Below are 72,089 nucleotides of genomic sequence, written 5' to 3'. Positions count from 1 at the left end.
TCTTTTCGGCGACTGTAAACATGCTTTTGGAACTGTACGGAGTAATACTGGCGAATAAATTGTGTTTCATCAAGTGTTGTCATCAATCACGAACCCGTGGAACGCAACAATATTTTTCAAACTTTAGTTGTCTTTTAAGAAAAAAATATTTCTAGCTTTTTTACACTATCTAGTAATTTAAAATTTCACTACCAATTAACGTAGACATTATTAATACCGAACAATTTTTCCTAAGATGGGGTAATCTTTTAGCTCTGCAGGAATTATTTAAATATTTTAACCCGAAAGGACACGCGCTGTGTATCTCGAACTTGGGGGCATATTCTTTGTTCCTTATCTCCAACGGCTTTTTCTGGAAATGGAAACCTTTTGTAGTTGAATTCAAGGTCACATTCTTGAAACTGTGGTGTCCGCGGAGTGATTCTTGGCATATTTTTCGCCGAATAGTTCCGTCGGGGTATGTGATTTTGGAACGTTACGTAATGCATTTAAAGATCTTTCTAAGTTTGTTCGAGAAATGAAAAGTATGTGTATATTTTCAAACAAAATTTTGGTTCGCTTACCTGAGCTCCAGGGAACGGACAATTCAACTCATAAACTTGTTCTATTTTTCAATATTCGAAGATATTTTCAGGTCTAATAGCAATGTTAATAATGTGTATGAATCTCTCAGTGTTATTACATCACAATGGTCTGTCTAACAAAACTTTTGAACTCAGGGGCTTTATAAAAGAGGACTCGCCTGATATTTTGTTCCTACAAGAACGCAAACCTGGCCCTACTAGACCAAATTACGTCTCAGTTTACGATGTTTACAGAACCTGTATATCTTCTCAAGGTGGAAGAGGTAGTCGTGGAGGAGGCTCAGCAGTTCTTATCAAACGCAGCATTCCATATTACTCTGTCACAATTCCACAGCATTATGCCGTAGAGGCCTCAGAGCAATTATGCTCGCAAACGAACACCACCAATATGACATACACTTTTGTCTCCAACTATATCCTTTCAAATCGGAACCCAACATTAATCACAGACGATTTGAGAATTTTATTTACACTTGAAAACCGTCGTGTTATATAGGTGGAGATCTAAACGCACGGCACCGCGAGTGGATTCGCTATAATTATAATACCAACGAAAGTGTAATTTACGATTTGGGGCAAATTCGGCTGTATTACGCCTAAAGCAGCTCCAAGGAACCCAGTACGGTATACTGTTGGGTCTACAAGCATTATTGACTTCTTCTTGCTCCGAAATACCAGTGTTCCACTGGACATTTCGGTATTCGGATGAGTTATCTTAAAACCATAACGCAGTCAGAATTATACTGGATTTCAGACATTATATTAAACCAGACAAAAGAATCTTTAGCACTGATTGGCTGAAGTTTATTAAAGCTTTAAACAACATCCATTATTCCTTAGCAGCTGTTCATTCTGTGGATGACACAGACAGTTTCGTTAAGAATTTTACTCAGGCCATCACAAATGCTCGTACGGATGCAGGTAAAAAAGTTTCAAAATTTAAACCGAAAAGGTGTGCTGCTTTCATAAATCTGCTTAAACAAAGAAATGCAACACGGAGGCTTACGGCGCGAGGAATCTCGATTTAACTATCTCAATGGTCTCTTACAAACAAACGGAGGCAAAATGTTTGGACTAACTTTCTAAATTCACTCTCAACGGGTGATAATTCAATCTGGAGAGAGCGTTTCAAGATTCAAGAAATGCTACAATCATATTCCGCTCCTTAACGGCCTTGATAGGATGCATTCCGCTCCTTAACGGCCGAACTGAGAACTTTTAGCAACGCATCTGGAATCTCAGTTAAACAAGAACAACATACATGAAAGAGCAGCAGAACGCATAGTCTCTGATGTCCCCTCTAGGTACACACCAAACCTACTAGCACATAACCTAGCTCCAGTCCTCCCGTCAGAAGTACTTGGCTGTGTAAAGAAACTAGTCCAAGAAAATTCCTGGAATTCACCACATTAGTAATAAAATGATCAAGATATTACATCTCACGCACATTTTCAAGCTTACTAGAATTTTCAATATCATTATGATATGGCAGCATTTCCCAGCAGTTTGCAACCCGCAATAATTACTTCAGTACTGAAATAGAACAAGTGTACTTAGGAGCCTGCGTCTTATAGGCCAATAAGTTTTTAACATGTTTAAGCAAACTCATGGAAGCTGTTTGTCTGACCTAATTTTTGTTATTTTTCAGATAATTAAAATGGGGTGTCAAGTCGACAAAAATAAGCATTTTCGACACCTTCTTTTTGCGTTTAATCGAGGCATCAGTGCTGCAGAAGCTGGTCAAGAGATTTGTGAAGTGTATGGAGAAGGTGCAATGCCTGAACGAACTGCAAGAAATTGGTTTGCTGAATTAAAAAATGGAAATTTCGACCTCGAAGACGCTGCCCTTTCTTAACGACCAAAAGAGTTTGATGAAGAGCGTTTGAATCAACTTCTGCAGGAAGACGCGCGTCAAACCACTCGAGAATCAGTCGAACGAATGGGTTGTAGTCAAATGACTACAGTTCCGACATCTTGAGTCTATGGGAAAAATCCAAAAACTCGGTTATTATTGACAAAGTTAATGTTTTTTGTTTTGTTAAAATAAACATTTTTTAATAAAAAGAAAGCCCGTTACTTTATGTTTCAACCCAATACATGATAAAAATGATAGTTTAATGCACAAATATTCAAATTGATTCTATTCAGGAGAGATTTTATATCAATTCATAACAGGTTGTTCCGAGTACCAAAAGTAAAACTATTTCCGAGTGGCTAATATCAAGATGGAGCCATAATTTCTGTTAACGAATGACAGTCTCCAATAACCTGCCGCAATTTGGATACTTGTTTTTAGGCTGGTGTCAGCGTGAATTTTATCACGCTAATGCCAACATCTCAGATAAACCTTATTAGGGGTTGCTTTGGTTTATTTGATTATGGCAAAGCACTAGAGAGCTATCTGCTTAAGGACAGGGATACTTTCGAAGGGAGCACAATTTACCTCGAAAAAACTTACCACTGTTGTTCTATATATATCTATATGTAACCTTTTTAAAATCTGCAATTTTGTTGGACTGGTTATTGCCCTACTGTTTATATCTTATTAGAAAAATTTGGTTGATAAAAGTTTGGTCATAATATTTTTATAAATAAGAATAAGATTTAATATTTGACATCAGAGTATATGGGGACTTGGAATAGAAGCCTGTGTCCGAAGCTTTCAGTCAGCTAACGATCAATCCATAAATCTGTTGACCATTGGGTAGCTCGGCCGGGATTTCAGTCCCTGCGAATAGACTGGCTGCATGGGAGTTTTCGTAGTTTATCCATGTCTAACCTAGATACGAAACAGTTGTCATTTCGAAAGACCAGTGCGACGTTCGCTTCTGCGACGCTTCGCTTCTGCATATTATAAATACGCCCCGGTTTTCATTAGAAGATAAACTAAAAATCTCATTCATGCCCTAAAGGAAGTATTTATAGTGATTGGTCATTTCAAATAAATAAATAAAAAGTTTCGCACATTTTTCACGAAGAGTCTTGAAATTTAGTAGATATGAAAGAAATGAATTTTAATATTTTCGACACGCGATTTTCATTCGCATTTTTTAAGTCCTGCACCACTAAAACCAATAGCATTAACCTTGGTGAACGAACAAAATATAAGAAATTTTTTAACAAAAATTACGTCTGTGCTAAATACGTTAGATATACAAGGCATGGAATTTTAAGGTGAGTTTCGATATTTCAAAAATTAGCAGAAACCCTCTACTGTTATTTAATAGTGTTAACTGATAAAACAACACAGTTGAGCTGTAAATAGGTTCCTGAATAAAACATAACAGGGCATAACATGTCTTTTTAGAGTCTAAATTCCTTTTTCATGAAGTATTTTAAACTTTGAAATTTTACAAATACTTTTAATTAAGGAATCTGTGCTGGGATTTTCTGAAGGTATATTTTAATTTCAAAGGGCTTTTCTATCAATTCTTGTTTTCACTTATTCCCTACCAGCTCCCCCGGGGGTCGACGTAGAGAATTCTGCGAAGCTACTGGCTAGGATCTGTACCTAGGCAGTCTCGGCCACGGGGGTATACAAATTTTTTAAACCTGGTGGTTCTGGAGGCCCAGAAAAGGTCACTTATTGGCTGGTAACTTATTGGCCAAATTTGGCATCTGGAAACCCAAATTTGAAATTTGGAAATCGCTTTATTATCGATTTCATATTATGTAAAACTTTAACGAATTTTTGATTAACAAACTCAAGAATTTCAAAGCGAGCAATGGCAACTTTGTACAGAACAAACATTTTTATCTCCAGCGCTCGAGACTGTGTATCGGAAATTCTAAAGATATGCTCAATTTAAAGTTATTTTGCGATATTGTGCTTAAACTTAATTTTATGGTTTAAGTGAGAAGACCATGATATTTAATAAATAAAGGTAACACACAAAATGTTAGATAAAAACGCCCTTTTGGATGTAATTTAAAATCTGAAACCTTTCAGATTTTCATTTTATTATTTTATAGTAAACGAGCCTGATAGTATGTTAGAAATTCTAAAGCAAACAAGAAAACGTGTCTATTTAAAGCTTTGTAACTTAATCTTAAAAATTTATGCGAATTACACCGATTCTTGTTTGTTTCAGTATCACCAACGTTTATTTTTCTGCGTGTAATTTTAACTAATATTAAGTTTGACAGTTTTTCATTGTTTTCAAAATGTATAAATTTTCATTCGGGCAAAGTGTTTTTGTTGTAAACTTAGATTACATGCCTGTTCGTATTGTTATAAATGTAGAACAATAGTTCCGGTAAAGAATAACAAGTATTTTTTCAGTGTCAAATAATAAATTTTGAAAAACTGCTCTTTGTGGGAAATCCAAAAATGGACAAATTTTTTTTCCCCTTTTTACTTCCTTGTACGAAGTAAAAAGGAAGTACTGTAATCGCGAAAAGCTTCAGGCAGCATATTTCAACGAAAATATCCACTTTGACCGCTTTCGAATGCAATTTAACGATGTTTGTGCGTGATATCTGTACGTAAGGACAGATTAAAAGACTCTTTTCCTTTTTTTTATATAAGACTCCAAAAAAAAAAAAAAACTAAAAAACTGCTTTAAAATGAATTCTGAAGAGAATTTTTCGTGGCGTCGGTACGAACGTATGTACGTACGTACGTACGTATCTCGCATAACGAACGTTGAAATTTCGTATATAAGACTACTATAACATGTAGATGTGCACCTCGTATTTTGGTTTCAATCGGCCGCGCCAAACGTATATAAATATATTTATAAATACATCCACTCTGTTACCCGGCTCAGTGATCTCAGTTTCTTTACTCTTATATGTTTGTAAATTGTACATTTTTTGCTTTAAAAATGATCGAATTATGTTGTTTTTATATTCCGGTTAAGGGTTTTATGCCTTTAGTAAATCTGTATGCAATATTTTTAGAATTATCAACAATTTTAAAATTGTTTAAGTGCCGCTAAGCCTAATTTGATGGCGGCCATTGATGTTTAAATTTGAAACAAGAGACTAGTGGATTTGTTGCCAATCTAGAGAAACTTAGCTTCGAAACAACAAAGATAACGCGTTTATTTATTTTTGCCAATTAAATCATGGTTAATCCTTTCTTGAATTTTTCGAGGAAATAAGCGTTTAAAATTTACTTCGTAAAATTTAATACAGATATTTTGAGTTTTTATGGATTTTTGCCTTGTCGCGAAGGGAGAACTGAATTAATTGAATGAAAAATACTCAATCGTCTGTGAAAAGCTGTTTCTTTTTTGTTTTGTTTGCTTAATTTCTTTTATACATAGTTCTAGCTTTATTATAGTATTTGAATAGAACATGTGGCAACGATTAGATAATTCTTTTAATGATATAAATTTTGTGCATTCAGAGTTATAATATGAACGAAATATAATACTGTTAAGTGAAACTAGCGCCAGAGTGTCGCTATGGTAAACAAAGTGAATTTTAAAGAATGCATTTATTCTATTGTGGTTTATGCGCTGTCGGCGAAGTAGGTTTAATTCAATCTAATAAGTTTAAATAAAATGCAAGAAAAAAATGCGTATAATTTAATATTCCGTACAAGGAAGTCATGTGGTGTACACATCAGATTTTTATTACATACGATACCTCAGACATTTAATCAATTAAAAATAATGTATCAACTGCAGTCTTACTAACTGCTCTTTTATGCATATGTCCATAAATCATATTACATATTTCTATCGGTCTTTAAGTTGTAGGCATTTAACCAATACTGGTGGCAATCCCAGTTGAGTGGCATCTTCTTCTATATTTCTAATTTTTCTTCTTATAGTTATATTGGTTTCTAAGGTAAGACACAGTAGGTTTTCTAAGGTAAGACACAGTTTCGATTGATGACTAACATAATTTAACAGCTGATTATTTTTATCATTTAATTCATTCATACGTCTCAACCCTTCGAAATAAGTTTCCCAAACTTCGGCCTGTAAATTAACACCGAAAAATATGAGTAAATCGACTATTCTCTGGCGTCCATATTTACACGCATAGTACAACGCAGTGTTGCAATACGAGTCACGTCTTTCCATGTCACTTCCAGAAATAAGGAGTTTTCGAACCAAATCTTCGTGGTTTAGTCTAGCAGCAACGTGCAGAGCAGTTAGATCCATACACGAAGGAGCATTAACATCACATCCACGGTCAATCAAAAACATACACAAATCTCTATGTGGATAATTTGATTTGCAGTGGAAAGTACTCATCTTGCAATTCATGCAAGGCAGATTTATGTACAGAAAATGTTAGTGCTGTTATTCCGAGCCTGTCAGCACCATCAATCTGAATAAGAAGGAAGTGGACATTAAAATGGATCTAAATTAAAATAGTCGAATAAAAATAGATACATAAATAATCACAAATAGTTAATGAATCATAAAATCAATATCGATGTATATATTATAAAAATAAGTATTCAATGTGCGTGTCGCCAAAACTCAGAAACGAGTTCTGGTACGCGGTAGCCCTGTATGCCCCATCCGTGAAGAAGGTTCCCGTTTTTACCTGAAGGACGTGCTTTTGAAGATATAAGGGCTGGAAGTTTCGCCTTCTAGAAATTTCCAGAACATTTGAGAGCATTCTACAGCATTCCGAAACATTTTGGAATGTTCGGGAACAGTCCAGACCATTGTGGACCATTCCAAAACACTCTCGAATGTTGCGGAATATTCTGGAACACTGTGAACCATTCGAAGCCTTTTTTGTATGGGTGGGGCTACCCATTGGTAGGGATATATACACTGGTGTGCAAAAATTAAGGACGAGACGGTTTTTTTTCAATATAACTTTGTACAAAAGCTTTCCAAATCAACACATTTAATACCGTAAGATCCCCAATACGTAAGGACATGAGTAATGTAAGCAACACTTGCTAAAAGAGAAATCAGAGGGATAAAAAGAAGCTTTATTGAAAAAGTAGCACGGAGCGCAATGCGACTGCAGGCCGAAACATCCCTGTGATGGATGTCCAGCAAGGAACATCCGGTCTTTAATAGGGGATATGATCTCCCCTGACTGCTAGGCAGGTTTCACAGCGTCTGCCCATGCTGAGAATGAGGGTGTTAATGAGTTGTTGAGGCATTGCTGCCCATTCGTCTTGCAGCGCCAATCGAAGCTCCGGAATCGTTACTGGGGGTAAGGTACGAGCTGCCAAGCGTCTGCCTAGAAAATCCCATACATGCTCGATGGGATTGAGATCCGGAGATCGTGCTGGCCAATCCATACGTTCAATATCCTCACTCTCTAAGAGCTGTTCGGCAGCTACTGTGCGATGACATGGTGCATTGTCGTCCATGAAAAGGAACTGCGTACCCATAGCGCCTCTAAAAAGACGCACATATGGAAGAAGAATCTCGTTACAATAACGGGTCCCGTTGACTGAACCTGCGTCGAAGATGTGAAGGTATGTACGACTACCAAGCATGATGCCTCCCCAAACGAGAACACCTCCACCTCCATACCTGTTCCTTTCAATGATGTTCGAGGGATGATTGTGGCTTCCCCGCTCTCTCCAGATGAGTATGCAATGAGAATCGCTATTCAGACTGAATCTGCTGTCATCTGTAAAGAGTACTCGTCCCCATTCATTGTCTCTCCAATTCCGGTGTTCCCGGCTCCACAGAACGATATCGGTAAAACGCGATATCGGTCGTCCAGTCGCCTGTGTCGTGTGTCTAGCGATTTCTCCCGCTGTCTGCCGCCTGTTTCTTCTGGCCTGTAAGGTAATATAGCGGTCATCTGCGGGTGTGGTTCCTCGTGGACGACCACTACTTAACCCCCGGATAGCTGTTCCTGTAGTTTGAAATTGTCTCCAAAGTCACGAAACGATGCTGTCAGCAATTCCGAACTCTGCAGCCACACTTGTCACACTGCGGCCTTCCTCCAACTTCCCAATGATTCGACCTCGGGTAAAAGCATCCAGATGTCGTCTAACAGATTGATTATTCGCCATTTCTCGCTGAGGCAGCAACTCGGTGTGATTTTAACTGCTATACGGCGTGCAATCTCTTTGCCAGAAATACTGATCTTACACCGACAACATGCTTTATGCTACTCAGACACTCCCCCATTACGTCTACCTGCATATCTGCCTATGTGCTACCGTATATCACCTTACTTAATCTCCTGATTGGTCTTTCTGTCCGCTCTGCCTCTTCGTTCAGCTGATATGCTAATTTTTCGACTTCGTCCTTAATTTTTTCACACGAGTGTAAAGCAAGATCCGTCGTGGATTCGAACGTCAGTTTTTATCTCTGAAGTGCAGTGAGTGAATAAAAACAAACAGTAATGTGTGAGTAATGAAAGTAATGCAGTGACTGAATATAAATCTAAAATAAAGTGTATAAAGTATATTTAGTGTTGATTTGATTTATATTACGAGATCATTACTAACACTACCCAACGAAGACTATAGATTTCTGCAAGTATATTTCATCCGAAATGAAGAAAGAGAAATTGAGCAACGATGCATAAACAACGACAAATAAGCCAAGATGTACGGAGGATCTTACTTAAATATAATCAACTTATTCACATATTCAAAACATCACTAGACCGAATGATTTCCGATGACTATAAGGTTATAATTCGAGCCGACAAGAGACCACCTGGAGAACATGAACGTCGATTTAATTCTTAATATTTCTACACAGAGAGGATGGATATCATTTTAATGTGAAACAAATCCAACCTGAAAGAGGCGTAGAAACAAAGAAAAAAGTCACTTTAAAAGAGCTCTATGCTTACCGCTTAATGATCAAAGACAACGAAACATGCAATCACATTCTCAACACTCGCCATTTATTCCAACAATTCCTGTAGATATATATGTCAAAATACAAGCGGAATGAATGCTTTACATAGGACTGGATCAGAAGAAACTACACATGGAAGAATACACCTCCGAAACACGATCATGAATGACGGAATCATTGACGACATTGGAACAGTGGTAATCTTACCCTCATCTTACGTAGGAACTCAGACACATGCATGAATACAGCCAAGGTTCAAAAGAAAATTCCCGGTGAAGAGAGAATATACAAAACGCTTGACACGATGGTAAACGTTGAAGAAAGTGTTAACTTCCCTACAGAATTTTTTAATTTTTTGCAAGTACCAGGGATACCATTACACTGTCTTCGACTGAAGATTGGATCTCTGATGACACCGTTCAGAAATCTCAACTCACCAAAGCTATGTAATAGAACAAGGATGGTTGTTAAACATCTATCGAATAAGATCATCGAAGCCGAACTTGTGACTGGAAGGGTCAAAAAGGACACACAATATTTACCCCAGAATACTACTGATATCTACTGAACTGCCACTCTAATTTAAAAGACTGGATCTTCCAATCAAATTAGCCTATAGCCTATAATTTTGCAATTACCAAAGCGCAAGGACAAGCTTTTTAACCATTTCCGGCACGCTACCTTTTAAAGTCAGAGTTTTGACAAAAAAAAAAAAAAAAAAAAAAAAAAAAAAAGAAGTAGGCAGTCTAATTAAGCCTAGAGAAGTACACAAGTAAAATTTTGTGAAGATAGCACTTATCGTTTTAATTCTGTGGGTGTGCTTAAAGGCGCACACTGATTGAATAGAGCTTCGAAAAGAGTGCTGAAAATAGCATTGTTGTGAATGAACTGACGTATGAGATGCGGAGAAACATAGAATACAGACTTTTGTCCTAGATTATCAGTTAGCCCTTTCTGGGCACACCTAGGGTTCGCCGTTTGATTTTAGGCAAGATTTCAAGGTAAAAATTTAAAACCAATATAGAATGAGGAGATTAGCATACAATCAAAAAATAACATAGAAATTTCTTTTCAAGCAATTCCTTTTATACTCTAAAAAAAATCTGGAAGATGTCTTTGAAAAATGAAGGTCTTAAAAAACTAACTAAGTGGGCGTTTTCGTGGTTTTCGCCATGTGTAACGTGTATACGAGCCAGTTTCCCTTAGAATTTCCTCCACGAAGGCCTCCCTCCCCTTAGGCAGATAGCCTTCGAGGCTTTGCCATAATCACACACACACACACACACACACTCAAAACTAAACATGGCTAAAATATATGGACTGGTTTGTGTTGAGCTGCCATCTACTATAAATAAAGAAGGTTCAGAGTAACCTAAAAATCCTTTTTCATTCAATTTTTCTGTGCGTACAGAATGAAATTTTTAGGTGTGTCCAAACCGGACACACTGTGCCGCAAACGGTTAATACATTGCGGCATCAACCTTAAAGACTCCTTCTTTTCTCCCGGTCAGCCACGCGTAGACCCACATCTATACAGGAAACGACACAAATTATTATAGCAGTCAAAAACCTCAAACTGATAAAATGATTACAAGATTCCACGCCTTCGAATTGATTATGAAATTGGCAGAGCAGAAAGAATAGATGGTAGCTGAACGGTATCTACACTTTACTGAATTGAGGATCGAGTGATCGTTCCCCGCTCGGGGAGAATCGACATAATTCAAGATTATTTTACTCGTGAAGACTGGAAATAATTCAGGATTATTTAAATTTCCCAATTCCACGCATTCGTTATTAGATTTAACTGGTCTGAATATTTTTTTTCTCCGCTCTAAATTACCCTATGAGACGAATGATGACCGGAGTCAGAGCCTTGAATAAGGCCGGTACTTCAACTAGTGTAATGTCCTGACCTGACGTGAAGTCCATCCTCGTTGTGGCTCTAGCAACCATTCTTCCATGAAATTTGGATTCAACGTAAGCTTCATCTCCAATATCAAAAATTATTTTCGCGACACGGTAAAATCTATCATTACTTATAAATTAAATTAAAATTTATTCCGAGCAAAAGCTTTTGCTAAGTATATTAAAAGAACTCAGTTTCTTTTCTAGATTGTGTACAGAAATATGCGGTGAGATGATGCTTCGAATGCAAAATTTTAATTTGAAAGTACCTCAGTACTATCAAGCGGCAACTTGTATTTAACTGGCTATAAGTATTCCAAAACAGCTCATTAAAATTATTTAAAAAACTTTTATAATTAGAAAACCTTTCCACAACAAATACAAAATAGCAACAAACATAAAGCATTTTGTGTTGGATATGCGTTTATTACCACTGTTGCTTGATATTCTCAAGACAGATATATGGCTATTGTTGGAAAACAGATTTAAACAATGTAATTTAGCATAAAAGTCATTTTGTTCCTTAAGCTAACTAAGGTGCTTGCGGAATGCGATTTCTCTTCTTTGATGAAAAGATTATTTTGTACGTTAAAACTGTTTGCCAGCTAAACTGGTGAGGTGTTAAGGAGAGGACTAGTTGATATAATGGAAGGACTGATAAAAAGAATAATTTTTATTACGCTGTTTTTCATAATAGCGATTCTGATATTCTTACCTACCAATGCTTTCGCTCCTCATGTATTTGAATTCCTTGGATTTCAAGCAATTTTCCGGCTTTTTCTCAGCTGTATGACTATTATTTTCATATCGATCATGGCACTGAAGAAAATGAAAACAGATGTCCATAACTTCAAATTTACTGAAGATAAATATTATAATCAAAATGTCTATTTTGAATACGCATCTCTATCCCAATCAAATATACATGAAGACATAAGAGCAGAAGTTGACGTTATCGGTCGCTGCACGGAACTGAACCCAAGTTTAGGATATGAAGGAAGTCTCTCGAATGAAACCCAACTTTTGAATGACGTTAATGATGACGTTGAACTAATTGATCTCTTTACGGAACTGGACCAAAATATAGCACACGAAGAAAATCCAGTTTTATCTGAAATTGAAATTGACAACGAAAATGGTAACCTGCCTGTTCGTCGTGAAAGAAATAATAAGGCAATCCTGAACGAAATTTCGAACCATGATGAAAATACAGAAATTCTGAAGCCTGAAGTTGGAAAATTTTCGGATCAACTGCCAATGCTTTTCACCATGTTTATACATAGCATCTGTATTGGGTATTTTATTGGAACCTGTATCCGAAAATGACTTCTTATTCTATTTGATTGTTTTTATTTTTTATGTATATTTAATTTTTATTTATTCAGTCTATTTTTAAAATTTTTTTCTCTAACTATAAAATGACGAATGAGCAAAAAATAGTAAAATTTTGGAAAACTGGAATAACTTTAGAAACTCGGTGTAAAAATTGATATATTCATCAATATTTTTTTATTTGTACAATATATTTAGTTTTTAAATAGGGAAGAAGTATAGTAAAATTTAAATAGCTAAAAGAACACAAGAACTTTCATGCGAAAATGTTTTGCTGTATTGTTTTCTTTTTTCTTTCGGCATGCGAAAACTTTAAATGCACAGAATAAAACTCTCAAGATCAAAAATCTGAAGCAACGTTGGAGCCTACAGAAGAAAATAACTTATTCTTCCGTATTGTCACTTACGACATATATCATAAAACGAGAAAAAGAAAATAGAAGATTTTTCTAAACCCAAACAATGATTGGCACCTGCAACTGAATTCGATTTGCTCATCATTTTTTATTCACTTACTGGAACATCCATAAAATCCGAAGAAAAAATTAGCAAAATCTGAAAAGCTGAGAAAAATTTAGAACTGTATCCTAAAATATTTCGTTCTCCGACTCTCAGACTCTAATTCTTAACTGGAAATAATAACATATGAAAATCCTAAAAGCTAAAACATTAGAGTATGGATACGAAAAACATTTGTTCCTACCTTTGATTTATTCTCGAAAATCTGAAATCATTAATGGGATCATAAAACTGTAAACCATAGTTTTATGCATAGTACTGACGTATCTGACAATATTAACATTAATTCCACTAAGAAGAAAGAAACATTAAATGGATGTCCAATTGTTTTTGCTACGCAAAGTCAATGACTGGTTCCGAAGATATTTTTCTTATTGTCACACTACAAGCTATTCTCTGATGTTGAACCCTGATATTAATCTAAAGCATGATACACCCGGCATTGCTCCGCTGCTTCAATTATTATTAATGATCAATTATTTACTCTTTATTCCTTTTATTATATTCGTTTAAAGATCAGCATGGATAACATAACATTTCGGCTTTTATTCAAAATTATTCATAATTCATACATTATTTTTTGTTATTGTAAATACTTGTTTTTTCTTTTTTTCTTAATTTTTTTTATTATTATCCATTTGAAAACCGTCATGGATTAAGTTTACAATTTTGGATTTCACTCAAAAATTTTCTATATAAGATTTAAGATGTATTATTTCTTGTTATTATTTTAATGATGCGATTTTTTTAATTATTAATTCTTTGTTCTTTTTATTTCGTAATTTTAAAAAACTACATGGATAATAATGTTAAGTCATTTTAGGGACGTTTGATTTTTAACGTAATTCATAATTTCTTAATTATTTAAGTTTATAATTGGAATAACTTGTTCCTAAATATTTGTATAAAATTTTAAAACAGATAATAATTGAATTACCCTCCTTAAGTTTAAAACTTGAGAATGCAAATCCAAGTTATTATTGTGAGTGTCCTAAGTGAGTATTTGAGAAGTCAGGGAGAATTAGAATGATTTTAAAAGTTTACTTTTCAGAGGCTGCAAATCGCGAAGTTCTCACTTTTGAATGCAGAAATTTTACAAAAGAGGGAATAAATTGTCTTTTAATTTCAAAGAAACATTTTCCCTGCGGCGGAAGAGTGTCCGTGGCCTGAGTTCGTTACTATTTTGGGACAAGGTGACGGATAGGGCAGTCATTTTAGGCCAGGGTTTAAAACAAACTATAAAAAATTACACATTATTAGAATCTGAAATATTTGTGTGTAATTATTTTATGGAGAAAAATTAGCAATCGAAGTATCAATGGTAAAGATGTTGTAATTGAAAATTTGCTGTAATTTGTGATTAGTTAGGCAAGAATAAAATTTTAAAATTTTGAGCTCAATATTGGCGTAAGATAAAAGCTCTTCAATGGCGTACCTAAGTCAGAATAATTAAATTTTGCTTTACGTTTCTTGAGGTTTGATATTGGGAACTGAGTTATATTGGTTGTTAAGGAAAATGTCGGAAATAAAAATTTTGATTTATGGATTAATAAAGAGTTATAGGTTAGGTCAATTGTGTTGTTTCGTGTTTTCAGATTTCGGAGTATGAATTTTGTTGTATTATTTAAGCAGAGATGTATTTAATTAGTAATTTGGTTACAAGTTCTGCTAGTCCATTTAACGATATTTAGTTACGAAGAGTGATCTAAAACATTCTGTTCTCTTCAGGTTGTTGATGGAATCAGGCTCGTGATTAAAATTTTAGGAAATTAAGCATTACTTATATATAATTACTGTTTATTTTGTTAGAAATAAACTTTCGATGTGTAATGGAGAATGGCTATTTAAATGCGAATTTTATATTGGACAGAATTTTTCATTTAATCCATTTTCTCCCTCTAATACTTCCAGTTATTTGTAGTCTTGCTTATGAATTTTGTCATGCTTCCGGTTGCCAATCATATTTCAAGGCGTATGCTTCATTATTTAGACTTATTAAGTGTTTACTAATAGGGATACGAGAAAACTTGTTGCTGTAAATTATTAACGTATTTTCTTCTTTATGTTGAAATGCTGCTAATGACGGTAAATTTTAAATGAAGCTAACATCTTCTTTAGCATATGGATTCATTATTACAATTTCAACGTGTGTAGCAGTTCAAACAGAAATGGGACGAAATTACTGCATGGATTCGAGCAATTTACGGTCTACCACCTTGCCTTCCTCAATCATGATGGCATGAATATTTTATTACGGGAAAAAGACGATTTGCTATGAAAACTTTTTAGTGCTGTTTCAAATTAAATATAATTCAATTCTATAAAAAAATGCAAAAGAAAAATATTTCTTAATTTGATTTTACATATAAACAGTGAATGATATTTAGTGACTAATAATCTAATCTGAAATCTTCCAACTTAATATCCAGTTGAGAGGCCAGAGAGATCTGGCATTACATAAATTTATTAAACATTAATTATTCTAATTCATAATATTATGGTTATTTGATAGTGTTACTGAAAATATTTCCATTTAATCTTAATTAGTATAACCGCTCTTCTCAGAATTTAATTTCTTATCAACTTAAGGAAATCATTATTTACCTGATGTGAAATCATAGATTTTTGTTATGTTTAAATTTGATGATAATATTTTAAGGATAAAAACTACGATTTGTTGTCTAGAATTTTATAGTACATGGTATCTTTTATATATTTTATGCATATGAATTCATGGGGAATTTATCGATAGTTCAAAAAGAATACCTGTTCCATCCAGTATTGTTACCAAACAAATGTGAATTTACTAGGATATTGAGTAAATTGAACACATGAATAATTATCAGGCTAGAGCTCAAGTAATACGAAATATATTTACGGGAAAGGTTTTGGACAATTCAAGTCACATAAATAATTAAATATGTTTTTCATAACAGCAAGGTTTATGAACAATTTAAAGTTAAATCTATATGAAGTGAACCTACATATGTTTGCAACCAGATTAATTTACAAATTGTGTAGCTTTCCAGTTTGTAGGAATTGAATTTGAATACATTCATTAAATACAAATTACGAAGTCCAAGGAAACATTTTAAGAATTTAAGAAAATATTTCAGACAGGAATTTTTCAGTGAGCGTATTCATAAATGCAATGATAAATGTTGATTGAACCCAAAATTGGTGAAATAGATTTAATAATAATAAAAGATGATAATAAAAATAGTTTATTTTGGTTCATAACAAACATTATTGAACAGATGCCTGAGTGAGATAGGAGAGTTCGTAACTTTAGTAACCAACAGAGAAGAGTCTTGAGATAGGTGCAGCTTGCTTTTCCTTTAGAACTGCAATCTATTAGAATAGTGTAAACGGAGAGTAAGAAAACAGGAGAGGAAGAACTTAATTCTCACAAGACTTCTGGATTTAAGATGAGTTTGTCTCCTGTAGGAAAGAAAAGACATAGCTCTTCTGGTAGGAGCTAAGTGGATTTAGTCAACTATAATTGTTATATATTTGAGACTCTTCCTAAAATCTGAAAAGTGGGGGGGGGGGGGATGTTACGACTCAAGTGAACTGAAGCTGAGTTAGAGCAAGTTTAACTTCTAGAGTACATAAGAATAAGAGTTAGTCTTTTGTTAAAGTTCGGTGTTGTGTGAGTGTGTGACATTCATTTATGCATTTCCATGACTTTCGGAATGATGCTTGTCTTCCTAGACCTTATGAAACAATTTTTTACGTACATGCGAACGCATGAATTAAATGTTTCTTTTTCGATCCCAACACGAGCTAAAATCTTCTTTCGAAGGCTTCGAGAGTGGCAGAAATTTTTCTAGAGGCGTTAGAGAAGATTTCTAAAGGTGTATCCCAGGCTACGTGTATTTTTTGTCCCTCCGAAAGGAAATTATAAGTGTAGCGGGAGTCAGGAAATGTGATAGACTTTAAATAAGACGCTTTTCGAATTCATACTCGTAGATTAGAGAATATTCCTCCCGTTCTCTGCGACCCAAACTGTTTGCTGGCTGATCACAGCAGGGAGGGGTTGTCCCGGTTTTCTTCTTGATAGATGATCCTCTCCTCCTTCTTCGCCACTCCTGTTCTCCAGTCGCAGAGGAGGTATTAGGGGTCTTTCCACCAACTTTCCACTTCCCCGGGCAGCTACTACTTCACCGCTGCTGTCCACCCATACTCTCCTCTCTGTTCGTCGAAACTGTGAAATTAATTCCTATTGGGTCCATCGGCATGTTAAAAAATGGCAATGCGTTCAGGTCACGGACTGCTTCCTCGGCACCGGAAATGTGCCTTTAAAAGAAAATTTTCTGCTGTTTTGCGGAGTTTCCACATTCAATAAAAGGGAAGTGCGCACTGTACAGCTTTCAGAAAGAGGTAAACATTTAAAATCATTCTATCTAATGTTCTCTAATTTCTATAATATCCTCTCATGCTCTTGTGTTTGCTTCCACAGAACCGACCCTTAGATTTTATGCCTTATTAGTTAAACTCCAATCTATAAAGGTACTTATTGTTTGCTTTGGAAGTTTACTTAAATAGTTAGAAAATAACTGTTCCAATTTAGAACTAAAACAATTAAAAAGTTGTTAATTATCCTTAGAGTAAAACGTCCCTGAAGTGATATAACACTATAACGTTTTGGTTTCGTTCAAAATTAGTTGATAATTTTATTTATTATGTTTTCTTATTATTTTTAACATGTGATTTTGCTTTTTAATTTTTACTATTTCTTGATTTTTTATTATATATTTTTAAAACCTACATGGATAATATAAAATTTCGGCTTTCAATCAAAATCTAATTCTTTGGTTCTTTTTATTTTAGTCATTTTATTTTTTCCCTTGAGTTTTCCACTCTTTTTGAAATACAATTCGGATATATATCATTTCGGCGTAAAATAAAGAAAAAATTAATTTTATGTCTCTTGATTTGATCTGTCTGTTCTTATTTTGTTACATAATAATATAGGCATATATTATTTAAATTTAGAAAAAAAAAGAGATTGTGTCAAAATGGAAAATGCATAATCCATTTGGACGGAAGCCACGCCCTTCTCTAAAAATTAATCGTGAGGTAATTTATTAAAAATTTTAAGAAACGTTTCAACATATCTGAGAGCTATGGACGTATTTACATTGTGTTGTTCAGAGGCCAATATTTAGAGTAAAGAAGCCATCGTAGGACAACACACTTTATTTACACGAATAATGACTAAAAAGATGACACAGGAAATCATACTGACCATCACACAGCACATAACAGCTCACCATCTCCATACGCTCGAATGACAGATGTGTCGGGAGAAGAGACAGCTGCGCCATCATAATTAATACGCATGCGCATAAAAAAAAACGTTCGCTCGCCTCTACCCAACACATTGCATTAACCTTTTAAGCACAAATGAGATTTCGAAGAAAATATTGCCGAATAACTATAACATAATTTTGAAACGTATGATCCACTCGGATGACATTTGCTATTATACATTTAATTTCTTGAAGAATCCCTTTCTTACGAAACAGATTTCCAATTGCTTAGCATCTTTTTAAAAATTGTGACCATCAAATTGTAAGAAAACTTTAAATAACGACTTTTATTTAAGCTCGAATTGATTAGATTTAGAAAAGTTGGATTTTGGTAATTTGGGTAGCCGCATACTAACCAAATTTCGCCTAACTCAGTTGGCTCGAGCTTCAGGCCTTGATTCAAGCAAATTGCTAGCGGCAGGATATTAACTGGTAAAATGGGCAAGTGAAATCAAACCTGCGAGCGTCGCTGCCAAACACTTTATATCTAAAACAATGCAAACAAACCCTTAGCTTTAAATGCACTCATGTCCATAAATTAAGGATAATTCGGAGTCACGCGGAAATCGAACTCTAAAATATATATATCACCTGTAAAATCACTACACACATCTTCAAAAATCATATGCAAATTTCAGGAAGTAACCAGATGACACCGATGGTACGTCACAATGACGAGAGTGTAAGAGAGTGATATATAAGGAATACAGGCAAAAACGTAAAATTGTTCGCAGGCGCTTTATAAGCATTTCAGTGCAATAACCGAATAGTTATAACCCTTAATGGTCTCCTTCATTACCCTTCAGCCAGTGCTTTTTCTTAATCACCTCAGTTTTCTTAACGAAGTTGTGGAGGTAATTGCATTAAGTTGCAAAGGTACTCCGGAAAATATCGCCTTGGGCCTTGGGCCGAATAGTTATGACACAAAGGATGCATTTGGATGATTTTTTACGTGGTAGAATTATCGGCCGTGTGGAATGTTGGCCTACCCTATAGGGTTTATATTTATTTTAACTAACCTTTATTTTAAGTTTAAGCTATCTTTCGTGTCAAGCCTTTACTTTCCCCTGGAATTGCCAATGCCAGAGTATGTAAATTTTAGTAGAACGCGCAGAGTATTCAAATTTTTAGCAGAAGTAATTTTGAGTTAAATAGAAGGGAAATGAGTTTGTAAGTGTGCTTCTTGATACACGATCGTGAAGGTTGCTAGGTAGAAATTTAAGAACCGCGCGTTTCGGCCTGTGTGCCTACTTCGGCAGTTAGTTGAAACTTTCAACTTGTTATTCAGAAAGTTTGCTGAAATCTCAGCTGTATCTTAGAACGCGGTTAAGTTAGTCACGTTTATAGAGCCTCGTAGGTAGTGATCTCTTTATTTATTCAGCCTGTTATTTACTTTTAGTTGTACTTCTTGATTTATATTTAACCGCCGGGTCGGCGTAGTTTGTGAGCGTCAAGTGAACGCATCTGTAACTTCTAAAGTGGAATAAAAAGGGAGTTAAACCCTTCCTAAGAGTTTGTGTAATTTCCAGTTCATAGCAGTCACTACTACTATTGCGGGCAAGTTGGGGCCACGCAACACCACAACCCAACTGGTAGTATCAGACGAACTTAGAATTGCCCAGAGTGTCATCTCCGGGCTTTGGCAACGATTCCAAGATGATAGTAATGTGAGTAGATGTTACAGCAAAGGTCGCCCCAGAGTTACAACGCCGAATGAGGACCGGTATTTGGCAGTTACTGCCAAAAGAAACAGGCAGAGCACATCCTCAAACCTGTCTCGTCAACTCTGTTCAGCCACTGATACGACAATTTCAAGGCAGACCGTGTACAGATGCTTAGAGCAGATTGGTTTATATGCTCGTAGACCTGTCAGATACGTTCCACTTACTGCAACTCACTGTCGCCTGCGGTTAGCCTGGAGTAGAGAGCATGCACCGTGGCCACCGCAACAGTGGGCTTGTGTGAAGTTTTCCGAGGAGTCCAGGTTTAGCTTGCAGTCTGATTCTCGCCAGACTTTCATATGGAGAGCTCCAGATACACGTTACCACGAAGAAAACATCATTGAACGACACCGTTACGGTGGTGCGTGTGTGTGTGTGTGTGTATTGAGAATACGGCAAAGCACACTAGGGCTATCTGCCTAAGGGGAGGGATGCCTTTCGTGGAGGACTTTCTAAGGGAAACTGGCTGGTATACACGTTACACATGGGGAAAACCACGAAAACGCCCATGTAGCCAGCCCGTTCGCGGGATTCGAACCTCGGACCGAACTACCAGTGTTCAGCGATTTTACCGCTCGGCCGCTGGTGGGCCGTTACGGTGGTGCAGGAGTCCTTGTTTGGGGTGGAATTATTCTGGGTTCCAGAACTGACCTGCGTGTCCAAATTGGATCCATGACAAGCCGAATCTATCGGGACGTCATTCTGGAACAACGTGTACGTTTGTTTCGGGGCGCCATGGGCGCACAATTTGTGTTTATGGATGACGACGCCCGTCCTCACCGTGCAAACATCGTAAGCGAATAACTTCAATCGGAGGATATCACCCGTATGGACTGGCCAGCATTCTCACCGGACTTGAATCTAGTAGAGCACGTGTGGGACATGCCTGGCCGACGAGTTGCAGCCCCTCAACCTCCTCCTACATGTCTACCGGAACGTCCGAGAGCATTGTTTTTTGAGTGGTGTAATATCCCCCAAGATCAGATCGATAATTTGATACTCAGCATGCCTAGGCGTTGTACGGACTGTATTGCATCGTCTGGGAGACATACAATGTATTAATAATCATACCAACCACGAAATATTGGTTTTTTGTAAATAGGTGTTTTTTGTAATTTGCTCTAGGGAGGAAAAATCACTAATTTTTTTAATAATATCAAACATGTAGCATCTTTTTTTGCTCTTTACCTTTTATTTAATAAATAAGCTTTACAAATAAGTCAAATTTGTTTTGCTTCTAACTCTTCCTTTGCCTGATTTTGCATTATCCTTAATTTATGGACATGAATGTATACATTTGCATGCTGGAAAGAGCTAAGGAACAAGTACTAGAAATCCATGTCTTAAAAATTGAGAAGTAGCACAGATCCAAATCATAAAAATTTCGAAGAAGCAGTACAGCTCCAAATCATCAAAATTCTTTAAATAACACAAATAACGTTATGGTTGCTGGCAACAGAATTTAGAAGACTTTTCGAAAAAACTTCTTAATTACCTTGATTGTAAAATGTTGAATTCTAAACTTAAGTATCTATAAAAATATGCTTAGAATTCATTTACACATTTAACATTCAGTATAAATATAACCGCGGGCTTTTTAATTATGTATCGTATTTCTCATATCATGAACGTATTTTTACTAGTATATTTTGGTATTGAACATTTCATCTGTAAGACGATCATTCACAAAAAAAATTCTAGAAGTTTGGCTGGTGACCTTCAAAGGATTCATTCCGTAGACGCAACCTCTCTAAGACTGCCATCTCTAAATGATAAACGTATTTCTGAATGAGTATATAGTGGTACTGAGCATCACTTCTCTAAGGCTACCACTTGCAAAGATGCATTTTTATTTTGCGGCTGGTTGCCTTAGAAAGACCCCGTTGTGTGTGGTTTCTACGATTACTGTTATTATTTCCCACAAAAGTTTTAAACTAAATAAATGAAATATGCATATTTAATAAAAACCCTCTCTAAACGACCACTTGCGTTTCAAGATTACTCTGGCGGTCTTAAAAATATCATATTTTCATTCTTAGAAATACTGACCGTCTTAGACATGGGGTGAAGACGAGAGCGTTCATTGTGTTTTTTAATTTTAAAGCTTTCTTTTGGTTACAAAACTGAAATAACCTTTTTTTTAACAGTATCGAATAAATAAAAGTAAATATATGTTTTATAATAATCAGTAGACAATAAAAATACCAATAAATTTTGGTGATACCAGTATTAATTTTATTGTTTACAAGAAGTCTAATGTCAGTTAGAAAATTAGCAGGAACCTATACAAGGCAACAGAAGATATATTTGGCATCTATTTCTATTATACGGATACCAGTAAGAAAACTAGTAAGATTCAATGGAAACCAATACAAACCAGTAGAAATTTCTGACATTAATGATGGATGTATGGGTGTCGATTGATGCTAGTAAGAAAAATCCACAGTGAAATCCACAGAAACCAGCAAAAGTCAGTAGAGACCTGTAAAATTCCAAGAGTACCTATAGAAAGATTTACTGGATTCTATGGGGCATTTCGAGACCAGTACGAGATTACAACAGAGACCAATAGAAACCAGTAAAAGTCAGTAGAAATCCGTAGAATGTCATGGGTACCATAAAACGTTTCACAGGTTTCTCTTGGGCACTTTTAGCATAGACGTCAATTCAAATGCAGAAATCTCCGATAGAAAAACAGATAAAGCTTCTCACAGCTCAGTTCTCCCGTACACTAAAACGTTTAAGGTGTATCTTTACATTATGGTAACTTGGCGATTTTTTGGCGAAAATTTGGCGACCAACTCTCCTACAGCAACCCTGTATTTTTTTCCCCGCCGCCATTTTGTCTTCACGAAGTAAAGACATGTTTCTTTTCTTTTTATCTACTGAACACTTCTTCCAACAACCTACTAGCCGAACTACACTTATGCTAGAAATTTTATCAAACAAAACTGCTTAATCATGACAAATATTCACTGCAAAATTAGGAAAAACTGCACAATACCATTCTCCTTACGCATTTTTCAAAATAACACATACACATAAACCATGTACACGCCGACTTATTTTTACTTAAAAAAACATCCCAGAATTGCACAAAAATGGCATTGCGCACACTCTTCACTATATCCATGTACACTGCTTTTTTCTCATAAATTACAAAAATTTCACGAAAATACATGACAATTTTCTCAATCTTTAAACCCGGTAAAAAGAACATATATGAAATTACCTGATCGCGAAAAAGTATTTACCCTTTACAAATATGAACATTTCCACATAAAAAATAAATAGAATATCCAAAAACTTTTACCTCTAAATCATCTATTACATTATACACGTCACCAACGAATTCATACCTCAAGCATTACAAATACTTAATATCAAATATTTAAATTATTTCCATGCACGTTTATTTCAACTTAAACGTATACCAAATTCCTACAAACATAAAATTCACAAAATAACTATCATTTCATTAAAATATAAATAAATTCAAAAACACTACTTAAAATATAAATGAGCACATACATTAAATTAATAAAAATTACCTTACAATCCTAATTACTTTAAACTAAATCATTGCTAATAACAATTTTCCCAATAATACCAAATTCCTTTCCACCTTACATTTACAACAATGCATAAAAATAATATCCTCAAATAATTAAAAATACTAACTTACCTAATCTTCTTCAGAATCTTGATTACGTGGCGGATACACTTTTCTTACTTCTGTTTCAGAATCTTTAAAATCATACTTATCTTTCAAAGCAAGATACCAGGTAAAATAAATAACATAATAAAACATCTTTATTTCTCTCTCGCACAACCTTAAAAACATTTATTACTATCCTTTTCAATACCACTAAATACCCATTTCGAATTCACTTTAGTTACGGCCATGGGATAGAAAATAGAAGATTTTCTAAACCCAAACTATTGATGCTAGTAAGAAACATCCACGGTGAAACCCACAGAAACCAGCAGAAGCCAGTAGAGACTTGTAAAATTCCAAGACTACCTATAGAAAGATTTAGTGGTTTCTATGGGGCATTTCGAGACCAGTACGAGACTCCAACAGAGACCAATAGAAACCAGTAAAAGTCAGTAGAAATCCGCAGAATGTCATGGGTACCATAAAACGTTTCACAGTTGGGCACTTTTAGCATAGACGTCAATTCAAATGCCGAAATCTCCAATAGAAACATAGATAAATCTTCTCACAGCTCAGTTCTCCCGTACACTAAAAGTTTTGAATCCCATGTCTATTCCAATGAAATTCGAAAAAAATTTACATATGTACCCCGGATAACAAAATGAAAAATGTTGTTTATAAATAAGTATTGTAAATAGGTAGAATATGTTTTCAATAAAAAAATTACCCATTATATATTTTATTTAGCGCCGGATTTAGCAATTTTCTAGATGGAGCAAAAACTTAAAATTTCTGCCCTCACCCATCTTTCTATAAGTTTCCTTAAGAAGTTATAATTTTTTTAATAAACATAGAAATATGTAGGGTTTGTAATGCTTTCCATTACTGTAAATGCTTTATTATTCTAAAATCTTTTTAAATGGTCAATGAATAATCCGTATCATATTCCTGTTCCAAGTCGCTTAAGCTAATATATTAAGAATTCTGAATGTATACGTAACAATTCTATTATTATGAATATAGCAAATAATTCTGATGCATTAATTTAATGTATACAAAAAGGTTGCTATACCAGCTTATTACGGCTTCTGAATGTATATAGCAATTCTGGTATATCAGCTTAATATATCTTCTGAATATGTATAAAAGTTCTGATAGATTAGCTTAGTGTAAATTCGGAAAATATATAATAATTTTAATATATCAGCTAAGATTTAGCTTCTGATCCCAAACTACATAACGCATAGAGAAGCTCATGAAGTTAAACGCTTTCGTTATAGAAGGAAAATTTCGAATTAACATGCTAAGCAAATTAGATGGGGAGGGAATCATCCATATTTTAATGATATCCTTATAAAATTTGAGTTTTTGGAAAAACTTAGGAAGTTTGCTATAAGGTATCAATCATAGAAAACCGAGTTAATTTCTATGCTTATTATTTTCTTATTAAAAGGATTTGCCAAGAGATACGTTAAGCTGAATCTTACCAATGAATAAAACTTTGCAGTATTTTTAAAGAATAAATTTAAAAAATATTTTTACTTCATAAACGGAATTTTTTTTTTTTATTTGCATTTTTTCATAGTAAATATCTACAGAGAAAGAAGAGGCTCTTGGTCGGTATAGTATAGTAAACCACCCGAAGAATATCTGCCTTGGGGTGAGATGATTTCGTAGAGGAAAACTGCGAAGATCAAATATGCAGCCACCTTGTTGATCTGGAATTGAACCTAATGTACAGCGGTCACTAGTAGGAGCAAATTTTTAAGATAAACTGGCTCGTACTCACGTTACATATGAGGAAACACTACGAAAATTGTCATGCAGCCAAATCATTGTCTGGGATTTGAAAGTTGGGTCAAATTACCAATGTTTAGAGAGTTTACCGCTTGATTCCTAGTGAACGCCAGAGCTAAAGCTTCAGCTTCTCGCGGCTGAAACCGGAAGAAGAGACTGATGACGTAGTTGGGTTCACTTGCTAACTTTTGCTCTTCAGTTTCTTAAGCATTTGCTGGAGAATCAAATCGCTTTGAAGAATAGTACAATAACCAACACGAGCCGAGATTTTAGCTCATGGGAAATCTTTATATATAAGCGGCTAAAGTATGTGTCGCCGACAGTTTATTGTTGCCACTCGGAAAAATGAGCGCGGAAATTAACGTTTCCACAGTTTTTAATTAATATCTCGGCCGATTAAAGTCGTATGAAGATCACAACGGTATCGATGGATTCGGAGAATGTTTTGGAATCCGAAGATATGCGTCTTGAATTTCAACTCGGCGCCGTTCCGTAGATATTCGAGGAAAAAGAATTTGGCACGTAGCCAAATCCCTGTAATAGGGAAAACCAAAGAAAGAAAGTGAAAAATGTAGGGTAAACGTAGGGGGAAAATTAGTTTTTAATTAATATCTTGGCTAATTAAAGTTCAACGAAGACGTGAATGGTCAAAATGGCGTGGCATGAACCTGCGGAATCCAATGGTGCACTTCGCTAAGCCCGGGAGCCAGCCGTTCCGGAGGAGATGACGTTACTTTTTTTATTCTGCCTAGACTTTTTTATTCTATATATGCGACTTAAGTGTCTGTTTGTCGCCAATAGTTTATTGGTTGCTTGCGTGACTGTACTAGCCAATAGGGTGAAGTTGTTATGTCACAGCAATGCCGTTTCAATTGAGACGTAGACAATTTCCTGCAAAACGTACCTTTGCTATGACCATCCATAAGTCTCAGGGCCAAACGTTAAAGCGTGTTAGCATTTTTTTACCTGAGCCTGCATTTGGACACGGTCAACTTTATGTTGCCTGTTCAAGAGTTCGTAAAAAAACGGACGCAAAATTAAAAATAATTGATGATCCTCCGCAAGGCAAGCTTAAAAATGATGGAAAGATCTACACAAGAAAGGTTGTGTACAAAGAGATCTTTGACATGTGAATTAACATTTGATTATTTAAATCACCTTTATTTACTGAGCTAGCGGTGGCTCTTAAGAAATGTACCGCCAGTGGTTTCCTTCATTGCACTCTACTTTAAGCAATTAAGCAAGTAGAAGTGGGGGTGTCCGCCGATAACATCGCGGCAAAAACATCGTGGACGAAAACGTCGCGGAGAAAACAACGCAAGGTGAAAACGTCGTGCTACAAAACATCGTGGGAGAAAACATCGCAAAGAGAAAACATCGCAGTTTTAAAACATCGTGGTACAGAACATCGTCGTCGAAAATAAAGCGGTTCAAAAACATCGCAGTTTAAAAACATCGTTGTCGAAAATATCGTGGTAAAAAATAAAGTATCTACAAATCATCGCATGACGATAACACCGCAGACATGCTTTTTTCAGGTTTTAATAATTGTAAATGGATATTCCCATAATGATTTGTGAGCGCAAGGTGTAAAGAAGGATAAATTTTACTTTCACATATTTTATTAACTAATAAATTTTTGCTGAAAACGTAAGAAGGAAACTTAAGCATAGAAAATTAAATGTAACTTATAGATTATACTTTTCATGAAATATTACCAGTAAAAACTTTATAAAAATGATTTATTAATGGCCTTTGTTAGTTAACTATGTCGGTTTAAAATTCTATTAAGTGCTATAAGTTGCATTAATTTTTATGCTTAAGTTTCCTTTTTATTTTCTGAGCAAAAATGTATTAATTAATAAAAAATATGAAAGTAAAAATTATCCTTCTTTCCATCTTGCGCTCACAAATCATTATGGGAATATCCATTTACACTTATTAAAGCATGCCTGAAAAAAGCATGTCTGCGATGTTATCGTCATGCGATGAGTTGTAGATACTTTATTTTTTACCACGATATTTTCAACGACGATGTTTTTAAACTGCGATGTTTTTGAACCGCTTTATTTTCGACGACGATGTTTTGTACCACGATGTTTTAGAACTGCGATGTTTTCTCTTTGCGATGTTTTCTCCCACGATGTTTTGTAGCACGACGTTTTCGCCTTGCGTTGTTTTCTCCGCGACATTTTCGTCTGCGATGTTTTTGCCGCGATGTTTTCGGCTGTAACCGAAGTGGGAAACCCCGTGGGGCAGTAAGCAAAGGGGCGTCCTCTCCGCCTGCCCTAGGTAATTCAGTTTGAATTAGCAGGCACCTTTGCACAAATAATTTTAATTGCAATTTATAATATCTAGAACAGCGGTCATTTCGTATGACCGGTGGGATTTCTAGTTACAATATACCTGCATCTATATATGAACTAGTAATGTAGTTACGTCATACTAAATTAAAATCCAATATGCGTAAAGCTTAAACTAATATTTTAGGTCCAGCGTACTAAATGTAGTAAATTATTTTCATAATCATCTTTTTAAATACATGTAAAGAGTAACCCACCGACAACGTAGGTAAATTTCTACATTTACGAAGAATTCTTTTTGCGTTAAAATATCAGTTAGTCTCAAATGAGAATACACGCTAAAGACTTTACACATCTATCTGATTAAAAATTAATTAATGCTAATAATAGATTTCATAACACATCAAAACGAAACAAATTTCACTTCTTTCATTTTTGATTATCAATTAACGTTGATAATGAGTAGTAGAATTTTGTAAGCTTTTGCAATGACTGTTATGAAAGCATAATTATGGAACATCAGCATTATTATTTAACGTCAATTACTCAAAAAATAATTTAAATATTTTTAAATAGTATTTATATATTTTGTAATAATAGCATATATTCTTACATTTTAAAAGTATATGCTCTGATACTAATTTATGTTTATGCAGAATTTCATGGATTATTTTATATAGTAAAATGTAGTATATAATAATGATATATAATATTTTATATATCAATAAAAGCAATTAGCTAGAAATTGCATGAATTATGTCACAAATTAAGTGAATGCTAAACCAAACAATGATTCAAAATGTAATTTTTGATAGAAATAATATGAATGAACTTACATGTTTTTTTTTCCTGTGTAGTTTGGTTCGGTAGTTTGCTGTTAGTTTTCAGCCATTTACTTGTTTTCTGATTAGCTTTTCTTCTGATACAAGGTATGCTTCTCTTTTCAAGTGTCAAACTTTTATAAATGCTCGTAAAGGGCAAAATAAACAAAATGCACTCTTATTCACGGATTCTCAAGTTCAGAAATTAAGATTCTTAACCTTTTAGAGAAAAACTAACGTGAGAAGAGCGAAAACATTTCCCATTTTCATGATCGTTTCCATCTAAACTGGTGATGGTACAATTAGTCGTCTTTTAGATAATAAAAATATCCAGTTTGAGTCGCTAGGAATATCTACGAATTTTTTCAATGTTTTAACCAAAGTAGGATCTTCATCTTTCACATGATATGTGACCTGTCGCATAAGTGATTCTTCTTCATATGCCGATATATCTTATGTTGAATCATAAATTTCAGTTTCCTAAGGAAGTAACATACATTCATCATAGATGTCTTCGTAATTAATTGAATCATCTTCGTATGAAGAGACTTAAAAAACTGTTTCTAACAGCTCTTTCATCAAATATGCTTCAACCTCCTTCACACCTTCACAGACATTAACATTTGCCTTTGACGACAATTTAGACAATTTGTATGCCAACAGCAATCCAGGCGAATTATTGCGTCTGATAGAGACGGATGGTCATTAAAACGCCCTAGATCCCGTATCTGGCTGAACAAGCTTTATAACACATCTTGAGTCAGTCTTGATGTTAAAATATATTTAAAATTTATAGATTTTACGTCGTCAAATAAACCGAAAAACGAATTTATTGATATGATCATACCTTTCTGGAAAGGTAGCATTGTCTTTTTTCCGTATACTCTGAGATCAAAAACCATTCGTATTTAAATTTTTTTTTCGTATTTCATAATAACTTTCTATGCTGAAAGCAGCTTTTGAAGGCTAATCGCTAGGGAGTAATGGTATTCATGATTTAAAAAAAAAAATCATCAACCATTGGAAAAAAATTATTTGTTTTAGTATTATCAGTGAAATGCATAATTGTTTTTGCCGTTGTGGCAGAAAATAATGCTTTTGCTGGTGCTACTTTCTGTTTCCCGTTTCTTTTTAAAAATAAATTTATAATTAAAAATGGCAAGAGTTTTTTAAAACTTTATTACAGGGCATACGTAGGAAAAGCAATACACTAAGGAATGGTTTATGAGGAATAATGACTTTTTGTGTGGAAAATATTTGTACGTAAATTAGATATCTAAATGCATAATTGTTTTTGCCGTTGTGGCAGAAAATAATGCTTTTGCTGGTGCTACTTTCTGTTTCCCGTTTCTTTTTAAAAATAAATTTATAATTAAAAATGGCAAGAGTTTTTTAAAACTTTATTACAGGGCATACGTAGGAAAAGCAATACACTAAGGAATGGTTTATGAGGAATAATGACTTTTTGTGTGGAAAATATTTGTACGTAAATTAGATATCTAAATGCATAATTGTTTTTGCCGTTGTGGCAGAAAATAATGCTTTTGCTGGTGCTACTTTCTGTTTCCCGTTTCTTTTTAAAAATAAATTTATAATTAAAAATGGCAAGAGTTTTTTAAAACTTTATTACAGGGCATACGTAGGAAAAGCAATACACTAAGGAATGGTTTATGAGGAATAATGACTTTTTGTGTGGAAAATATTTGTACGTAAATTAGATATCTAAATGCATAATTGTTTTTGCCGTTGTGGCAGAAAATAATGCTTTTGCTGGTGCTACTTTCTGTTTCCCGTTTCTTTTTAAAAATAAATTTATAATTAAAAATGGCAAGAGTTTTTTAAAACTTTATTACAGGGCATACGTAGGAAAAGCAATACACTAAGGAATGGTTTATGAGGAATAATGACTTTTTGTGTGGAAAATATTTGTACGTAAATTAGATATCTAAATGCATAATTGTTTTTGCCGTTGTGGCAGAAAATAATGCTTTTGCTGGTGCTACTTTCTGTTTCCCGTTTCTTTTTAAAAATAAATTTATAATTAAAAATGGCAAGAGTTTTTTAAAACTTTATTACAGGGCATACGTAGGAAAAGCAATACACTAAGGAATGGTTTATGAGGAATAATGACTTTTTGTGTGGAAAATATTTGTACGTAAATTAGATATCTAAATGCCTAAGGACCGCTAGTGGTCTTTTAAGATTTGCATCAGATTCGTAGTCGTAATACAGCACTGAGATGGTGCAATTTCGAACATCCAGGAATATTTGCAAAAATGTTTTCTGGCAATATAAATTTGAATTTCTGGGATATCAAGCTTATGGTGAATTACCTAGTTTCTAATAAATCAATGACAAGTTATCGCTTGATTGAGTACAGCATTTTGTACAACTTGTAGTTTCATTAGGTTAGTTTTACTGGCGTATTCCCAAACAGGGCAGGCATAGGTGAGAATGGGACGTAAAAGGGTCTTGTAAATGAGTAATTTATTATCAATAGATAGAACGCAGTTCCGGTCAATTAAAGAGGTTAGTGTTCGTTTACATACACGTAACTTAGCAATAAGCTGTGTAATGTGTGGGGACCATGTGAGTATCCTATCTAAAGTAACACCAAGATATCGGGCCTTCTTTAGTCCACTGGATGGGGTATCATACATGAAGACACATGTTTCTTCCTCCAAGTTTCCTCTTCTGGTGAATAGTACTGCCTCAGACTTTTCAACGTTGATTTTTACTTTCCATGCAGTCAGCCAGGACTCTAATGCATGGATGTGATTTTGTAATGTTTGTATGACTGAGCCATGAGATTCGTTTTTCTGATAGAATTGCCGTGTAGTCGGCATACATAGCCAGGATTGTGTGTGGTGTTTGGGTGTGTGGGATAACGTTTGTGTATATATTATAGTATATAGGCCCAAGGAGGCTTCCTTGCGGGATTCCAGCCTTGATAGCCAGTGGAGTAGAGAGTGTTTTGTTCACACGAACGATAAAGTGTCGATCCTTTAAATAGGAATGTGTGATGGACGTAATGTACTTTGGGAAGTACTTGGGATAAATTTGTGCATGAGGCCTTCAAGCCAAACACGGTCCAAGGCTTTAGCTACATCGAGGAAGATGGCACCTGTATACTCTGGCGGTCTTGCAGTCATCTCTGTAGCCCTGTACAGTTAGTGCACAGTAGAGTGTTTCTTCCGAAACCCATATTGTTCCGGGATGATGATATTTTGTTCAGTGAATTCCAGTATCTTATGTAGTATAATATATTCAGCAATTTTGCTCAGCGAGGAGAGCAGGCTGATTGGTCCATATGATACCGGTTCAGATGGAGGTTTACCAGGCTTTCGGACAGGAGTGATGACTGCAGTCTTCCACGGGGAGGGAAAGTGTCCCAAACGGAACATTGAGCTGATGATAGATACTATCATCTTATTTGAAATTCTATCGAAGCCTGGACTCTTCTTGACCTGTAATTTTTCGATGTAGCCGTAGACCTCCGATGGCTTGAGGAGGAATGTTGCGAGTGCGTGGGTTTGTAAGGTATTGTGTTAGTGTACAAGTGACCACTTATTCTGTTGGGGGGTGGGTGGGATATGTTATTAGTGCAAAACTGAGAAGCATAGTGATTGGCTAGCGACTCAGCTTTCTCAGTTTAAGTGTAGGCAATTCTTAGTTGGCAGTTTAGAACGGAATGTTGGTGGGGTATCTCTTCAACTTAGCAGTGGCCTTCCATACTGAACTTTTCTCAGCTGAAAGGGCGGAGAGATAGGTGGCCCAGTCGTGTTGTGTACGTTGGCGTGTGAGAGCCATGACCTGGTGATTTAATTGATTTAGCAAGGTTTTATCTGCAAGAAATCTGGACCTCTGCCATTCTCTTCTTGCAGCATTTCTGCACTGGATTAATTTTTGAGCTCTAAGTTTGCGACTTTTCTTCTATCTCGAATTGTAGTGCTATTTGCTTCCAAAGCTGTAATCAAATCATTAGTGAACTCCGTAACCACAGCCTCAAACTCATCACCCGAGTGTACCTTTGGAATGTGGAGTGAGGTGTTGTTTAAGGCTTTGGCATTTCCTACCCAATTCGTAATAAAGGCTTTCTTGTAAGGTGTGCTACAGACAGAGGTCTCCAAATTTATCATGACCGGGTTGTGGTCAGATGATAACTCGTTGAGTTTGTATAGATCTTGCGGAGCAGCCTTTGAGCAGGAAAACAACCCAGCACATTGGCTGTTCTGTCATTGCAGCGGGTTGGGTTCGTCTGACCTTGTCAGTGACGCCTGGAATCCTTCTATTGAACTTTCTTTCATCTTATCTTTAGAGTCATATTCGGCTGTACTTAGCTTTCTTGTAACCGTTTTTTCCATTAAAAGGTTTCTTAGTAATTAATTATAAATTTTCTTAAAAGAGGTTTTTGGACTAAAATCTTTGTATGCAGTTTAGTATATCAATAAAAATATTATTTAAACCTGCGTAGCATCCAAGCTATTACTGTTTAAGGGTATTTTTATTATTATTTTGTTTTGAATTATATCACCTACATAATTCAATGAACTTTAAATAACAGTTCCATGTTAGCAAGTTAAGCAGTTTTTTTTCTTTTTCTATGTAAGGCAAACAAGAAATAACATTTTTTGTATAAAACTAATTTAGCTTCCTCTAACAAGACGTTTGACCACTCATTCACCTTTGTATGGTGTATTTTTTTCAATCTGAAGATGCATTTTTTCTGAAACAAAATTTGGAAATGATCTTGCTTTTGCGAATTTAATGTTTACAGAGGCTATATTTGTCACATTCGGGAAAAAATCGTTAATTCCGACTTTATCCGCCCCACAGTCTCCCTTGATATTTTTATATTAACATTATGCATCATTTTGCAAAAGTTTTTACGGGCATTGAGATATCTTTACGTAAAAAACACGTAACTAACGCAATTCGTCATTAAGTGAAAACATTTAAAATTTTAACTAAATTAGTTAACTATTACCTAATCTCACTTAACATCCAAGTTTAAAAACTTCTCGCTTAATTTCATTCTTCCTTGTTTTTAATAAAAATGCATTAAGAATTTAATTTTGAAATATAACTCTTATTTAAAAGTGAAAATTTTAAAACAAAATTGCCTAATATAAGAATATTATATTCGGATATAAATAATTCTCGAAATATATATGTAAAGAATAAGAATTTATTATCCAATTCCTTAGCTTTAATCTCTATAAAATGGATTCACCTAACGGTATCTTGCTTAGAATTCGTTTAGGAAATAAGAAGATATAAATATTGACCTAAGTTTAGAATAAGATTTATAAAGAATGCTTACTAATATTATAAATGTGAATGTGAGTTTGTTTGTTACGCTTTCATACCTTAATTACTTAACCGATCATCATTAAATTGTCAAGAAATATTTTTGATATATTAGAAAAGGTAATAGGCTATAAAATGTTTTCGTACGACTTTAATTAACCGAGATATTAATTTAAAACTTTTTCCCTACATTTTTCACTTACTTTCTTGGATTTTTCCCTATTAAAGGGATTTAACTACGCGCCAGTTTATATTTTCACAAATATCTATGAAACGGCGGTTAGTTGAATTTCGAGACACACAATAGCGACCATTATGGACTTTTTCTTGGGTCTTCCCGTGTGGGTCCAATAAAATGGTGATAAAAATTATAACTTTTGATCTTATTATCCAAATTTCTCAAAATTTAGAAACTTGTGTCGCTCTCTGAATGATAGGAACAATGTTGGTGTAACTGTTTCTGTCGCTTAATTATTTCCAGCTTAATCACAGATGAAACAATAATCTGCTTGCTATTGTTAACTCTTTGTTGACAGGCCATTCGAAAGCGTCGGAGGGAGGGAGCTGGTATCCGGTCGACCGTTGTGTTGCCGAAAAGGTCAAAGTTCACGGATTTACACGTGAAAAATCATTTTAAAATTAATAACTTCTAATTAAATTACCGACTTGAAACTATTATCAACATTTCGACTTGTGATATATTTAATGTTTTGTTTCGTGTTTTTTTAAAGATCTATTCATTCGTGTTATATATTTCTGTTATTGTTGCTTGAAAAATTGCATTTACATTTTATATTTTTTACATTTTACTGTGTGCGATAAAAACTATTATTTTATCATTTTAAGGCGCACGAATGTTCTTTATTTCTAAAAATAACCCTTTGGTTAGGCGTAAATACAAAATATCCGCGGCCTATAGGTATTGAAGAAGGGCAGTATTTACTGAAATTTTACGAGGAGCGTATTTTTTAAATTCACGCGGAGTTGAAACTTATTTAAGGATAGACTAGAAGAGAAACACGCTAATGTGACAATCAAAATCGTAAAAAACAACCTTGTATTTAGAGTAAGTATATTGAAACACTCAATATACTTACGCTAAATACAAGGTTGTTTTTTACGATTTTGATTATTTAAGGATATATATATATATATATATATATATATATATATATATATATAAAATAAAAAAATAAAAAAAAAAAGAAGAAATCCGATATGTAGGATTTCATCAAAATACAAAGTATTTTTAATTCTTGAAAGTGGTTTTATTAGTTTCGACAGTTTCTCCTAAAAACAGAATTCGTTAGCTGCTGAGAAAACTAAAATTATGCATTTATCTGGAGAAATAATTAATTCCTTTAACGTAAACATAGCCTAACAGATACTTTGATTTTTAATTAAGGGGACTCTTACACCTTAAAAACCGTAAAATCTTCGAATATATGACTGTTGCAAGAATTAAGATAACGTATTTATTTTAAAAGGAATTACTTCCAACTTTTTTACAGCTGACTACAAAATATAGCTGCTTTCTGAAATAGTCATCAGAAAGTTTGTGTTGCCACCAATATTTTTATAATTTAATCCGCTTTGTGAAAAAAGTTTTCGTCATGTTTCCACCTTGCGCGCACAGTTTAAAACATTCTATTGCATAATTTAATTCCATATTTAATATATAGCTTTTATAACATTTGGAAACTATTGTGAACCTAAAATTCTAAAAATTTCACGTTAAAATTTTATTTTATTTTGAGTTGAGTTTATAAAATGTATTTTATTAAAAAAATCTGTAATGTTTTCGTCCATAAAATTTTTCATTATTAAAATATTCATCAGATTTTTGGTTCAGTTAGAAAATAGTGCCCATATAAAGAATTCCATCTGATTTCGAGTATGTACCATTAGCCATTTTTAAAATATTATGCGCGCAAGGTTACTAGTTTCCAAAGCAGCTATATTATGTAGTCAGCTGTAAAAGGTTGGAAGTAATTGCTTTTAAAATAAATAAAATATCCCAATTCATGCAACAGTCGCATATTCGAAGATCATAAGGGGTTTAAGGTGTATGAGCCTCCATGTCAAAAGGTAATTTTGAACTGGCTAGCGTTATCCGGATAAAGACATGCATTGTTTAAAAATTAATAGTAAACATTTATCAGTTAAAAATGGTTATTTGGTTTCTCTACTTACGTTTGCACCAGCGTCTAAAAGCAAAGATACTATTGGCATCATATATTTTGGGACATTTTTCAGAGCTTTCATCAAAATAGTCTATCGTTCGCCTTTTCCATCTACACTACTGCCTTGTGGCAAGAGAATCTGAACAGCTTCTGGGCAATGATACATATAAGCATTGTCTAAAGGAGTATGTCCATCATTATCAGGGAACGCAAGAACGCATGGCGGCGATTTCTCAATTAGGAACTTTACTATTTCTGAAAAAAAATGTTTACATCAGTTTTAAGCATACAATAAAATCGAAAACAAGAAAATAATTATCCGTATTTGTTACAAATGAGAATTTCATTCATTTGTATGGAGCAGCAATATAAAAGAACTCAGAAATATTTTCTCTTTGCGCAATTAAAATTATCTGTTGACGTAATTCTGGAGCAGAAACTATGACTTATATGTATTGCTGTAGAATAGCAAATCAATATGAAATAAAAAAAATGTGATTTAGTTACACTGTTTAAAGATTATTGTCAAGACAAACTGTAATAAATCATCATAATTCAGTTATATAATGTGATATATCAAGCAAGAAAGCTGCTAGTTTATAGATTTTCACATGACGATGTAAAAAAGAAACCAAGGAACTTGTACCAAAGTATTTAAGAACATTTCATGAATATGTTAAATCTGCTTTTCGAATGTATAGAGGGTGTATTTAGTGGAATTAAATAACAAAGGTAATCATAATTATCAATGCAATTTAATTTACAAGTGAAGGTATATTAAACAGGAATTTTTATTAAAATTCAGCTCTTGCAATGAGCAGGTATAGTTTAGCTTATTTCTATTGGTGTGTAAGGCATTCAGTTTTGTAAAAATATAGTTTTACATACATGCTAATTTATTGAAAGTATGTATTTTAATGATACGTATTTTATACTTTCATTCTCTTAAAACTGAATCATAATCTTGTGCAAATAAAACAAATTGTTATGCTAGCTAAATTGTCAATAATTATTGCTATAGGTATGTTGATTTGCATAAGCAATTTCCAAGTTAGCAGTAATAAATAAATAAATACCAGAAAATGGCTAATATAACATTTTATGCCGGAGGCCTCAAATAACTTCCTATAATTTACAGTTAAAGGCTCAAAATAATTACAGTTAACGGTAAACATAATTATAATTAATGGTTTAAAGTATTCTCAATCCTTCTTGTAATATAGTCCATTTAACGTAATCCCAATTTATGGTTCAACGTTTTGCCAATTCATGGTTCAACATATTACCAAATAATAGTTCAGTGTTTCACCATTTACTGAGAAGAGCTGTAAGAATAGTTTCGTGGAAAGTTTCAGAACTGTAAAGTGTTCCTTTTGGGAAAATAAATTTTACCAGGCTAACATCAGTTCAATGTGCCATCAATCCATTATGAACACGTACACACGTAACAATATAATTAAACGCATTACCTTAATGGTAAGAAGGTTAATTAAATTAAAATTTTCTTTTGATGTAAATATAATAGTGTAACAGTTTAGAAATTTCATTAACTCATTTTCTACTCTTTTCATTAAATATTCGATACATTAATGTTAGTATCTCTTCGAACGAATAAGTTATTTCACTACGTAAATGAATAAAACTATAAAAACGTATTCACAATATTTTTAACATTACCTAAAGATTTTCCTAGACAAGCAATATGCAGAGAGAGATATTCGCTGCCGCATATCTAGGCACCTTTTTCTATAAGCTAACTCATAATTTGAAGTATGGGCCGCAAAATGAAGTAGAATATTCTCTAAGGTGTCAAAATAATTTGAATGCCAGTTATCAGGATTTGTATATGTTTCTGAAAATAAAAATTATTCAAAGTGTTAACTTCTTGAAATTAAGTAAATATGAATTCATGTGCGATTCAATAAAAATATCTAAAAGACGCTCTTATCAAAGAGCAATATATAAGATTTACTAGAATCTCAGTATGACGCTTCTGCATAAAGAATACTACAAAGACAAAATATATAAAACAATGAAAAGTTTATGATGTTTCTTAATATTTATTTCAAAAGATAAAATTTAATAACGAACATTCATTAAAAACTTATAAAATTCTTAGCACCAATAAGTTCTTTAGCTTGAAGTTAATCAAAAAATGGTATCTTGATTTTAAAATTCTTTATATTCAGAAAATAAAGCGGAAGAAATTTACAGACATAATTCTTAATTTTTCGTCAAGCATTGTTGTTCTTCACAACAAAATCAGCTCATGAAATATTTTCATAGAACTAAATGTCTGCGGGTTCTTGTGCTCTGAAATCATGAAACATTATATGATGTACAGAAGTTAATTTACTTTAAACTGTGAAGAATATATCTAGATTTCTTTACCACTAAGAGGAAATTTATTCCATATCAGTGACGCATTAAAAGGATGCAAAAGAAATTTAATTAATGAACCCGACAATAAAATGGCATTCTTCCGTTATTGTGAGAGTGGCTTCAGAAATATATTTATGTTATGTGTACATGTATGCATGTATATATGTACGTACGTATATGTATGCATGTGTATACGCATGTATTTCTGAATCCGATCCCGATAACAGAAGAGTACCATTAAAACTATTTATTGACTCATTTCAATTTTTCAATAAAATTTGACAAAGAATATCAATAAACTTTAATCTCTTCTATAACTATGAGAGAATGTACAGGGGTTGGACAAAAATATGGAAACACCTTTAAAAAAACATGTTTCTTTACTTAATATGGTGTAGGAAACCCGTTGGCATCCAAAACAGCTTGCAGTCTTCTCGGAATGGATAAATACAGTTCCTGTATGTTTGCCAAGGGAATATTATACCATTCTTCCTGTAAAACGGTGGCAAGTTCAGATAACGATGTTGGCGTGGATAACGAGAACGCACTTTCCGTTCCAATGTAGACCACAAAGGTTCGATAATATTCAGGTCTGGTGACTGTGGTGGCCAGGGAAGATGGGACAACTCATCCTCGTGCTCAGAAAATCAGTCCTGGACAATGTGAGCTGTGTGAAGAGGGGCTTTGTCGTCTTGGAAGACACCATCACCATCGGGGAACAAAGTTTGTACCATGGGATGAACTTGATCGGCCAAAATGTTCACATAAGTCTTGGCAGTCATGTGCCCTGACACAGTTATCATGGGCTAGCAGAGAACCACGATATGGCTGCCCAAACCATAACAGAACCCCCACCGTGTTTCACTCTTGGCAACAAGCGGTCTGTATTATAGGCTTGAGATGGCGTTCTCCAGACGTAAACTCGGCCAGAAGTAGGAAACAATGTGAAAAAGACTCGTCAGACCATATTACTCGCTTCCACTGCTCTATAGTCCAGGCTTTATGACTTAAACATCACCTTTTCCTGTTACGGGCATTAGCATCACTGATGAGTAGCTTCTCAATTGCAGCACGGCCAGCAATTCCCTGTTTATGAAGCTCCCTTCTAATTGTTTTGGTACTCACAGGGTTCGGTAACACAACATTCATTTCAGCAGTAACTTTTTCAGCTGTGGTCTTCTTAATTTTCGTCACAATTGCCCTTAATGATCGTCTGTCACGATCACTCAGGACACACTTTCGTCCGCGCTGTGATTTAGCAGATGAGATTTTTCCGCTTTTCAAATATGCGGAATATATCTTCGATACAGTACCTCTTGAAACAGTAAACACCTCGGCTACCTTGCTTACGGAAGCACCTACCATACGTGCTCCAACAATTTGCCCACTTTCGAAGTCTGTTAACTCTGACATAATGCGATGACAACCTCACATAACAGTACTCTTCAAGGCTACGTAGCCTTGAAGTCTCCTGAAACAGCAAAAATTATCTCTTTTTTAAAGAACATTTTTGCTGGACATTAACCGGGCTGGGGGAATAAACTAATTTTAGCAAAATTTTGCGTTAACTATTATTAACTTCGTAACTATTATAACTAACATTGAACCACTATTATTAACTTCGGGCAAAAATATAATTTTAATGGTTCTCATTAAATACAATCATTAAACAATGTAAACTTTTATGTCCAAATCAACTAAAATTGATTGGTACAATACCTTCCGCTTGTAAGAATAGATCATGAGCAAATAATTCATTTTTCGCCGAAGAGAAGATATAATCTAAATGGTAATCATGTCTTAAGTAGCTTTCAATAACGCTAGTGTCACCATTCACCAAAGCTAGCTTCGTCGCGATAAGAAGATTTTTCACATCCTGCAAAAAATATAGTTTAATATATGTTTAAGTTAGTGCTAAGTGAAAAATATTTACTTCTGATAGCGAAACCTATAGAAATTTTCTAATTTTGACCCCAAAAGAGCAAGACGAAATACAGAACTCGATAACTAAGCGTGTGGAAGAATACATTTTATCTTACTTCATGTTATTCTTCATAATCCAGATTACTTTTAGTATTTCAAAAATAAATGCAGCATTTCCTTCGCCTTTATGAATATATCATTCATAATAATATTCATTACCTATTCTTATAAATATAATTTCTTATTAATACACTAGTTTGAAGTCATGAAGTAAAGAAATTTGTTCTGTGATATTCTATTACGAACTGAAACAAAATACTGTTTCAAGGAATTCGGTTGTATAAATTCAATAAAAACAGAATGCCCAACTGTATTTTATTTTCCCTCTTATATTAAGTTTACTCGTGATGTAGTAGCAATAAGGAGAAGTATAGTCAGAAAGTATTGGCCATTCTTTAAATGAAAATTTAGGAATTCCAGAAGAATCAGAAGCTTTATAATCTGGCTAATTGCTATTACTTCGTTCAGCATTTATACATTGAGTTTAACGAAGGTTTTTCTTTCGCATCAGCCTGTGTAACCGAATGAATAACCTGCCAGACAGGTGTGAGAACCTAGAAAATTATGGGTTCTAGTGTGAAAAAGGGTGCCGTATGATTTGGCTCCAAATACCGATGCTGTTACCGTTTTCCTGGTAACCCAGAATAGTCTCTGTTTCGGCAATACTATGTCAGCCATCTTAAGTGAACCCGAACATGCATGTTTAAATTTTTATCATAGTTGCACTGTATTCTGTTATTTTAAAATAAGCATTTCCATTCTCCTTATTTTGGTTCGTAACATATGTGTTGCCATCCCTTCAATGAAATAATTGGTAAAAGTATATTTACGGGTATCCCTTGGAGAAAACTGGCGATTTTTGGCGGTACGTGTTATTTTGGCTTTGTGTAGTGGCGAAAAATCGCCGCTACACAAAGCCAAAATAACAAGTCAAAGAATTGCACAAACTCTGTATCCATGCACACATTGTCCTATTTTCACTTAAAAAAATCACAGAATTGCACAAACTAAGCATTGCGCATTCCCTTGATTTTATCCATGTACACGTCTACCTATTTTCACTTCAAAAAACATCAGAGAATTGCACAAACTTGGCATTGCGCACTCCGTTGACTTTGTCCATATATTTTCTCTTAAAAAGTCAAAGGAGCACCCAATTCTAGGTAAAAGTATATTTACGGAACACTCAACTGCTCAGGTTATCATAAAGGAAATAACTTGGCGATAAACGAAACAACAACTTGGCGATAAATGAAACCAACTTCGCGGTAATACAAAGGGTACCCTTCAGTCTACTCTAACCAAATAATTTTTTCTACTCCATTGACTAACTCATATGAATCTTGAGACTGTAACTCATATGGGTGCGGTTTATATTGTTGCAAATAATAAAAGGAAAGTAAGAAAAACAAACCTCCAGAATTAAATCTCTTTTGCAGCACATATTACCATTGTTTAGTAGAGAAACTAAATGAAATTCAGTATAAATGTAGTCAAAGTAAAGTAGCAGACGATAACAAGACGAGGGTAAAAATTTACTCTCATAAATATATATATATATATATATATATATATATATAAGGAAGAAATAAAGAAATTTAATAAAAAAGTTAAAAATTTGAATAATATCATTTGTAATTTAAAAAAAAATAGCTTTTCATATAGTATTAATAAATATTTATTACGCATCATTGAGGGAAAAAAATTCATATAATTAATTCTCCGTAAAAATTTATTTGAAATTTAAGGTAAAAAATAGCTGTGGCAATTCCCTGTAACAAAATCCATAAACCACATTTGGCGTTATTATCGCTCGATAGAAAGATGCCAAATTTCAAAACGCGAAAATAGGTATATTCCTGTATATCCTAGAAAATTTTGAATAAAAATCTCTAATTTTTTGCAGATATGCTTAGAAATACACCTTTAAGATAATGGTAAAAATTTTCGAAAAATTTATAAAAATTATTTTAAAATACAAACTTTAAAAATAAATCATAAAAAATGGGTGAATTTTGTTTAGAATGAACCTAAATTTCGAAATGTGAAAGGAAAAATCAAAAAATTTAATCAAAAAAGAGATATTAATAAATATATGCCAAATTCAATTAACACTAAGAGTTAAAATTCTGAGAGCTAATTTTTTAAAAACTACTCGTGCGAATTTTACAAAACTTGGCAGTCTGGCAAGTCGTAGAATCGAAATATGGAAAAAAATTGGTATGCTATTTGAGAAAAAGTCCGATTTGGTGTCAAAAGACCTATGTTAGAATAGTGCTATATATAAATCTAATATATATCCCAATTCGCGCTTTCGAGACATGGAAAACGCAATTTGAATTTTGTCAATCGGCCCAGTAGAACGGAAGATATGGAACTGTACATTTTTTAGTCCAAAGGGATTTGAATCCCGAAGGACTATTAGTTTCGTTTTGGCATTTTGCGTCGGACTCATAAATGTCGGTTCACTTTTCAAACTGTTGCCACAAAATGTTAGAGTCCTGCATTATATTTGAAGAAATTAAATAATGAAAAATCTGCATAAATGTATGTCTATTTCTCGTATTGTGATAAAACAACGGTACATAGAGTCATCGAATTTTGAATAACGTAATCCTCCAACGAATATGAGCATGTGGAAGACCAAATTTGAAATTTGAAATTTGGTTTTTGATCGATTTCCTATTTTTTAAAACTTTGACGAATTTTTGATTAACAAACTCAAGGATTTCAAAGCGAGCAATGGCAACGTTGTGCAGAAAAAACATTTTTATCTCCAGCGCGTGAGTCTCTGTATCGGAAATTCTAAAGATAGGCTCGTTTTAAAACTATTTTGCGATATTGCTGTTGCACTGGATCTTATGGTTTAAGTGCGAGGAACACGATATTTAATAAAGAAAGGTAACACACAAAATGTTAAAAAACGCCCCTTTGGACGTAATTTAAAATCTGAAACATTTCAGTTTTTTTTTTTTTTTTTTTTTTTTTTTTTTTTTTTGGCTCAATGTATCTCAAACCTCATACCTGATTATTGAAAGTGCTCTGAATGTCGTGTTAAATGAATTTAATCGAGAATCTTCCTGAAACATAACGGGAAGTTTTATTGAAAAGTGCTGATGTGTACACCATACGTCTTCCTTGTACGGAATATTAAATTATACGCAGTTTTTCTTAAATTTCATTTAAACCTATTTCCTCTAATTTCATTAGAGCTATATTTCTCATTCAATTAATTTAGTTCTCACTTCGCGACAAGGCACAAATACATAAAAACTCAAGATATCAATATTAAAAATTAAAAGATATAGAAAAACATAAAACACCAAACACGGTTAAAGCAATTAAAAAAACAATTTTTACAATTAAAATTACAGTTTCTACGCAAAAACAAACAATTTGGCCAGCAGGCAATAAGGCAGATTTTTCGGCGCACAAAACTGAAAGTTTACTTTTGGTCTTATTCGGCAAAAAGACACTGAAGGCATAGAAACTTACTTAATTTCTTGTAGACGCTATGCTGAATCAATATATGGGATAGTTTAATAACTTAAATGATAATTCCAGAATGGATTAAGCATGATTTAATTCGCAATAGTAAAAGAAGACGTTACTTTGTTGTTGCGAAGCTTATTTTCTCTAAATTAGCAACAAATCCACTATTCTGACAATTTTCAAATCTAAACAAATATGGCTGCTATGGTAAAAAAATTAGGCTAAGCCACACTTGAAAAACTTTTAAATTATTAATAATTCTACAACTATAACATGCAGGTTAACTAAGGGCAAAAAAAACCTTAACCGGAAGATAAGAACAACATAATTAAGTCATTTTTAAAGTAAAAATTGCACAATTAACAAACATATGAGAATAAAAACACTGAGCTCACGGAGCCAAATAACAGAGTGGGTATATATGTGTGTGTATATATATATTTACATACTTTTGGTGCGGCCAATTGCCACCGAAAAAGGAGCTGCACAACTACATGCTATAGCAGTCCTATACACAAAACTTCAACGTTCTGAGGAAACACGCTTTTGAGTTATGCGAGATATATACGTACGTATGCAGTGACGCCACGAAAAAAATCTCTTCCGAATCCATTTTAAATTAGTTTTATAATTCCGTTTGGGGATCGATTTTAAATTAGTTTTATAATTCCGTTTGGGGAAAAAGTGTCCTTTACACTGTCTTTACGTACAGGTTTCATGCAAAAAGATAGTTAAATTGCATTCGATAGCTGTCAAAATGGATATTTTCGTTGAAATATGGTACGCGGAATTTTTCGTGATTACAACACTTCCTTTACTTCGTACAAGGAAGTAAAAATAGCAACCAATAAAAGAGCAAATAAATTAGCTAAAAGTAAAATATATAGATCAGGAAAACGCGGTAAATGAGACACTGAATCATCAAAATTTTTAATCATAAATAATTGCTAAAAATTATAATAAAATATTCTATTTCTGTGATCAATAAAACTGAATCACATGGAAACCTCGCAAAAGAAAAAAAGATCTTGTAAGTAAATATAAATTGAAATTAGCAACAAATCCACTATTCTGACAATTTTCAAATCTAAACAAATATGGCTGCTATGGTAAAAAAATTAGGCTAAGCCACACTTGAAAAACTTTTAAATTATTAATAATTCTACAATTATAAAATGCAGGTTAACTAAAGGCAAAAAAAACCTTAACCGGAAGATAAGAATAATCAATTTTTAATATTTTTATATTTTGATTTATTTTTTGAATAATCAAAAAATAAAAATATTAAAAATTTAGATAAAAAATGTTTGAAATAAGGAAAATTTTTTAATTTTTAGAGAACGAATGAAAATATCTTACCATGGTTGCTTGAGAAGAGGCTTCACGAGAAGACTATCTGCTTGCTTTACGTCTTTTATTACAGGTGTTACACCGGTCACATTAAATACAGACTTGATCCTTGCTTTCCCCCTTTACGAAATTTCGCCATAGATTGCGCCAAAAGAGTCTATTTTTCCCGCCAATTTCATATTACGTTATCAAACAAAATCTGTGATGTGAAGCGTGATTGATATGAGAAATTACGTGCAAGTAAACCGTATTTTTGCATTTGCAAATCTAAAAATTATAATAAATCGGCTACTGTTCATCTAAATGAATGTATTCAAGATTTTAAAACTGTTAAATGCTGCTTTATGATAAATTTATGCATTTTCTTCCAATTTCTTTTTATTGATGCTGGTCCGACCCGTGGTTGATAAAGAATAAGTCTATACACCGTTTTTCTTCAGAACGCTTTGCCAGTTCATTCATCATGATAATTAGTATCTAATTATATTATTGTATATATTATCGTCTGTAAGACATTTTAATCATTTAAGAAATATTAATAAATTATTCCAAAAGTGAATCTATTAGCTCTGACTACAAATTAATCTTTATTTTGGTGCTACTTTGGTAGACGGTTGCACGGATTTTTGGCGATTTACGTTGGCGCAATTGTTGGGGCGATTTTTACAATCGTCAGCCATCTTGAAAAAAGCTGTTTTTACGCATAGTAAAGTATTCGAAACTTAAAAATAAATAAATAAATAAATAAATAAATAAATAAATATCTTTAAAAGTAATGGATTAATTTTTTGTTGAAAATGTCTTTTTTAAGATGGCAGGCAAGTGTAAATAAATACATTTACTATGAGTATAAAGTAATAAAGTAAGGCTATTATTACTTTCATATAGCAAAAAAGAGAATAAAAACACCGCTATAAAAACATTGTGCCAACGTTTAATTAGATTAAAATATTACTGAAATTGAATATCGAATTAAAAACCATCCTACCAACATTTAAAAGAATTAGAATATTATTAAATTCAGATACTTTAAAATACGTTATATAAAATATAATTAACATTAAAATATATGTGACAATAATTATCTCAGCAATTTTTGAAAATAGTGTATTAATTTTTTTAACAAAAATTGAAGTATACAATTATAAAATAAAAGAAAAATATGTACTTACATTTTTTTGAGTAATTTAACCTCTTGTTTATTGATAAGTACCACAAAAAAAAATCGAAATCATAATTGAATCGGATCTTTTAACCATCTTCATTAGTTATCCAAATATCTCGCACTTCATTGAAGAAGCAATTAGCGAGGTTTCCTCCAAAATTTCTTCTGACGCTATTAACAATTTATAAATAAATCTTTGATTAGGAAAGACAGGTTGGCCAAAATAAAGTCTCAAAGGGCAATTTTTTTATTCCAATACCAATAATTCTTGGTAATTACCAATAACAACATTCGTCTTCGAAACGGAGATATCCATTCCATTTGAAATCCGAGGAATTCGAAGAGATGAATAATAAAATTTTAAAATGCCGCGGTAATGCACAAATATTCAGTAACCAATCAGGGAGCTGATTACATCATGCATAGAATTAAAATTATTTAAATAATCATTCATAATAAAATCATTTTTAAAACAAATGCAAAAATTAAATTTTATTTTAATATTTAACAGCCATAAATAAAGTTTAAAACATTAGATTAAATTTATAGATATTAATAAAACCAATTACTTTTTAAGTAAGGTGACGTCATTGATTACATCATCCACAACATAAAATTATATAAAATATTATAAACAACAAAATTTTTATTTCAAATAAAAATGTAAAATTAAATTGATTTTTAATATTTAGAAGCCATAAATAATATTTAAAACACGGAAGTTAGGCATAATAAAAAGCATTATTTTTTTAATAAAATGACAACAAAGTATCGGTTACCATAAATAACTTATCCAGCAATGGGTTTACCCTAAGTTGTATTACTCACCAAAAGGCAAATCGCCAAAAAGTCGCCAAAATCCGTGCAACCGTCTACCAAAGTAGCACCTTTATTTTTAGAACTCCGTTTCATCAAAAAATGTTAATCCACGTGTTAAATCAAAAATAATCTTTACTTCGTTTTTAGCAAATGTAAACAATTCTTTAGAACATCATTAGTAATCTTTTGTTGCCATTCCAAGAACAACAAAAATTGAATAATCTTTTTGTTGCCATTCTCAAAACAACAAAAAACAAATAAAACGATATTAATCAGTATTTAAAGTTTCTGCATAAGTTCAAGCCACAACAAATATTTAAACTGCTTAGTTTCATATATGCACATTAATAAATATACTGTAAAATTTTCTCTGGGTTCGCTGTACTTTCAGAAACTTTATAAATTTAATTAAATAGAAAAAACTGAATGTATGAAATGTACATGAGATACTGGTCTTGATTTCATCATTTACTACGATAATGTATACATATCTGTTATAACAAACGCTTAATGTGTAGTATTAATAAAAATATATACAGTACTTTTATCACAAAAACTATAGTTCTTAATCTTACTAAATCAACTGCTGGGTCTAGTAATGTATTTTGATGGCTTCTCACAGGAACTTGAGGTGAAAGATTTTATTTTATACACAAAATACATAACTCTTATCATAGAAATACATACACAACTAAATATATTCTAAACTAAAATACATAACTCTTATCATAGAAATACATACACAACTAAATATATTCACAATATACATATCTCCTGTATGGATACATACATGACTAAATATATACACAAAATACATAACTTGTATCATAAATAAATACACATGCATAAATACATACACAAAATGATTAACTCTTACCATACCAAAAATATATACACAGTATTTTTATAAGACTAAACTCAGTTAACTCTTATTAAATCAACTGTCCAAACTAATAATTTATTTTGATGGATTCTCACAGCAATTTGAGGTGGAAAAGTTTATTTTACTATTTATCATAACTGTGGCTGTTCCTTGAAATAAAAGATAATTGTAAATTCATATTCGGGTAAGATAATGCGGTACCTTTTTAACACAGGTTGAAGCAAGCCTGGCACTTTGCTTCCAAGTAGCATATTAGGTATTGCTGAATTCCATCATGAATGGAATTCTGAGGGTCTTCCGTTCCTCATCCCCTACCACCAACTTCTTGAGAGGATTTATTCTTTCTGTGTGTGTTGAATGTCCTCTTACCACACAAGCACTATATGTTTTATGTACTATATGCATTACATCCATGCCTTCTTTTAGAATTACTTATTGCAACATCTTATTGACACAAGTACAGGTTGAAGCAAAGGTGGCACCTGTGCATACAGTTAGGCAGTTGCTAGCTGCTAAGTTTCCGTCCCGGATGGAGTTCGGAGGGACAGCACCCTAGGTTGCGGTCCGAGGGTGTCCAACATCAACCTCTCGATAAGACTTCAGCTCACCATGTATTTTGAGTGCGCCTTTGCTGTGCAGGTGCACTTAAAATTATTACAAGCATTCATGCCTTTCCTAGTATTTGAAACTGGATCCTTTGTTACAGCAGTCAGCATCACTAATCATTTTCTCATCTGGTGGCATTTTATTGACACAGTGAGATAGCCTGCTACCTAAATGATGGATTATTTTATTGCTGGATTGATCGATATGGATATTTCTGTTAAACTATGATACCTAACATTTTTTTGTGATTACAATGCTTTCTTTACTTCATACAAAGAAGTAAAAATAACACATAAGAAAATTGATGCAACATACATTCCCTCAATCTATATCTGTTAACTTATTCAAACCTCTAACACATTTCAATAAAAGAAATAAATAATAAGAATTAGCTTTCTAAGGTAGGAAAAAAAGCCCTAGCAAAACTTAGTCCAGGCTTGATGGTGATTTTCCTCTTGTTTGCCGATTTATTTTTTGGGAATTTCGGACAACCATGATACGACGGTGGGTGCTTTCCAGAACAATTCACACATTTCGGATTCTCTGTTCTTCCGAGGGCGGTCAGCAGGGCAGTCAGCAGATCTGTGGTTTTCAACACATTTGACACATCTAGGTTGAAAGAAGCAAATTTTCAAAGAGTTATGCCACTTTTGGAAACTGTCGCATTGCGAGATTTGGTGTATATTTATTAATCTTAATTTTTTATTAAACTTATTTGATTCTATCTCTCTACTTCGAAATTTAGGTTCATTTCAAATAAAATTCCCCTATTTTTTTCCGATTTATTTTTAAATAATTTTTTATGAATTTTTCGGAAACAAATTTGCATTGTGATTTATAAAATTTCTCCCATCATCTTAAAGTAGATGTATTTCTAAACATCCCTGCGAAAAATTCGAGTTTTTTATTCAAAATTTCCTAAGATATACGTGAATTAATATACTGGCGCATTTTGAAATTTGGCATATTTGTTGAAAGCGATAATAACATCAAATGTGGTTTAGACGTTTCGTAAAATTACTTGAAAGTAGGAACGAAGTGGCTTTTTTCCCGCTCCTGCATACTGTAAAAAGGGAAAGAAAAATAGGTTGCTATATATTAAGAAGTTCGCTAAGTGAATTATTCTTGGCGCAACTGAAAAAAATGTACAAAGATAAGTTTCTGAATTTCTCTGTAAATTGCGCACCAAAGTTTACAAAAAATATTTAGACATAATTTGAGTCTTAGAACCGAAAAATGGGGGGGGGGGAAATATGATGACATTTCAGAAAAAAATCCGATTTTGTGGCAAAATACCTAAATTAGAACAATGCTCTATATATCCTAAGTCGTGCTTTCGAGACATGAAAAACGCAATTTAAATTTCGTCAATCGACCCAGTATAGAATGGGAGATGTAGAACTGTTCCCCCCCGTTTTTTTTTCGCTGTGTACATAAAGACTTGAACAACGAATGCATAAATGACTACATCAAGAATAACACAATCAAATTTTGCCTTTCTGTCAAACATCATAAAAATTCTCTCATTGCTATTCAAAAGTGCAGTGTCCTTTGCAACGAGAATAATTTATGCCCGGCCAACACCACTTTTGTGAAATAAAATATTCCATCATCGTCATGCGTTGTTGAAGTAAATCTCCATTCCCCCCTCCTTATTGGAAGTCACAAATTCCTAATTGGAAGTCACATTCCCACTCAGTCACATCCATAGGGTCTTCGCACACGTTTTAAACGATTTTCATTGTAATTACAGAAATATTTTACCTAAACTTTTTTTTTAATGTTCCGTTTGATAACCTTATTCTTCACTGTCTTTATACAACGCAATTTCAAATGCAGTAAAGCCTTTCGTAGTAGGATAATTAACATTTGTATTAAGGGATTCTGCACATTACATTGTAAATTTTTTTATATATACAATACATTTATATTGATTTTTTTGATGAAGTAGTTTGTAATAAATTATTCAGTTATTTAATGATCAGAATAATTTGCCACATTCTAAGTTCTGAAGAAGAATAAAATAAAAACCAATCAACTATCGGCAAATTTCTTATTTCATTTGAATGCTTCTTAAAATTCACAGTTTTATGAACTAAGTGTTATTTTAGGAATAATGAAATTCGAAGAACCTTTGTAAAGTAAAAATTATTTTTAATCCACATACCAACTGTAAGCAGAATTAAACATGAAAAATTTTAAATGAATATCACCGAAGAATAAATCCATGACTGTAACTGTAAAAGTAATATATATAATGAAGGTTTAGGAGCTCAGTTGTTTGACTGAAAGAATTCTCGACTTGAGAAATCATTACTCTTGTTTTGTAAGTATACGCATTTTGTTATTAGTTTCATTTCGTACGTTATTTTTGTAGAAGTAGGTCTCTGGAAATTAATTGAAAGTAATTGTTAAACGAATTTTTAATTTTTCTAAATTTTAATTAAATACATGTTTTAAAATTCAGTTTTACGAACTAAGTATTATTTTAGGGATAACGAAATTCGATGAAACTTTGTTAAGTAAGAATTATTTTTGATCCGCATACCAGCTGTAAGCAGAGCTAATTAAACATGGAAAAACTTTTAATGAATATCGCTGAAGAATAAATCTATGACTGTAGCTGTAAACGTAATGTATAATGAAGGTTTAGGAGCTTAGTTGTTTGATTGTAAGAATTCTTGACTTAAGGAATCCTAAGTTCTGTTTGTAACTGTACGTATTTTATTAGTTTCATTTCATACGTTATTTTGATAACTGAAGCAGGTTTCTGTAAACTAATTAAATGTAATTGTTAAACGAATTTTTAAATTTTCTAAGCTATATAATAAGAATATCAGAAATATTCTGTTTTATCTTAATAAAATTTGTAAATAATTCAAACAAAGAACACGCTGTAAATCTTCTCGCGGATGAAATTCACACAAAACCAAAAGTAGCATATAAAGGACATTTTAGAAAGTCAGCAAGTTTCGAGTGAACTATACATTTACACTAAATTCAGACATGTTGCGGAAATGTTCCAGTTAAATTCTTTTTTGATAAAATATCTTGTGAAGCAAATTTAGGGGCATGTGATCTTTCTGTGTTTGTGATATTTAAAGTGATGTGAATTTAAGTGTCAATGAATGGACAGCAAGTTTTAATATACGTGGCCAGTTACTGTGTACATTCTTTAAAACTTCAGAGTATAATCTGCAAAGAGAAATTAAGTTTGTGTAATTTATTGACTGAAGAGGAAGTTTATCATAAACTTCCATTATCCCACATAACAGAAACCAAAGATAACTACAAATACTTCGTGTTGAATAGAGGTGATCTTATTAAAACTTGACGTGGATGGTTTTATATTATAATTCATAGTTATTGTATTTTTAGAATGCATATAAAAAATATGAAACACTTTCAAAAATGCCGCAGATAGCATTTAGTTATTATTTCACTTTTCAAAATGTGTATAATTAATAGTGGACTATTTGGTAATGAAATATGCCAGTCTTGCAGTTGTGAATTCCTTAATGTTGCTATCAAAATGCTAAATAAATTTTACAAATATAAGTAGTGTTTTAAGGTAATTATTTGATTGAGAATATTCTTATACGATACGATAGTATCTGAAAATTCTTGGTTAATACTATTATAATTTTTTGTTAATCGACAAATTTCAAAATCAAATGTTTTTTCAAAGGGATGCTTTTGCAGATGTGCAAGTTCAGATTCTTATTTGGCTTTCAGGTAATTTTAATTTTGTTTCGTAAGAATTAAAATGATCTGATAGGAGGAATTGCACTTTGAATCTGCTTAGCCTCTTCAGCAGACCTTAGACACAGTGTATCCTTACCTTCCATAACTTCCAAAGGTAAGCATTATGTTAGTTCCAAAAACATGCCTACCAGTGGCCGAGCGGTGAAGACGCTGGTCGTTCCAACTTGTTTCCGATTCAAGGCAAACGGGCTGGCTGCATGGGCATTTCCGTGGTTTTTACCTTGTGTAACGGTGTATACGAGCCAGTTTCCCTTAGAAAGTGCTCTACTTTCGCATAGTTCTCCTTAGGGAGATAGCCCTAGTGTGCTTGGTTATAATCATCTAAACCAGAGTTTCTTAAACTAAGATTGGGACCTGCAGCAGGAGGCTGGCCAAAAATTTTAGAAATTTTGATATTTTTAACTTATTATAATAAAGATAATACGAACAAAGAAAAAACGACAATATTTCGAAGCACTTTTCTATGATTGAAACGTTCATTTTACTTTAAAAATTAAAAACCTAAAACTTCAATTATATATTACAGTACAAATGACGAAACTAAGTTTCACTCACGCAACACTTGTGGAGTCCCGCGAAATTTTCGTAAATATTATGAGGTCTTCACATCAAAAAGTTCAAGAGACCCTGATCTAAACCAAGCCAAAACGTGCATTTTATAAAATTAAATGTTCTATAATAGCTTTACTTTCATCGACATGCTTTAATATACGAATTTAATATTACTCCTTTGTAAGCTCATAACTTTTGATGAAAGATATTCCAATTTTTTCAGATTTCTAAGCGCTTTGGTGTTCTACGTTACGAGAGTAAAATGGCTGACGCATATCTCAAAACCTTCAGAAATACCATTCTACTCGGTGTCCTTGTTCTACAGATTTCCTTCATCACTGTTACATGTTGTCCAGGAATCTCAAATGCCCGTGGAAGTAAGTGAAGTTAGTTTTCTGTACCAAAATGTACTTGCAGAAAAGATTCATCCCTGATAGATTTAAGTTATTTTGTTGCATTTTTGCTTTGTTAGATTTATTAGTCATTTATTAGATATCGGTTATTAGGATTAAATTATTGTTGGTTAATTGGGCAACATTTTGAGCGAGTAAATGGCCCTTCTGAACACTTCAGTGCTTCACGCGGTTCCAAGTAAATGTATTACCTGTACAGGATTTTACATAGTTTTATGCATACACAATGAGACTAAGTGATGCTTTTCCCAAAGCATTTTGTCTAAAGCAAACAGCCGAGAAAATTAGACAAATACTTTGCTTACTAACGTTTTAGTTATTATAAGTTTTAACTGTGCAGTATGTGCAAATGTTCATTCTTTGTTTCTTTCATCGGTAAATGGCCCACCAGCTGCCGAGCGATAAAGTCGCTGAACACTGGTAGTTCGGTCCGAGGTTCGAATCCCGCAAACGGGCTGGCTGCATGGGCGTTTTCGTGGTTTTCCCAATGTGTAACGTGTATACGAGCCAGTTTCCCTTGGAAAGTCCTCCACGAAGGCATCCTTCCCCTCAGGCAGATAGCCCTAGCGTGCTTTGCCATAATTAAATACACCAACACACCATCATCGGTAAATGTTAATAATTGATAAATTGAGTTTCATGTCTCTTGGTGAATACTTTAACATAATCGTTAATATCTTGCTCCTTTTTCAAATATTTCTGGCATATTTACTTTGCAGCACTTGCTTCAATAATTTAGACACTTGCACATTTGAAGGTTTTAACCAAATGGCAATAATTTTACTGCTCTTAATTTCGTACTTTGTAAATTTCCCTTTCCATGGCATTCAGCCCCGAGCGGTAAAATCGCCAGACACTGGTATTTCGACCTTGGGTTCAATTCTAGGCTACATAGGCGGTTTCGTGGTGTTCCCCATGTCTACCGTGTAAATGAGCCAATTTTCTTTAGAAAGTCTTTCACGAAGGCATTCCTTCGCTTAGATGGTCCTAATGTGCTTTGCTATCCTTTGCATTGAAACAAAAGATCAACTGCTTTCTGATAAACGCTGAAATTATTTTGCGCTCAGTTCTTGCAAAAGCTTCAATGTTTAGTACGGCCAATTTTCGGCTTTTAAATCAACTCTGTTAACTCTCGATAAACTAAACTTTCATCTTATTCTAAAAGGAACTATATTGAAATGGAGTATAAAAATTAATACTGAATTATTGATTATAATGGTAAATTCTTCGTAAACGAAATGCACAAAACGAGTAAGACATTGAATTTCATTCAAAGTTCATGCTATACAGCTGATTCAGGCCACAAACATTTGCCGGAATTCTGCGCAATACTAGTATAAAAATGGTATACAAATCCTGTTGAGTAATTTTATTAAAAATTACCTACTTAAAGAATTTCATAGATGTAAAAATTTAATATTATATAATTCTCTATATCGAATTCCCTTTTGGAGAGTGTTTAGAAAATCTTCAGATTATATTCAGGGTTTCTGAATAGTTTAGTTTCAAAATTCGATCAAAAACCAAAGTCTGAATAAAATAACATTTGGAAAAGTTTTCATTATGCCCTTAAGATTTTAAGGATTAAAAATTGGGTACTTTTCCGTTTCGCCGGCGCAGATCTAGCCAAGCAGACTTTGTTGGCGACAATATACAGTATACACATAAAAAATGTTAACAAATGTTAGTTCTAAGAATTTATTTTGAAGGCATAAACATTTCAAAATGGTTTATAATTTGTAATAATAGACAATAAATTTGTAAAAAGACAATTTAAGAATTTACTATGCTGTCATGTTTCAACATCCTGATTTGCAGTTTCGTATCACGTGACAACAAGTGATCTCATCACGTAAACTACGCTACAAAAATGTAATTCTCTCACTAATTATCTACATTAATTTGAAGTTGAATCTTAATTTTGAATAAAAGTTGAAAGAAACAGTCTGGTAAGAAATGGCTGCGACTTGTTTTGGAAATGAGGTGTGAAAGGTTACCAGCGAATATATACCGTTTGGCGTCACTTGTACCATTATTGGCGACTTTATCGTTTGCGCCGGCAAAACGGAAAAGTACCAAAAATTGTAGCAAAAGACACTGACTTTGTCATGCACTGTTGAACTTATAAAAATTTCACTAAATGTGTAGTTACTAAAACCTCTAGATTTTATACAGTGATGCAAATCAAATAGTGTATTAAGTTTCGTAACAATTTTTTAAAATGCGAAACTTTTATCTTCGATTCCATCGAAACATGTCGAAGGTGTTTAATGCAGTAAATGCTTACTTATGTTTCAGCACACTGGAGGAGTTTATTGCAGCAATATTGGGTTCTCAAATGTTAGTTCATGATGCTGCACTCGCTTATTTCTTACCAGATTTTAACAATATTAAAACTATCCCACTTTTTCCAACATAAAATAAGAGATTGCTGTTTTAGTAAGATATAAATAATCCGAACAGAAAGTTTGACAAATTCGGGTTTGGTTCAAGAATTCATTAGATGACTGAAGTATTTGTTGCGAGACTTCTGTTACTGTATCAGTTCTTTCAGAAACGAAATCCTAGATATCGTAAAATTTTTTCTGTTGAGTTAATGGTTAATTTTCAGCTAGATAACATTAAGATTTCGTCCTAAATAATGCAATTAAATTAAATCTTAGAAATTTTCCACGAGAAAGTAACTCGTTTACATTAGAACAATCTTGAATAGGTCATCTCCAGTACCTTTCGACTTTCGCAATTTACTGCATTCGATATCATGCACTGTTGAATGTTAAATTTGTACATAAATTACTCGCATTGCTATACTTCATCGCTAACCGGAAGCTAAAGTCTGTTCACTACATGGCTAAACTGGCCAGCATGTCAAATGAAATTCAGTATAAAAGTAATCCACAAAAATATTAATGCGAAATCTATTGATAAAGTTGATACTTTTATTTTAGTTTGTGTTTTATATTCCTCTTTATAGGACAATACGATATTCAATTTTTCGTCAACTAAGAATTGACGGAATCTCTGGCAAATGTACTCCACTCCTTCTGCGGGTTTTATAAGATTGCTCTTTATTAAACAATCAATAGATGCAACACCTTGGAAAATAAGTTAAATGTGAATTTTTCTATGATGCAGATGCACATTCTGCTTAAGAAATCTACTCTAGTTTCCTACGTTTAGAACTACACTTAAAATATAACGAAGCTAGGTTTATTTTTAACTGCGAGGCTCTAAAATAAGTCTTCAAAACTAGTCTTCAGACATTAATATACTGGCCACATTAGTCTAAAATTTAAAAAATTCTAAAGCTCTCCTAGCCGATTGGATAAGACTGCTTAACGTCGACAGTTCAACCCGAACTTCAATACTAGCGATAGATGTGCGTTTTCGTAGTTTCGTTTACAGTTGTTGACAATGCTTTCAGAACAGACCGCTTTTGTAAAATTTCGCCTTTGCGAAACGTTTTCGCTTCTAGTTTATCACGCTGCTCAACGGCGGCCGAGTGGTAAAATCGCCGAACACTGGTAGTTTCGAACCGGGTTCGATTCCATGTAAACGGGCCGACTGCATAAGTGTTCGTGGTTTTCGCCACATGTAAACGAGGTAGTTTCTCTCTGAAAGTCCGCCACGAAGGCAGCCCTCCCATTAGGCTTGTAGTGTGCTTTGCCACGATCAACTAAACAAATGCAAGTTTCTCGCGATACTCAATTTCTTAAAAGAATGATTTATAGGTAAATGGTGGTGTTCAAATATGAAGGAGTTCACTTAAAATTTTAATAAGAGTTGGTTAAACGGAAGATTCATCATCTCAAATTCGCGTATCACGTGTAAAATGTAATTTTCAATGTTAAAAGTACAATTTTTTCATGTACTGTAAGACAGCATCCTTTCATAAGCGCTTAAAAATTCCATGAATATTTTGCGAATGGCATTTTGACCAAAGTTTTTCGGTTGTTAACGTTTCATGGAGGAACATCAACACTATCATGAAGTTGGGCAACATAATCTCTCTAATTTGAGCCAAGTGAAACCGTTAATTTCGGCGATTCCAGTCTCTATACAGCGAGCCTGGAAGGTTAGATTTTGCCAAAATCTCACTTTTGGAAAAGTAATCTTGGTTAACTTCTTACCTGCTGTTCTTTTAATTCTATTCCGTAACCTAACGCAATTGAATCGCAGTAGTCTCCCTCAACTATTTCACCGTCTGGGGGCGGCTCTCCTGTGAATGAATGCACTTACGATAATTTTCTGAGTTCAAATGCGAAAGAATCCACGAATAGTGCACAAGTAGTAAATTCTTCAGGGCCCACCAGCGATATAGCGGGAAAGTCGTTGAACGCTGGTAGTTTGAATCCCGCGAATGGGCTGACTGCATGGGCGTTTTGTGTAACGTGTATACCAACCAGCTTCCCTTAGAAAGTCCTCCACGGAACCATTCATTCTCTTGGTCAGGTAGCCGTAGAGGCTTTGCAGTAATCACACAAACCAACTAAACCAAACTTATCATTTTTAACGCATTGATAGTAATATATTTACTTCTGTTAACCCGACTTCATTCATATGCGGTAGGAATTTAAAATTAAGATTCAAAGATTGGTTATGGCCTATCAGCGGTAAAGTCGCTGAACACTGGTAGTTCGGTCAGAGGTTCGGATCCCGCGAACGAGCTGGCTGCATGGGCGTTTTCGTGGTTTACCCCATGTGTAACTTGTATATGAGCCAGTTTCCCTTGAAGTCCTCCACGAAGGCATCCCTCCCTTTAGGTAGATAGCCCTCGAGGCTTTGTCGTAATTAAATAACCTAACCAAAGATTAATTGTGAAACACGGAACTCTATTAAGGGAAAGAAATTTTTTGTTTCGATATGGGCAGATTTAGCTGAACGTCTCACATTAACGACGCCAGTAGCATGTTTGTAACTGAATTGGGATTCAGTTTTTGAAATCTGGCTCCACCAGCAGCCGAGCGGTGTTGCTGAACACTGGTACTTCGGTTCGAGGTTCGAATCCGGCGAACGGGCTGGCTGCATGGGCGTTTTTGTGGTTTTCCCCACGTGTAACGTATATACCAGCCAGTTTCCCTTGGAAGGCCTCCATGAAGGCATCCCTCCCCTTAGGTGGATGGCCATCGAGGCTTTGGTTTTACGAGATTACGGCAAACATTCTTGTAACCTGATAAGTACAACATTAATGTCGCTTTAAGAACTCACTCCTTCAACGTTGCTTTTATTGATTAGTTTATTAAACAAATTATTTTTCTTCCAGATATTACAGAAGATTTTATAGTGCAGTTTGGCTCACCGATAAGAATCCGCTGCTCGTTATTTTCAACTCAAATCGTAGTGGACGGTTCAACTCGCAATGTGTCTTCTGAAGATTTGCTAATTAAATTTAGAGGAACTTTTCTGTCCGACACTTACAATATAGACGAGCGTACTATAGAGTATTTTAAATATGGAGCCACTCTGTATGACCAAGGGCCTTATTTCTGTTATGTGAAAGCTCGAAACGTCAAACGTCTGCTGTTTGTATGTTCTACAAGTGTCGCTGTCGTTTATCGTAAGTAAACAATTGCTTATTTTTCTACATTATCTAAAATTTCATAATTTAATTGTGCCTTTCATAATTATGCATCAATATATTTTGATGTATGTTAAAAGCCGTACCAATAACTGATTTAATTATTAGGTAAGTCCGCAAAAATTAGATAATTCGTTTCGGAAAATTTCAAACATCTTGCTGAACATTTCAGTCTCCGTTTAAATCTTTCTTGAAATTCAGAGTACTATTGTAAAAGTAAAATTGCCACTGTCAGCGGAATTTGAAAATCTTGCTAAACTCGTGAAGAATATCAAGTTGCTGAAATTTCCAACTAAATACTATGCAATGGTTAAATGTAAATTAAGGGGACTCGTACACCTTAAAACCCATAAGATGTTCAAATAGGTGACTGTTGCAAGAATTGGGATAACTTATTTTAAAAGCAATTACTACCAACTTTTTACAGCTGACTACATAATATAGCTGCTTTCTGAAATAGTAATCAGAAAGTTTGTGTTGCCACAAATATTTTTATAATTTAATCCGCTTTGTGACCACATTTTTCGTCAGTGTTTCCAACTTGCGCGCACAGTTATAAAACATTCTGCTTCATAATTTAATTCCGTATCTAATATATATAGCTTTTATAACATTTGGAAACTACTGTGAACCTAAAATTCTAAAAATTTCATGTTAAATTTTTAAGTTTATGAAATGTATTTTATTAACAAAATTTGTAATGTTTTCGTCCATAACATTTTTCAATATTAAAATATTCACCAGATTGTTGGTTCAGTTAGATAATAGTGCCCATATAAAGAATTCCATCCAATTTCAAGTATGTACCATTAACCATTTTTAAAATATCATGCGCGCAAGGTGGAAACATGGCGAAATATTTTGTCACAAAGAGGATTAAATTACAAAAATATTTGTGGCAACACAAACTTTCTGGTTACTAGTTTCCAAAGCAGCTGTATTATGTAGTCAGCTGTAAAAAGTTGGAAGTAATTTCTTTTAAAATAAAATATCACAATTCTTGCAACAGTCACATTTTCGAAGATCATGAGGGATTTAAGGTGTACGAGTCCCCTTAAGATTATATTATGCTGATGCACACAGTTCTGCGGAAATTCTCGAGTTATGTTAATAAATAGCTATGCATTTTGTTGTACTTCAACTAAATCTTAAGTCATGAAGCTTCAAAATTTCATCGAAACTGTTTACACTAATGGAATAATTTTCAACTTGACAATTCTATTTCGTAATTTCCTTAAATTCAACTTAAAAAAATTGGTATGCAGAACTGCAAGTATGTATAAATTCTTGAAGAGCTTTAAACGATAGTGACAGTTCAACTGAAATTTCCAATGAAATACGAAATGGTTAAATCTAAACGAACACTATATCATGCTGATACATATGTAGTAGTAGTGCCGAAACTCGGAGTTCTGTTGGTCAAAAACTATGAACTTTGTAGTAGTTTAATTCAATTTTAAAATTCATGAAACTTCAGGATTTTATTGAAACTGCCTACGTTTAAATAGTTTTCAAAATTAGAATTCGTACTTGAGTTAAAATAATTGGTATTCAAAATTACAACTCAATTCTTCGGGAGCTATAATTCTGGTATCTTCGGGAACTCAAATTCTTAGGGAGTTATAAATGACGATGCAATATAATTCCGCACTTAGCGGTAAATTTCGGCTGACGTGAATGTTAATTTCATTAAATATGTAAAATGGTACAGTCAATTCCCGTTAGTCCGACCCTCCATAAAGCGGCCCATCTCTATATAGCTCCTTGTAGACTCTGTGGATATCCCGAGCGTTTATTTCCTCATATCATAACACTCTCTTTGTGTTAAAGTGAGAATTTTCGTAACAAAAGGATAGCTCGTTTCTTCTGGAGGGTAAAAAGCAGTATAAAATCTAATTTTGTACACGAAAAGGCGTTTTCATTGTGTTAGAGCCTCTGGGACTATTTTAGGAAACTTTCTCCGGTTCTTTTGAGCCCACCAGCGGAAGAGCGGTGAAGTCGCTGAATTCTGGTAGTTCAGCCCGAGGTTCGAATCCTCACGAACGGACTGGCTGCATGGGCGTTTTAGTGTTTTTCTCTTGTGTAACGTGTATACGTGACAGTTCCCTTATTTCCTCCACGAAGGCATCCCTTCCCTTAGGCAGATGGCCCTAGTGTGCTTTATCGTAATCTCAATAACACCAAATCGAACCGGTTCTTTCGTATTAAATGCGCCCCATCGGCGCATAAAGCCAAATTTTAATTTCCGGCGGAAAATTGTTAGCAAGTGTATTTAGGACATCGACGAACATACAATTGGCAGCGTCTCTTTTATAGGGGAACTCCGCTACATAGGACTCCAGATGGCGGTGATTTTTGTTTCGCCATATGCAGTCAGTAGTTTGCGTGTGAGTGCGAGCACCAGTTTCAGAATCGACGAAATCCTATTTTTGATTCACTTTAAAATTAGTATACCTAGCTTGGTCAAGTTCTTCTGTTTTATATTCCTTCCAAGAGACTGGTGGTGCTGTACTGATTAACCCAAATGGTAAAGAGACAGTTGCACGTCCTCCATCGCTTATCACTTGCAAGAGACCGAAAAAATGGTCGCTCCTTTACTTCTTTTTTAACTTCGTTCATTAGTTTAGTGGCACTACGGTCGAGGACCATTACAAGAAATGTTTCGTGACAAATGCCTCCAAAAATCCATTGTGGACAAAACATTCTTCTAATATTTTTAAGTCTCGTAACATGCTTTCGTAAGTCTCCACAATGCCCAAATCCCCCCCGATTTTTTGTTTGAAATTTTGAGTGAATCGCAGCCGCAAATAGGACGAGGTCCGATTTTTATTTCATTATTTATGAGTAATTTAACAATTTATTAAATTTTTATCGTTGTCTTTATATTCATTTTAATTATTAGTTTAGACATTTCCCTTTCTTCCTGACAGCCTTCCAGAAGGGTCCGGCACTTCCGATTTTAGAAATTAAGCTCTGAAATGCGTACAGAACTCCCTTTAAACAAATTGGATTACATGAGCATTCCAGGAAAATGGTGTTCGACAAAATTGGTCGTTTTATTGGCTTTGATAAATGTTGCATAGATCTTATCCGGTGAGACTATTTAATCTCGAGTTTATAAACGTCTCAACGAATCGATACATTCTTCACCCGAATTCGATATATTCTCTTCTAAGTAACAGCACCTAATTTCCCTACGCGAAATAGGCAGAGAGCATTAAGTGTGCTTTGCTATAAAGTTGTATCCGGTTGCATTTAAAACTAAATATTGCATACAATTTCAGTGTACCTAACAACGGAACATTCGCAGAGCATGCAACTGGAATCTTAATTTTGGAGAAAATGCAAAGCAATTATCTCAAAATAACAAATGCTTGTTCAAGGAGTTTTCATTTATCTTTATTTACTGTATAAATTATCTTCTAAGGGCTGGAAATTTATGGTTCGGCAATAACTGAAGTCGTTATAAGGATGCTCGTAGTTCATTGATAGTATTGCAGAATTTCGAAGGTTGCATACATATATTCTGCAGTATGATTGTTAATGGGTGGGGAGATTTATCTGAAAAATGGAATTTCTGCTCTAGTTTTATACTAGTGTTATGTCTGTAGAATAGTAATGTTGCGTGATGCGAGTTCGTGGATTTGGAGTGATTGGATGACAACACTTGATGAAGAATCAAAACACTACTTAATCACTATTACTCGGGATAGCTGCGAAATCGCGTTTACAGTAGTTGAAAAAATACGACAAACACGCTGAAAGAATAAGCAACAGCCTTCATGCTGTCAGGCTACAATGGTGAAGACAGCTTCACGCCGAAACACAAGTCCAACTCCCGACCCGGTCGATCGCTCTCGGAGCTTCACCACACAAGATTAAACTGGACGATACGCTGCTACTCCGCGTACAAGCAGGGTATACATAGCTTTTTGGCCTGCCTACGAGAACATTCCGGGCCAAATCCGTGAGAATTCGTTCTAGAATGTTTTCTCCATCAGTCTATGGCATGTCGCCAAACCGGCGATTTCGCGCCAAATGTGGCAACCCCGCCTTCCCTTGCTATTTTCTGGCAACCCTAAACTTGCCTTACGGGAAAGCTTTCTTTGGGCATTTCGTAACTGTAAAATTCAGCTAAATTAACTAATCTTATTTTGTTAAATAACTTAAATTTTGGCAATTTTTGGCTTGCCAGGATTTCTTTGCCGGATGGGAACAAACTACCGGGCATTGTATTATAAATATAATACCAAAGGTTTCATTTAAATATAAATGGGGAAAGTTTTCGCTCATTAATTCGGTGAACGCATTGGACAGTTGTCTCGTTTCGAAATCCTTTCTTTTTAAAATTAAATTTTCTAAATTAAAACTAACAAATGCTATAAATTTCAGATAGAGGTCATAAGTATGGAACACAATGGCGGCGATAGTCGAGAATTCAGGAAGCTCATCTGTAGGTTGATGGCTCATTCCAGTCCTGCATAAACGTGACATCATTTCTACGACACTGCAAGGTAAGTAAAGTTCTTTATACATCTGCGTTTTCAGTATGTTTATGTTGCCTAACTTTTTGTTTTCATCTGAACAAGGGCACTTTTTTCCGTTTTGAAGACTTATTCTTTACTGCAGATACTCAAATGGTGATATTGGAAGTTTTCTAAATGTTTAATTTTTGGAGTGCATACTGAAGAGAATCTTAAAATATTACGAAATATCAAAGGAATATTAGTTCCCGGTCAATTTTATATTTCAAGTTACGAGTTTTTCAAGTTACAATTTTATATTTCAAGTTTTATATTGCCGAGCTTGATATACGCGGGATATGTACCATACAAATGACCTCTCATAAAGTAGAAATGGGGTTTTTCATGTACACCTTATGTTTCATACCATTGTATTTATTCGAATATTGTTCTGGAAATTTACTACTTTTCAAAGATATTTCACGTAAGCACTAAGTGCTAGTATGCTACTGTTAAATCTTCTGTCTTTGAAGAGGCAAATCCAAATTGACAGTGCACAAGAGGGTAGACTTCCTGACCTCTGCTAAAAGGCCCTTAAAGCTCTCGAGGCGATCACACAGTTCTCAAGGTCAACGCCGGGCAATGAACAAGGTCAGCTTTGAGTACAAGACATGGCGACGAGACAACAGCTGGTCCCCGAAAAACCTAAGACATCTTAAGAAGACATCAGACCTCTTGAGCTGACAGACGCCCCCAATGAAAACCTTTATATTATTCTGCCATGTATAAACATAAAGCATAGAGCTCTTACAGTCCCTGCCGAGCTTGACCGGATCACCGAACACCATGGCTCTACTCACTGTGAAGACTATGTACCAAAGGACCCGAATCCAATTACAGGTTTTGGCTAGAACGGCGGAGAATTGAAATCGGCAAGAATTATGAAACTCCATGGTTGTTTGCAGTAATTCACACCAGACTTCGAAGTTAGCCTACGAAATTCTTCTGCATCAAGTATTTTGTTTGTTGTACATTAGGTATCTCCGTCATCTGTATTAAGTCTTCCTAATTAAAGAAAACTTAAAATGAAATGCTATTTAAGACTAATTCTAAATGCTATGGTTTACTTACGTCAAAATTATTTTAATTTTCATTCAATACGTCATGCATTTTACTTTAATTCACACCCGTTTCTTTCCGTTAAGGACACCACATGCCTATTTTTTATTAAAAATATATGTACTTCCAGCAAGAACGCATTTTTGTCATCACTACGTTTTGACTTTGATCAACGTTTTTAGACTGTAGTCTCTACGTAATATGTAGTCATGCCTTCATATTCCATGCTATAGTTTTCATGAATCGTGTAGCATTCAGCAGTCTAAATGTAGTATTTATATAGTTGGGCATTATTTAATCATGCAGTAGCATATGCCATACAACAGATCATTAATTGCCTATCTCTTGGTAACTAACGCCATGTAGTCCAATTGAGTATCGTGTAGTAACATATCGCAGAGTATCGTATATAATCTTTCACTGAACGTCTCGGGCAGTATTATGCTGCATGTGTATATCCCTTAAAGCACCAAGTATGGCAAAATACTTATCTGTCATGCCCTTATTTGGCATTTTTTTATATTCAACAAATATGCTGGCTCTCTGCTACTGTTGTAGGGGGCGGGGCTCGTGTGGGCCCCCACTTTCCCCGTACCATCTTGGGCTGCTCTAGATCAAGGGGGACGAGATGATATGCCAATTAACCGCCATGGTAGAGGGGGATGCTCGCGTCCTCCGTTACTAAACTACTCGTGTAACTTACCCTATTCCAATAAACAAATTAAAAACAGTGATACTCTTTGAAATTATCATCGACATTCTTTTAAACACAAGCAGCAGCATGTTGACAAATACCTTCTCGTTTAAGGTTTGCCAATGCTCAATGCCGCTTCAGACAATTTTCTACTGAAATTACCTGACGCCTTTTGCTTCACAAATGAAACTGCTAGCTCGAAGTGGATTCAAATCCCCACGAACAGACTGTTTACTTGAGTTTCAATAGTTGCCCTCTAATGTAGTATGACTGAGCCAGGTACTTCAAAAAGTTTCCCGCGAAGGCATTTGTCTTCGGTAGATAGCCTTCGTGGAATTTGCCATGCCAGAAACACTCAAATCGTTTTATCTAAGCGAACAAGCAACGTGTTCTTTTTTCTACTCTTCTGTTATCGAGACATGGTTAAAAATATATGTATGTGGGTATACATGTGTATGCATAAGTATGTACATGTAATTCATGCATACATTTCTGAATCGGCTTTCGATATCGGAAGTATACCTGATTTTTAACAGTGTAAAATGTCATGTGGGAAATAGAACTACCCTTCAAACTGCTTCTGCATTACCCAGGATGTGCTGTAGTCTGCGAAGTCTAATGAGAACCAGTTAATCTCGTTAGTATTGCTGTATTTATACTAATGTCAAATTATTTAGTTTTTGATTACTGTTGACATAAAATTTCTTCTCTATTTCAGTACTTCATTTCAAGGAAGATAACCTATTGCATTACCTGGAAGGCGTGCGAGAATGTGTGAAAGACTGATATCAAGTCCTTCCAAGATGTTTTGCTGAGTTATTTAACATTTGGCAGTCATCTCAACTGCTTGATAGTGCGAATTTTATGTTAATTTCTATATTAGTTATAGGGCGATGTGAAATATGAGAATCGAAGCATTCATGATGCGCACTTACGGCATCTACGGATTCCGATAAATTCACATTTTGAATTTGACGGTTCCTCACCCTATAACTTTGAACGTGCATTGTCTGCGTATCCAAGTCTTGTAATTTTGTACCTCTGCAGCTTTCAGTGATATGTTAATGTGTTGATGTTAGAATGAAATGTGTATTTACATATGCATGAATGACTACTGTAATCGTTAAGACAAAATCCTTGTTTGATTGCTTTGTAATCGTATTGAAATGTTTTGCACTGCAGATTAAATTATTTTAGTGTTTAACCCAGTTCTGTAAATATTAGTTTGATGTATGAATAATAATTTGATATAAATGAAATGTGTATTTACTTATGCATGAATGACTACTGTAATCGTTAAGACAAAATCCTTGTTTGATTGCTTTGTAATCGTATTGGAATGTTTTGCACTGCAGATTAAATTATTTTAGTGTTTTTAACCCAGTTCTGTAAATATTAGTTTTTATGACGTAGAACTTTTTACCAGTAACGGGTACTTTTAAAACTAGTGGGATTGTTTTAGTAGAGTTTAATGATATATTTATTCATTCCATTCGGATAACTTTGAACTTTTAGGTATACTGTAATTATAACATTTGTAGCAGACATTTTTATCGGGGTTCAGTATTTTGTCACTTAATGGATGTTGAAACAGTACAGCTGTGACGTATATATTATCTTTTACTGTTGTAATAGAAAGCATTCCTTCCATAGAAGTTCTTATTAGTTTTTATACTGTATCATCAGACTTGTGCATTTTAAACGAATTATAAAGAATTTGTTGCCTTGTTTTTATCTCTTCAGATAAGTTTTCAAAATGGAAATGTCATCGTAGTATGTGTATATATAAAATCTAATAAATTATAACTATTGTATTGTATTTGAAGTGTGTTTCTGCATAGATACATTCACTGAAGCTTTTATCATGAAATGCGATGAGACCTGTCGTTAACACATGTAATGTAAATTATCACATCCTTCGTCACTACGTGTTCGTGTAGTGTAAATGTCTAGTCGGCAATAGGAAGGTAGGTTACTCGAATGTCATCGGTTACAGCTGGTAGTTTTTTGGGGAACGTTCCCCCAACTCAAATTTTTAAGTTTTCTACAGTACGAACATGAACAACACTTATAGAAATGAACACTTGAACATCTAATATTTCCTTGTTGAATAATAAAATACGGGATGTTTATAAAGCCTCTATGTATTTCTGCTTAAAACAGGCTTTATTCTGAAATGTAAATTATTCGCATGAAAAATCAACATAATAGAACACTAAATTAGTACGACTCAGTATGTCCTCCCTGAATGTATGCACAATTGCCGCCGTTCCACTACACTCCAGAACACCTTATGTAAAGTTATTGGTGTAATTTCAGCTGCTGCAGCGACAATTGTTTTAATTATTCAATGCTGACAATCTTCATTCGGTACACTTTGGATTTGATATCTCCATACGGAAAAGTCTAGAGGATTTGAGTCTGGTGATCGTGGAGCCCAAAACGGTTACGAGCCCCGAACAATACACCTATCAGGAAAAGTTTCATTAAGGTAATTACACACAATAATGAAATAGGGAAAGTGCTCCGTCCTGTTGGTAGACAAGTGTCAATAACGTCATCTGATACTAGCTGTGGCTCAAGATATTGTTGCAACATACGGAGAAATTTCTGCAATGACGGTATTTTCTGCAAACATGAAAGGTCCGTAGAGCTTAAACTTAATTATTCTAATCTATACGTTAACTTTATGTGCGTCTTGCTGAGTTTTGTCTAACACGTTTAAATGTTCATCAACCCAGATTCAGCAATTATGCCTATTAAAATGGCCGCTGAGATGGAATATGGCTTCGTCGCTGAAGAGGACATTCTCCAATAAGTTCTAATTCTCCACAGCTTCCAACAAATCGTAACACATGACTTGCCGAGCTGCATCTTCCTCGGCTTCAAGCTTATGCATAGTTTGAATGTGGTAAGCATCTTTGTTTAAATGAGTTCCCGGCCGAGTCTTCATGTAGATTCCTGGAAGCTACGCGTAATTGCTTTTTGTATGTTTTGCACAACTTGTGGCGCTATCGAAGATCTGCTAGGACGGTTCTTAATCTTTAATACTGCCAGTTCTCTTGAATTTGTTTACGAAGGTTTTAATATCTGCTCTTGGTAGGGTATGGTTTTCTGAATTTGAGCGCGAAGTCCTCCTGCACCTGTTGTTGAAACATTAATACATGCGTATGGGCACAAAAAATGGCTACGCTTTCCTCTGTTGACAGTATTCTTTCAGGTCGTCAGTGAAGAAATTACAATTGGAACATACTTGTCAAAAATATGTAGCCTTTATAAACACGCTGTATAAGCAGTCGATATAAATTTTAACACTCGATGCAACTTGTAATAAAAAATGTAGGTATTTGAATGTTGATTTCCTTCATCAAATAACATGGTTAAAGAAAATAAATGCATTTAAAATAAATTCTTTAAGGCTGCAAGTTAAATTGAACTTTTCCCGAATGGCCGACCTTGAAAGGGATACTCTTGATGCAGGATGTTATTTTTCCTCGTGGAATTTCTTCCTCAATGTATGAAATAGTTAACATAAAAATTTTAATAAAATTAATTTGAGTTCATATTTATGTTTTCGCAAGATTTACATATTACTACTACATTCACATTAAGCCTTTCACTGCTTTGTTTTTAAGAATATCAAGCTTGTTTGGCCCCTTTCCAGCTAAAAATTTGAATTCTTTTACTTCTTGATCACGACGACAAATCTGAACGGCTCGGCTTTCCTTCCTTCACTTTAGTCTGTAAACTAAGTTTAAATGGCATTCTGGTTTGGCTGTTGTCTATCTACGGAAGGGAAGCAATTTTTATTTTCTCAAAGTAATCCTGATGCGATTTTAGCTTAAGCAACTTCACGTGTAAAGAATTCTTTCCGAAATGCTTTTAATTAAGGCATTCTTAAAGGAATTTCAATTATTGCTCTTATTTCATACTTTTCTTCTGCAAGCTAAAGATGTCTACATTCGTTTTAAGATATTACGGATTATATTTTAACATATTTTAGGTGTCGTACGTTCTTGAATTCATTTCTATTATTAATTGATCACGGAAATGAGCGTTATTAATAGAAAACATTGACTTGTGGCTGTGAAAGTAACCGAAACAATTAGAACCGTATTAGTTTCCTGCAGCGAGTTCAATATCGAAAAGTATGTGATCGAATGAAAGTAAAACATAAGGAAGCTATGTATGCAAAACTGCTATTTAAAACTGCGATTAGAACAAACGGTTTGACGCATGATGAGACATAATTTGAATAAAATGTACTAAAAATGCACATTTGAATGCCTAAAAACGGCGACTTAAGGTGTATTCTATCAAATTTTATCCGATCGTTTTCCATAGTTTAATAGCTTATTAGAGTGGAAAATTTAAAATTTCTTCGATAACCAAAGTATTTATCTGTATTTGAATTTAAATATGAAATATTTCGGTCTAAAATCAAGGCAAAAAAGAAGCAGCACCAAATTATCTATACACAAATTAAATTTCATTACTACAATAAACTAATTCCCAACCAGCTTCAGTACATTAAACAAAATGATTTTGCTAGAATTTTTCCCCTCAAGTTCATTCATTAAATGTCCTAAAATAGTACCAGAATCCCTCATGTAAAAGGAACAGAAATATTGGCTTCTCTTTCTGAAATCATTCCCAAATTTTGAGTTACGTAGTAAGTGTATCTTCGGAAATAGACCCAAAAGTTGCCCAGCGGTAAAGTCTCTGAAAACTGGTAGTTTGGTTCAGGGTCCGTATTCCGGCAAGTGGGCTGAATGTATGAGCGTTTTCGTGATTTTCTTCATGTGTAACGTTTATACGAGCCATTTTCCCATAGAAGGGTTCTCCAACAAGGCATCCTTCCACTTAGGGAGATAGCGCTAGTGTACTTTGCCATAATAAATTAGAGAAACCAAAACGTTAAAATGATGAAGGTAGCTCTTCCTTACGCAAAGAGTCCAAAAAAAAATTTATCTACAGCGCGCGAGACTGTGTATCGGAAATTCTAAAGGTATGCTCATTTAAAAATTATTTTGCGATTTTGCTGTTTAACTAAATTTTATGGTTTAAGCACAAAGAACATGATATTTAATAAAGGTAACATACAGAACATTAAAAATGTCCCTTTGGACGTAATTTAAAATCCGAGAACTTTCAGACTTTTTTATTATTATTCTTAAATCAAGAATTTAAGTTCTTTGGCAATTGGCTCGATAAAAATTAATCATGGAAGAAAAAACAGAGGATTTCATTCACTTCTCGGCGAATCTCGTCAGGAATCTTCCTTTGTATCTTTCTCGAATTGCAAATGCATAAACGCCAGGGAAATTTTTAGATGAAATTTTCACTCGATGACCTTTTCTTTACCGAGGAAGGCCTGTATATGTTACATAAATAATATTAAAAACTTGAAAAATGAGTATGGAATTTGATACTTATTCATTAACCTGGCTCAAATGTTGAAGAGAGATGCTTAAGAACAGAAAACTGAATAAATTCCCAAATATGGCGCCTTTCTTAATTAACCCACTAACTGCCAAATTTTGTTCTCTCAATTTACATTTATTTCTCGGTGTCTAAATTGAAACACCCAGAAAGAAATGTAAATTGGCACAGAGGCTGGAACGCGGACGGGCTGGCTGCATGGGCGTTTCCGTGGTTTTCCTTTTCCCCATGTGTAACGTGTATACGAGGCAGTTTCCCTTAGAAAGTCCTCCATGAAGGCATCAATCCCTTTAGGCAGATAGTCCTCGTGTGCTTTGCCATAATTAAATAATCCAATTCAATACAGAGACTGGAAATTGGGATGTAACTGGATAGATGGAATCTGCAATGAGCCCTAAATGAGGATCGAAGTTCAAGTAGCCCTCACCGGAAAATATAATTCCCATTGGCAATAAATAGTTAGTAAATATATTTCAAACCATTAGAAAATACGGCAGTACACAGGAGTTGGAAATGATGTACATAATGACATACCGGGCGTTTTGAAAATGCTGAGATCTTTAAACTTGCAAATATTTTACTTCCTATCACAAATAATACTCTCTAGCTCATTTAACAACTACTACTCAACAACTCATGCAAAATCTTGAGAGAGGTGTAAATAACAATGTAAAAAAGTAACTATTGTTTCCAACCTAATTAAAGTTACCAAATTTCAGTTACTAAGACAATTCATCCAAACTGGGATCATGGCAGTTAATAGGTAAAGTTAAGGGGACTCATACACCTTAAAACCCATAAGATGTTCGAATAGGTGACTGTTGCAAGAATTGGAATAATTTATTTATTTTAAAAGAAATTACTACCAACGTTTTACAGCTGTTTACATAATATAGCTGCTTTCTGAAATAGTAATCAGAAAGTTTATGTTGCCACAAATATTTTTATAATTTAATCCGCTTTGTGACATTTTTCGTCATGTTTCCAACTTGCGCGCACAGTTTAAAACTTTCTGTTTCATAATTTAATTCCATATTTAATATATAGCTTTTATAACATTTGGAAACTACCGTTGTAAGGATCTTAAGTTTTACTAACGTTTATTTTATTTTAAATCTTTACTATCACTTCTTATTTTCTACTTCCGGCCAGAATTATAAGCGTGAAGGAGTT

General features: G+C 34.0%; 1 protein-coding gene across 1 annotated transcript; it reads left to right on the top strand.

Annotated features, from left to right (window-relative positions):
* The first annotated feature begins 51,168 nt into the window (after window positions 1-51,168).
* LOC118182250 (uncharacterized) lies at window positions 51,169-67,293 on the top strand. Its single transcript, XM_085812656.1, has 5 exons — window positions 51,169-51,216; window positions 53,431-53,584; window positions 58,884-59,177; window positions 63,591-63,712; window positions 66,193-67,293. The coding sequence occupies exons 2-4, from the start codon at window positions 53,470-53,472 to the stop codon at window positions 63,626-63,628; spliced, it is 447 nt and encodes a 148-aa protein (XP_085668782.1). The 5' UTR covers window positions 51,169-51,216; window positions 53,431-53,469; the 3' UTR covers window positions 63,629-63,712; window positions 66,193-67,293.
* The last annotated feature ends 4,796 nt before the right edge of the window (window positions 67,294-72,089 follow it).

Source organism: Stegodyphus dumicola, chromosome 3 (genome assembly GCF_044657685.1).
Source record: "Stegodyphus dumicola isolate Sdum_Otavi_A_Nest chromosome 3, ASM4465768v1".
Taxonomy (NCBI): Eukaryota; Metazoa; Arthropoda; class Arachnida; order Araneae; family Eresidae; genus Stegodyphus; species Stegodyphus dumicola.
The sequence above is the reverse complement of the archived record's forward strand: the minus strand, read 5'-3'. Positions and strand labels throughout refer to the sequence as shown.

Bases quoted from the DNA above. Each gene is read 5' to 3' on its own strand.
- LOC118182250 (XM_085812656.1), top strand. From the start codon at position 53,470: ATGGCTGACGCATATCTCAAAACCTTCAGAAATACCATTCTACTCGGT. The intron at 53,585-58,883 runs GTAAGTGAAGTT...TTTTTCTTCCAG, and splicing joins AATCTCAAATGCCCGTGGAA to ATATTACAGAAGATTTTATA. The intron at 59,178-63,590 runs GTAAGTAAACAA...TATAAATTTCAG, and splicing joins AAGTGTCGCTGTCGTTTATC to ATAGAGGTCATAAGTATGGA.